At 42.1% G+C, this 59,051-nt stretch overlaps 2 protein-coding genes across 5 annotated transcripts in view; both read right to left on the bottom strand.

The window, feature by feature from the left end:
• LIPK (lipase family member K) overlaps nucleotides 1-9,456 on the bottom strand; it is a 74,008-nt gene extending 64,552 nt beyond the window's left edge. The window contains exon 1 of one of the 4 annotated variants that reach the window (XM_007537783.3): nucleotides 9,331-9,456. The gene's annotated coding sequence lies outside the window, so the exon portion shown is untranslated. Of the gene's footprint in view, nucleotides 1-9,288 lie in introns of all 4 variants that reach the window. The other 3 variants (XM_060186440.1, XM_060186535.1, XM_060186464.1) reach the window with 3 other exon arrangements.
• Nucleotides 9,457-24,821: 15,365 nt separating this feature from the next.
• Nucleotides 24,822-44,694, bottom strand: LOC103126872 (gastric triacylglycerol lipase-like). Its single transcript, XM_060186675.1, has 9 exons — nucleotides 44,572-44,694; nucleotides 44,285-44,402; nucleotides 42,749-42,947; nucleotides 40,195-40,304; nucleotides 33,623-33,759; nucleotides 29,771-29,917; nucleotides 28,669-28,740; nucleotides 27,954-28,025; nucleotides 24,822-25,127 (listed from the first exon to the last, which is right to left on the bottom strand). The coding sequence occupies exons 1-9, from the start codon at nucleotides 44,674-44,676 to the stop codon at nucleotides 24,891-24,893; spliced, it is 1,197 nt and encodes a 398-aa protein (XP_060042658.1). The 5' UTR covers nucleotides 44,677-44,694; the 3' UTR covers nucleotides 24,822-24,890.
• Nucleotides 44,695-59,051: the final 14,357 nt, after the last annotated feature.

Consider the following 59,051-nt stretch of genomic DNA (forward strand, 5'->3'; position numbering starts at 1 on the left):
GGATGTTAAGCTTCATGGGATGGGGAGTGGTGGGGTAGTATGGCATACACTCTTTTGGTGGTGGGAATGGTATATATGTACAGTCCTATCAATTTGTAGTCAGATAAATTAATAATTAATATGAGAGAGGAAAAATTGATATAATGTCTCAAGCTTTTTTAAGCACAAACTGAGTCTTTTTAATACATAGGCTGATTCTTTAATATGTTGACTCTCTTAAAAGCTTAGACCAGGGAGAAGAGAAGCAACTGGTGGCACAGCTGTATACAAATAATGTCAAAGGGCATATATTATAGTGATATTGTGTATGATACAGCAAATCCTAACAAAGGGATATTTCAAAGTTAACCCAATTGCCAAATAATGTGATTATAGCTATAACTATCTATTGTCTTCTTAAAACCTAAGGAACCTCCCCCTTCATCTTTAGAGCCTGTATTTCCCCCAGTCGTGGAACCTCTAGGGTGGGGCTCACTTTCCTGCATGCTTCTCTCAATTCATACCAAATGATATTGCATCCGCTGATCCCAACCTAATAAACACAACGAGTACCACCTCAGCATGCTTCACTTCAGACTGTGTCCACAGGTTTCAGGCATGGAATGTCAACCCTTCAGCCTCATTACTCAGGTGAGACATTTCCTTTCGTAGTATTCTCTAATTCCATTCCATGAGGTTTACTTCCTAACAAAGTGCTAAAATGCAGATATAGACCAGGTCCCATGAGATAGGGCATATGTTTACATGTATCCATAAATTAGGGCAATATATATACCTGAAAGAAAAATACACAATAGTCTGTGTCGCTTGATGTGGTGGTGGCAGGACACAGAAAAAGGAGGTTTGGAGCAGAAAGGGAACACAATCTTTTATTCACCTGGGGACCTCAGTGTGGGGTGCGAACGCGGCAGTTTGGGACACGTGGAGCCAGCTAAGAATGGCCGTCCTCCTCCTACCGCACCACTGAGCAAAAGAGTGAGCGAGGGGAGGGAGAATAGGCGGGCTTTTTAGGTCAACACCCCGGAGTGAAGTGTCGGGACAGGATTGGTTGGGGAAAGCCTTGGGGAGACATCTACACAGCATCTTCCCCTTTTCTTTTATATTTAATGGACACAGTAAGGATATGTATAGAGTGGAGCAGGCTTAAATGTTTTTAAGGAATGCCGTGCTCAGGTGGGAAGATGTAGAACTTTTTGTGGGGGACGAAGGCTTATATGGCCGCCAACCTTATGAGGTTCATGTGTCCCCTCTGTGCTCAACCCCTCTTTAGAGAGAGAGACTTAACTGGAGGGACTCTTCTCATAGGTTAAGCTCTGCCAGGATCAACCATCTCCTCACAATATTTCTACATCTTACTCTATCTTTCTATCTAGTCATCGCATTAACATGGTTCAATGTCTGTAAAAGACTCTATCTGTGACAGAGGAATAGTAGTGTAGGGGTGAGCAGAAACCTTTTGGACCTAAACCTGAATGATATAACAAAACAGGAAGGGACAAGTAGGGGAACAGTAAGAGCCAGTGTGATGTCAAGGGAAGGCTTGGTGTGCAAAGGAATGTGCCCTGTCTCTGGGGGGGGGGGGGGGCAAGGGTTTGTAATGAGGGGCATTTCCTGCCTCAAAGGGCAGGACCTGTAGGCGGGAGGGCATGGCCCGCCAAGTGGAGGGGCTATTTGACATTGTATAGTCCTCAAGGCAACAGTCTGCAAAGTCTATGAACTACTCAGGGTCAGTCTTTGAAAAGCCAACAGCATGAAGAGAAGGAAGCTGCTGTAAAATTGTGTAAAGTGTCCAAAGGGTAAACCAGCAAGTCCAATAGAAGTGTCAGTCCAAAGCAGGCAACTAGGGGTAGAAATGGCAGGGATGAAATGCTGCATGAGGAAGGTCAGCCGCTGGAATTCCACTTTTCTGTAGAGAACTTGACAGCTGCAATTCACTTACTTGTGAATCAAAACTTGTAGCAGGTTAGAAGTTTACCACAATTGATAACTCCATTATAATTGGAAGTCTTTTCTAGTATGATTTTAAGGTTGTTTAAACAGTTTAAACTCAATAAAATGTGGAAAGGTAAACAGAAGAACCATGGTTAAAAGCCTCAGGCATGAGAAACATTAGCATAACCATTGTGCAATCTATCGTTAGCCTGGGCTGGTTATGTCTCTAATTAAGAAGGTATTTGAGAGCTTTACATATCAATAACATCTTTTTTTTACCTTTTGTTACACCCATATAAGATGGAGACAAACCCTAGGTGTGTGCAGGTTTTTTTAGACCAAATTAGTTCAAATATATTGATTTTTAACTAATTTTTACCTCAGACTTTAAATGTAAGTTAATTTTACCTTTATGAGAATTATGTTGAAAACCTTTTTCATTTAACTTTGCCTGGTAAGAATGTAGCCTTAAAGTTACATCTAACCTTAAAGTTAATGTTTACCAAACTTCAAACACACACATAAACATGGTCTTCAATACACAAGGAGAAAAACTTTTGTTACAAAGACATGTCATTTTAAACACGAATTTAGATCTGTACTGTCTTAGTTGTTCAAGGGGGTGCATTGTCTGGAGGTGGCCTCTTGCCCAACTTCACCTCCAGGAATTGCAGGGGTGCGATCACGGCACGGATGTCTGCGTATTCTACCTCCTCTGCCGTCAGAGCCGAGCTGGGGATCTCGGCCAGGGGGCCCATTCCTGGCAGGGAGCCCGCGGTCTCCGGGTGGTCCAGGATCTGCACAGACATCATAGTAGGAGGGTGGGTAGGCAGGCCATACAGAAGGTGCATGCCAAGGTGCCCCAGGATGGGGGCCAGGATGGGCTGCAGCCCTGCCCACCTTGCCCGCCTTGCCGGCCGCCCTACTCCCAGCAGCCAAGCAGCGCGGAGGGAGCCCATGCCCAATGCCCTGTGCCTCGTGGCAGTGAGCAGGCTCCTGTGGGTGGGCGGCAGTTGGAAACCAGAGTGTGGCCCATAACAAAACGTTCCAGAGACAGAGAAATTGTCTCATGAAGAAAGAGTAGAGCCTTTTGAAAACCTCTTCATAAGTAGAAAGGCAGGCTATGGCAGCTTTATTTATCTGATCTCCTTTGGTCTGCTGCACGTGTGTGGAGCCGAGATTCTTGTCCCTGTTCAAGCGCCATTTTGTTGTTTTCGCCAGGCTGGCTTCATGGGCAGGAGACAGAGAAGACCAGAGACTCATGGCTGAGCTGAGAATGCAGTTCAATCTTTATTCATGAGCAGGGAAGTGGTTCAACAAACTAATCTAATCTAATCACAACCCAATTCTTTCCTGCATCTCTCTCCTCCAGCGGCAGAGTCAGGAACCAAGGGAGAATACGTACGTTAGGGGGCGGGGAGAAGGAAGAAGTGCGAACCAGCGAGGACTAACCCAAGATCTCCCGGAGGCAGGGGGAGCGAGACCAAAGCAATGTAACAGAATGTCCTTGTAAATAGACCACAATGTCAAGCAATGTAACAGAAGGGGTCCCAGAAGCAGAACTAGAAGCAGACCAACAAGTCTTTAGAGAGTCAGTATAAAGTTCATAATGAAATAGTGTCTACTTAGACTTAGATACCCTCCTCACCTACTTCCTATTACACTTCTCTCCCTTACTCCAAAGCTAAACTCATCATCAAAGCAAGGACTGTAAAAGCTGAATAAGGGCAAGAGACTGGCATACTTTAACAATGACTCTTTAGTCACTATCACGCCCCCCCATCAGCTGGGGTCCTATTCAGGGAGTCCTGAGTTTCCCAAACAGACTTGATGGGCCTAGACCTTGAACAAATCCCTCTCTCCATTGTTATTGGTCATTCCTATCAGGAAAAACACAATAGATCCCTTTGTGGGCCTCCATAGGACCTTGCCCTCAACATGTATCAACAATGGTAGAGAGTGTTCCTTCCATCCTCCAATGGGAGGCTGGACAACATACTCTATGCTACACCTGAAGAAGATGGGTCCTGATAATGGGGCAGCATGGAATGTTCCTACTCATGACCACAGAATGTGAGCTCAGATCTACAGGGATGCAGAGGTCACATAGGCTTCTAAGCTGATTATGGGCCCCAGATCACATCAAATCAATGGGGTTTACAGTCAACAATATTTATACCCCTTTCCCATATTTGGGAGCTACTCTCTTCCCTGATCCAGCTTTCTAGTCTTTTTTCCAGCCATGATATTATCTCCCCAGACAATAACTTGAATCCACCTGCATATCAGATTTCAGGCTCAGGGGAAAAAACAAAAACAAAAACTAGTCTAGCCACAGGCCCTTTGGAATATAATTAAAAGATGCCTAATTTCTATCTACAAAATGGAGGAATCCCCAAACTCTTCATCTGCATAATTCCAGCCTTTAGGTCCATGATTGTTCAATAATTTGTTTGGCTTTGTATGTTAACTCTCTTTTAAACCACCAGGTTCGAGATGCTATAAGTATGTCCACCAGACTTCCCTGGTCAGCCAACCCCACCAATATGTCCTGGAGCCCTGCTTCCTCAGTGCCCTTCCCCACTAGGGTAAGAAAGAGACAGGCTGGGAGAATGGATTGACTTGTCAACACCCATATTCAGTGGGGAAGCAACTATAGAAGCCAGACCTTCCACCTTCTGCATCCCACAATGACCCTGGGTCCATGCTCCCAGAGGGACAAAAAATAGGAAAGCTATCAAGGGAGGGGATGGGATACGGAGTTCTGGTGGTGGGAACTGTGTGGAGTTGTACCCCTCTTATCCTATGGTTTAGTCAATGTTTCCTTTTTATAAATAAAATGTTATGTATGTACAAACTAGTGTATTTACTGTCGAATGTAAAACATTAATTCCTCAATAAAAAAAATAAAAGAAAAAGAAAAAAACAACATGGGCTACAGGGAATATATCTAAAACCAACTTCCTAGCTTCTTTCCACACCAAAACCATTAATTTCATCTGCTTTATTTCTACCTTTGGGTTCCTGTTTATTAAACCATCTCTCCTGCTTTATATCCTACTGCCTTTCAGCTACCAAGTGGCACATGTTACCATGACTCCATCCTGACTTCCTGGACAGGCATCACCAATTTGTCCTCCCCAGAGCCCTGCCCCACTAGGGACAGACAGAAACAGGCTGGGGGTGTGGATCCACCAGCCAACACCCATGTCCAATGGAGAAGCAATGACAGAAGCCAGAACTCCCACCTTCTGCTCCCCATAAAGGATTTAGCTCCATGCTCCCAGAGGGATAAAGAACAGGGAAGCTTCCAATGGAGGGGATGGAACAGGGAACTCTGGTGGTGGGAAGTGTATGAAAGTATACCCATGTTATTTTTCAATCTTGTTAATCATTATAAAATCACCAATAAGAAAATTTAAAAAAATCAAATTCTAGATTTTCAGTTCTCATGTATACTATTTCCCACATTTATAGTCTGAGAATTTCTTTTTTTTAATTTTTTTATATTTATTTTTCCTTTTGTTGCCCTTTTTTATTGTTGTAGTTATTATTGTTGGTATTGATGTCATCGTTGTTAGATAGGACAGAAAGAAATGGAGAGAGGAGGGGAAGACAGGGATGGGGAGAGAAAGATAGACACCTGCAGACCTGCTTCACTGCCTGTGAAGTGACTCCCCTGCAGGTGGGGAGCGTGGGATCCTTACACCGGTCCTTGTGCTTTGCATCATGTGCACTTAACCTGCTGCGCTACCGCCTGACTCCCAGTCTGAGAATTTCTATCTTCAAACAAGTTCTCCTTTTCTAATGTGATATTACAGAGAAAAAACCATAACCTTTTGTCTGGCATTTTAGCTGTTGTGATTTACCACAGACAGCAGAATACTCTGGAATCTAGAAAGGAATCACTTAGCAATATTGATACATAACTGGAAAGGGAGTGACCTGAAAAAATTAACATCATTTCCCAAAAGGAATTAACCACTGAAAATTAGCTTCTAATTTCTCATTTTCAAAAATTTGAAAAATGACCTACAACTGGAAGTACTAGAAAGAAGAAAGTTATAAATTATTTTTTTACCCATGTCACTAATTTGTGACACAGAGTTTCAGAAAATTCAAAGGGTTTCATGGTCTTATATGAGGATGCTATCAGTATTGACACCTGTTAAATACATGGGACAGAAATAATGATTCAGAAAGATGAAACAAAAGATACAGAACTTCATCCAGTTAGATTACTTGTATTGATATTAGTTAATTTTATTACACAATTAAAATATTTATAATAATATATTTTTAAAATAGCATTACTTGCAATGTGACTGAAAATGCTTTGTAAATATTTAGACCTATGATAAAGTATCTTGCATGTCAACCTAAAAAGTCTGTAAATGTTTACAGACTTCTGTAATGGAAATATGTTGGTAGCTCAAGAAGTGTAGATATGTTTTAAGCAGTTTAGAGATTTAAATAAATTTTGATTTTTTAAAAAATCCCAAACAAATTAAAATATGATTAAAAACAATAATTCATCTAAGATGGTAACTATTATATTTGGGTATTAGGAATTTAAAAAATCCCCTTTTCCTAATTTAATTATTGTTAATTTATTTTTCTCCCATTATTAAGGAGAGATAGTATAATGGTTTTGCAAAACGTCTTTTATGCCTGAGGCTTCCAAATCCTGCATTCAATCCCTAGCACTCCCATAAGCCAAAGCTGAAAAATGTTGTGGGAAAAAAACAACAAACAAACAAACACTCAATAAATAAGAAGAGTCCATTGCATTATTAGCTTGAATTACTCATAGTAAGATACACTTAATGGCACCATGAAGCAGTCAGGTCTAGAGCTGAACTCCGTCACCTATGAACAAGGGTCAGAGGACCCTGCATCTGGATTCTGTTTTGCCTTTACTTGATCTTTCACAAAGTCAGATAGTCATAGTTCTTATCGAAGGACTCCCTCTCGCGGTTTTGCACAACTGCTAGTATCAATATTGATCAGCACATAGATTTGTTATTCTGTTTTCTTAATTCCTCCACCCACAGCGTGAGGGTGCTGATAAGTACACAAAAGTGAGGCTGTTGTCAAGCTACACAGAGAGAATCATCACACAATACAGTGCCCAGCTACCAGTTCCAGATTTGAGAATTCACAGGAGAAGGACTTTGTGCCAAAGGAAGAATAAGGGTGCCTTGGACAAGATCTTTGCGCTGGATAAAGTCCAATAGTTCTGTGCTCTAAACATAGGCAGCAGAAGAGCTTCTGAAACAGAGAATAAAATGCCTATTGGAGAGAAGAAATACAAAACAGCAAATATGTCAAGGACATTATATTTTTGTGGACTGATATTAATTTGTTTCTTATTTTGGGAAACAAACTAATCAGAAACTTAAAAATTATTATATTTATTTATTGGAAGGGGGAGATAGAGACAGAGAGACACCTGTAGTCCTGCTTCACCACTTGTGAAGCTTTCCCCCTTCAAGTGGGGGCTGCGGGCTTGAACCCAGGTCCTTGTGCATTGTAATGTGTGTGCTCAACCAGTGTCCCACCACCCAGCCCCCTAAAAATAACAGTCTTTTACAGGAGAACAAATAAATGACTGCTTACTTTAAAACATCAAGTGAAAGGACAATCATATAATTTCTCATTGCCTAGGGAGTCACTAGTCTATCAGTTTGGTTCACCTGCACTTTCTGCTCTTGAAGTTTGGACTTTCATGTTATTTTTAAGTTTCCTTGGGGCTTGGGGGTAGCGCACCTCACTGAGCGCACATGCATATTCAAGGAAGCAGGAGAAAGCTTTGTGAGTGGTGAAGCAGTGTTGCAGGTGTCTGTCTCTCTCCCTCTCTATCTTCTCCTCCCCTCTCAATTTCTGGCTGTCTCTATCCAATCAATAAAAAAAGATAATACAAAAAATATAAAAAATATTTTTATAAATATGAGCCACAATCGTATGAGCCACTGTTCACTCTTCATTTCAGAAGCTATTCATTAAAATACAGCAGAAAAGAAGACTTCTACGCCCTTCACAAAATATTAGGGGTGTCTAGAGTTTCTGAGAATGCCACTTAATACAACGACTCCCACCGATCCTTTGACCTCCACATTTCTCTTCAAACAGTCCTGTTCATAAGAAAGAGTATCCATCAGTGGTTGTAGACATATGTTTTGCTTGTTCGTCACAGCATTATTTACACTTTTTCAGAGTCGGAAACAATGTTTAAATCCATCCACAAATGACTGGGTAAAGATGGGGCAGGGGAGATAGCACAGGGGTCATGCAAAACTTTCATGCCAGAGTCTCAGAGGGTCTCACTTTAATCTCTGACACCAGCATGAACCAGAGCTGTGCAGATCAGGGTAAAAAAAAATATTATAGAAGATATGGAATGCTGATCAACTATTAAATAATAAAGAGATGAAATTCTGTCATTGACAAAAACATAGATAGACCTAGAGGGTTTTGAGCTAAGTGAAATAAGCTTAACCGGGTAATACAGACCCCCTGTGCTTAGTCATTGGTCACACAGAGAGAAGACACACGAATTAACTAAATAAACATTGACGTATAATACCAAGTTAGTGGTGACCAGAAAAGAAGGCAGAAGATGAATAGGTAAAGAAGGTTAAAGGTATTAAGCTTCTGGTGGAAGATGGAATTCTACTAGTAGTAGTGAACAAAATGTTCAGGTATAGATATTCATTTTTAACACTGAATGCCTGCAAGTTTTATAGTGTTAAAAAGCAAAGCTACTTTAATAATTGAGGGGGGATTGCCAAGAGCTCACCTCTCCAGGCCACCTTTCTCAAACAAAGAGAGATGGAGAAAGGGGGGGAGAATGAAAGATATCACAACACTGAAGCTTCCTCCAGGTAAGTAGGGGCCAAGCTTGAACCTGGGTTGCAGTCCACAAGTGAGCTGGCTATCTTGCACACTCAATAATTCTTTAAATGAAATAACACTCCTGCTCAAGACCATTGCAATGAGCCAATGAAGAGCTTTTACAGTGACCCAGAACAATAAAATAATAAAAAAAAGAAACATTGGCCAAATCTTCTTCTAATACCCTAGGTGAACAGCATTAGAGAAAGATCTTTTGAATACTTTAAAGCATCTCTCACTAGTACTCCTCAGGTGTGTAGCTGTGGCAGTACCTCTCACTGAAGTTCACACATAGCAAAGTTGTCTTCCTAAATTCTTCCCCTCCTAAAAAGCCTATAAAACCCCAGAACATTTCTTTTCCACCTGGAACAATCACATTGCTATCTTTTGTTTCACATGACAGACCTAAACCACAGCGTTCTTGACCAGCCTTTCAAGTTCACTACTTCTACACAGACTTACATCTTCCAGACTCTGGAGTTATAACAGATCAGTTGTTGTTACCTGGTCTCCAGAGTTCCAGTGCGTCCACCTCCAAGTCTTGTGGGCTTCCAAGAGATTCAGAACCTTTCTGAGCCAGCTCTGTCTGAAGTGTGCTCTGTCTGGAGCAGCTTGGAAGATATTGCAATCAGCAACTTCTCAACTGGAGGCACAGTAATTAAGAGTTTAAGCATCATTGGTGCCACCCAGGCAGCCTTCGTAGGTGAGTCATTAGTCAGTAGGGAAAGAACAACAGTGCCGTCAAGTCCTTGCTCCTGCCAGCCTTAGCCCTGAGTTCTGTGCTTCAAGGGTTACATGGTTTGGAAACCTCTCTGCAGAACAAAGACTCTCCATTTAGAAACTATTTTTCACCCAAGGACAGGTACAATAGATTGTATTTAACTTTCACTCTAAAATTCCTAACCTCCTTGCATGTTTAAGCTGTAACATATATTACCTGCAAAGGAACTTCAGGACGCCTTCCTTGGACTATGCTGGCCCAGTGGCTGGGTGATCTCCAGGGGAAAGGTAACGGACCAGTTCTTTCTAGAGTAAAGACACTGGGGAGCCCTTCAGTGTGCTCAGAACTCGTTTATTAGCAAGGTGGACATAAGTTAAATGGAAAATTAAACAAATGGAATTATTATTGAAATATGTCAGAGATTACAGGTTTCTTAAAGATCAGCTTGCCCTTATGGTGGGGGGCTGGTATGACAGGAATTGATGAGATACAAGACAGTTATTTTCCATAACACAAGCAACTTAATTATCCAAAGGTATTTGAGAGAAGCATAGGGGTTAAACCCGTAGGGTGAGACAGAGAGAAGATGGATATCAAAGAGCCATATAGTTTGGAATCTCTCTTGTCTGGGGTCTAAGGTGTATGATGGAGTGTGTGATAAGGTGTGTTCTTCTGTGATCAGAAGGTGACTTTGAATAAGTGAATCTGCGGCCATGTGGCCTGCAGTTAATGGGGAGAAGTATTGGGGTTTCTGTGGGCCTGAGAGTCAAGAAGGAAAGAACTATGTCTGAGTTTCCTCCCTTTCGTTCACCTCGGTTGAGAGAGACTCACCAAGAGGTTATCTTCTCAGACCTCCATCCAAGGATGGGGGTAGTTCTCCCTAAGCTCTACCAGGCTTACACATAGTCCCAACAGACATTCCAGGCATTAAGAAGAGAAAACACACAATGAACTTGGAGTGTGCACAGATAGGTGAGTCAGAGGATGGTCAAAACACTTTAGAAAGTTTTTAAACAAAGAAGTGATATGTTCGTGAAAGATAAAACACATAAAGAAAAGTTTTGTTTCCTGTCTCCCACCATAAAGTATCTCCCTATCTCTGCACAAAGAAGGTATCTTTCTTTAAGAGATATTTTTCCCCTGATCTCATCAATAAAAAACGAGAGAGGACAAGAAACAGAGTAAATTTCTGCTATTAGGAAAGTAAGTGATTTAGAAGATCACTCAGTTCTTGACTGTTTCTTGAATTCAAAATAACCAATATGCTATTCTGACACACATTTATTTCCTTTCTAAAAAATAATTTATTTTATTCTTGGATAGAGACAGAGAGAAATTGAGAGGATAGGGGGACTTAGGGAGAGAGAGAGAGAGAGAGAGAGACAGAGAGACACCTGCAGCTCTATTTCACCACTTGTAAAGGTGTCCCCCTACAGGTGGGGACCAGGGGCTTGAACCTGGGTCCTTGCACACTGTAGTGTGTGCACTCAACCAGGTGCACTGCAGCCTGGCCCCCTATACATTTATTTCTAATTATAGCTTTGACTGCCCTAGTTCCTAAAAGTTTGCTACATTAACAGAGTATTAGAATTGGAAAGAAATGAAGAAAACATCAGTCTCAGTCCAGGAAAGTGGTGTGTCAGGATCACTAACTAGCTAAAGTCAGAAACGTCAAAAAAAAAAAAGTCTTTATTCTACTCTCTAATCTCCCCCACCCCTCCCAGCATCATCACTGGGGCCTGGGGCCAGCACTATGAATCCGCTGATAATTGGCATTTTCTTTTTTTCATTTGTTCCTTTTCTTTCTTTTTGATAGAGACAGAGAGAAATAGAGGGAGTGGGGGGGGGCTGAGAGACACCTGCAGAACTGCTACACCACTCATGAAGCTTCTCTGTGCAGGTGGGAACCGGGGGCTTGAACCCTAGTCTTTGTTGGGAATGTAAACTGCTGCAGTGCCTTTGGAAGACTGTATGGAGAGTCCTTGGAAAATTAATTAATTAAAAAAGCTTTGCATCCCTGGGATAGTCCCCCACCATGGTGTACATTTATTTATTTGTAAACTAGAAGTTTTCTGTCTGATTGATCTGTCTGTTTGGGAATAGAGGTTCCAGGCCGCCCAGTCTTACTGTGTTACTATTGATGTGTTCCCTCAGTAGCTGTTGAGCATATGCTGCTGCCCCTTCACTGGGTGCATAGATAGTGATGACTATTATCTCCTCTTGGCTAACTGATCCCCTAAGCATTAAATGATGCCCATTTCTATCTTTTATTACCTTAATTGTTTTAAAATCTCTTGTGTCAGATAGGAGAATGGCTGTTTCTACCTTAACTTTTTTTTTTCCTCTGGTATGCTGAGGAAACAGCGTAATGGTTCATCAAAAGCCTTTCATGCCTGAGACTCTAAAGTCTCAGGTTCAGTCCCTCAGCACCACTGTAAGCCAAAGTGAGCAGTACTCTGAGAGTTTCTCTCTCTCTCTCCTCCCTATCTTTCCCTATGTATATCTCTATTATTAAAATAAAATAAATATTTTTTGAAGTGTGGTCCATTAACAAGTATGATGATTTACCCTTTTTTCATTTGAGCTTATTCTCTACTATTTTTACACTGGCTAGTCAGATGGGTGTCTTACAGACAACATATAGTTGTCTTGTGATTCCAAATCCATGTGTCTCCTCTGTGTCTTTTTTTTTAATTAGTGATTTAATAATGATTCACATTATTTTGTGATAACAGGGGTACAGTTCCATTCAATTCCCACTTTCAAAGTTCCGTGTCCCATCCCTTCCACTGAAAGCTTCCCTATTCTTTATCCCTTTGGGAACATGGGCCTAAATTCTTTATGGGGAGCAGAAGGTGAGAGGTCTGGCTTCTGTCATTGCTTCTCCACTGGACATGGGTGTTGACAGGTGGGTCCACATCCCCAGCCTGTGTCTGTCTGTCCCTAGTGGGGCAGGGCTCTGGGGAGGGGAGGCTCCAGGACACATGGGTGAGGGCGTCTGCACAGGGAGGTCAGGAGGGTGTCATGGTAGTGCCTGCAGCTTGGTGGCTGAAAGATGGTAAGACAAAGCAGGACAAATGTTTAATAATCAGGAACTGAAAGGTAAGAATGGGTGAATTTAGTCCATTGACATTGAGTCAAGTTGCAGATGGAAGATATTTCAGGGCCATTGCTTCCTCTAGGTCTTGATTGCTTTCGTGGGACTTTTAAATTTTTTTTAAGTCGACTAATTTGCTTTTCTCAGTTAGAACAACTGTTTGTCAGGCAGGCTGAGCAGTACTATTTTCTTTCATTTGTCCCTTGTCTGAAAAGCTTTTGGTGCCCCAGCTATTCTGAACAGGAGTCTGACAGGGTAGCATATTCTTGATGAATCTTTCTTTGTACTTCATCAGTCCTTGTCATTTCATGTCAGTCTGCAAGCTTGCTGCTGAGAAGTGTGGACAGAGCCGCACTGTGGCCTCCCCTATCTGCTGAGAGGTGTGGACAGAGCCGCACTGTGGCCTCCCCTATCTGCTGAGAGGTGTGGACAGAGCCGCACTGTGGCCTCCCCTATCTGCTGAGAGGTGTGGACAGAGCCGCACTGTGGCCTCCCCTATCTGCTGAGAGGTGTGGACAGAGCCGCACTGTGGCCTCCCCTATCTGCTGAGAGGTGTGGACAGAGCCTCACTGTGGCCTCCTCTATCTGCTGAGAGGTGTGGACAGAGCCGCACTGTGGCCTCCTCTATCTGTTGTCCTTTATTGTTTCCCTTTACTTTTGTCTTCCGTCTGTGTCAGTTTGATCATGATATGTGTTGGTGTTAGCGTAGGTCCAAAATGACTCAGCTTGGGCTCTCTGTGTTTCTTGTACTTGCATACCTTTCAGCTAGTAACTGGGGCACGGTCTCTGCTATTTAGAATACTAGTCATTGACTCTGCTACATTTTTATCAGCACAGTCACCTCTGATAGCTATCTAAATTCCCAGTAATTAATCTAAATGAGTACTCTAATTGTGTTACAAAGGCACGTCAGGTTACAAAGACAAAGAGAGCTACATCTTGGATCATTTTCAACTAGACCGGAAGATACTTTTGAATGAGGACTTGTAACTTGATTAGGAATCACTTTTTATAAGTGTCTTCTTGTAGAAGAATGGAGAGGCACCTGGACACTTCCCTGTGTTCCTTAGAGTCAGGGCTCCTCTAACAAATACTGTTTATTCATAAGACATAGTAGAAAATGTAGGAAAGATATTTACTTATTAGTAAAAAAAAAGTCCAGGAAGAAAAACCTGTTACCACATATAAATAACTCTTGAATACAAACATTAATGCTTTGGTAAGAAAGTGACAATTAAAAAAATATGGTAACAATTTGTTGTTGTTATTGTTGATTTTTAAATATATTTATTTATTTATTATTGCATAGAGACAGAGAGTAATTGAAAAGGGAAGGGGAGATAGAAAGGGAGAGAGACAGATACCTGCAGCCCTGCTTCACCACTCATGAAGCTTTCCCCCTGCGGGTGGGGACTGGGTGCTTGAACCCAGGTCCTTATACACTGTCATATGAGCACTAAACCAGGTGTGCCACCACCTGGCCCTTTGCTATTTTTTAGTAGAAAGATAATTGTGTATTGCAGGTCTATCTTACCTTACTAGAATAAGAATTTTTCAAGGAATAATCAGAATTAAACATTATTTTATCTAAATTCAACCCTTTGTTGTTACATCAAACTCCTGAATTTGTGAGTGATTCCTCATGCTGGGTTTGATTAGGAGAGATGGAGTCTCAAAGCTTGTCCCAAGCTAAAAGCTTCAAACAAGAAAATACAGTCTCCAATCTGCCCTCTTGTGGCAAATGTGGGTGCCTGCATAGTTTCTACAAAGCTGTATTCAAAGATTATAAATAAGAAAGTACCATTTAAAATATCAGTAAGTAGAGCTTCTCATAAGAATAAAATGTCACATCTATGTCAGACCACTGATGGAATGTCCCAGCTGCCTTTAGAGTTTTTGGAAACAAGTTATTGCTAATTCTGCAGTCATCTGATATGACCACAAAGCATTTTTCTCTATTCATGTAAACTTAGATTTGGGGGCTTGTAGTTTATCTAAACTAGGTGAACATTTTCTGTTTATTTAAAACTGAATTTAGGCTTCCAGATCTGTTCTCAAGAGGAGTCAGTCACAGATGATCAGAGAGACAAGCTGCTTGCCTCAGGGCCCACTGGAACTACAGTTTGTGATGCTGGTAAGGAAAGTCAGAGGCAAGGCTGATGCTAGGAATGTTCACTGAACTCACCAGCAGAAATGTTTCTTATCACTTCAACTTTGCTTCACACAGGGTAATCTGAAGCTGATATTCACCAAGATTACCCCTGGTGGAAGCAGCAAAGTTGATACACTGAACCACTTTGCAGGACACAATAATTGTCTCTATAAAGATGTGTGCTCTTTACCAGACATAGTGAAATTAAATATAACAATTGGTACATGTAACTTAGAATTATGCTTTGCTAATTATGCAGTTGTAGTTAAATGAAATTCTTCTGGAATCCAAAGACGGGTGCTGTCTTTGTTGATATCACAGCAGCCTATGACATGGTCCGGCACCGTGGTCTCCTAGTCAAGATCTCAAGATGCCTGCCTCCATGGGTGGCCAACACTATATCGTTTCTTCTCCAAAACAGAAGATTCCAGGTGCATCTGGTTGACAAGTCTAGCAGATGGAGACTTGTCTCAAGTGGCCTCCCCCAGGGCTCTGTTCTGGATGCTATGCTATTTAATATTTACATCAATGACCTCCCAGAAACTTCTTCAAGGAAGTTCATCTACGCCGATGACATCTGCTGTGTAACTCAGGCATCCAAGTTCGACATCCTTGAGGAAACACTCACGAAAGACATGTCTCTGATATCTGATTACTGTAAAAAATGGCGACTAATCCCTAGCACTGCAAAAACGGTATCATCTGTTTTCCATCTACACCATGCCTCGGCCTCGCATGAGCTTAATGTGCAGCTTGGCGATACGAGAATCCGGCATGAAGCCCAGCCAGTCTATCTTGGCATGACTCTCAATCGCACTCTGTCATTTCACGAACATCTCATAAAAACTGCAGCAAAGGTGGGTGCGAGGAATAACATCATTGCAAGACTGGCCAGCTCCTCATGGGGCGCGAGCGCTTCCACATCTCAGAGATCATCATCTCTGGCATTATGCTATTCCACTGCAGAATACTGTGCCCCAGTATGGTTCTGTAGCCCTCATGTCCACTTGGTCGATTCCAAATTATATTCCTCCATGAGGATAATTTCTGGAACCGTCTGTTCCACCCCGGTTCCATGGCTGCCAGTTCTTAGCAACATCGCCCCGCCAGATATTTGTCAGGATGCGGCATCATCTAAGTTCATTTCCCACGTCTACGCTCGACTGGACCTGCCAATATACGCAGATATCTTTGCCTACCCTGTCCAACGCTTGACGTCTCGTCACCCAATCTGGTCCCCTACACCTACACTGAACTTCTCTGTTCCAGACTCTTGGAAACAGAGCTGGCAGTCAGCTGAGGTAAACAACAGACACCTCATCACAGACCCCTGCAAGTGTCAACCCGGCTTTGACCTAGCACGTTAGGATTGGGCCCTCCTCAATCGCTATCGAACAGGCCATGGCCGGTGCGCCGCTATGTTCCATCGCTGGGGAGCCAGAGACGACCCGAACTGCCCTTGCGGCTCCAGACAGACTATGACCCACATAGTCAACGACTGTCACCTCTCCAGATTCAAAGGAGGTCTCGAAACTTTACATCAGGCTCAACCTGACGCTGTTGACTGGCTACGGAAGAAGGGCAAACGCTAGAAGAAGAAGTTAAATGAAAGCAAGTCAACACACACAGAGAACATGATCTAATACTTTTTTCCATTTTATTTTTATGTGTATAAAAATTTACTTGGGGGAGTTCGGCTGTAGTAGCAGGTTGAGCGCACATGGCGCAAAGCGCAAGTACCAGTGAAGGATCCGGGTTCCAGACCCCGGCTCCCCACCTGCAGGGGAATCGCTTCACAGGCAGTGATGTTGTTAAAATTCGGAGGCTCTAGCCGGCCGGGCTAGCTTCACGGCGGGTAACAGAGACGCGGAGACAATGGCTGGGCAGGGCAGCTGTATTTCTTTATTCATGAACAAGGATTCATAAACTAAGACAAACTAATCACCAAACAGAACTCTGCTGTCTCTTTGCGGCGGCGCAAGCACTCCCTCTTTTTCTCTCGAACTCAGGAACTCTCTCCCTTACTCTGGAACTCAGGAACTCTCGTACTGGGGAACCCTCTGAAACTCTGGCACTCTCGAACTCAGGAACCCTCTCTCGGGGTTCCTTGGGGCGGGGCCAAGCAGGCCCGCAAAATTGACAGGACTGATCCAATTCTCTTGGCGGGGGAGGGTTAGAACAAACCAATGTAAAGCACACGACAATTCCCCCTTTTCTTTTTAACTAAACTGTGTGAAGCAGGTCTGCAGGCGTCTAACTTTCTCTCCCTCTCTCTGTCTTCCCCTCCTCTCTCCATTTCTCTCTGTCCTAGCCAGCAACAACAACAACAACAATAATAACTACAACAATAACATCAAAAAGGGCAACAAAAAGGGAAAATAAATATTTTTTAAAAAATTTTTAAAAATTACTTGTTTTACAAGATTAAAATTAATAAATACATTTTAAATGTTGATTCTCAAAATAGGAATCCCTGACTAGCAGCTTTAGTGCCATGTGGAAACTTCTTTAGAAATAAAGATTTTGGGAGTCGGGCTGTAGTGCAGTGGGTTAAGCGCAGGTGACGCAAAGCACAAGGACCAGCATAAGGATCCCGGTTCGAGCCCCCAGTTCCCCACCTGCAGGGGAGTCTCTTCACAGGCGGTGAAGCAGGTCCGCAGGTGTCTATCTTTCTCTCCTCCTCTCTGTCTTCCCCTCCCCTCTCCATTTCTCTCTGTCCTATCCAACAACGACAACAACAATAATAACTACAACAATAAAACAACAAGGGCAACAAAAGGGAATAAATAAATAAAATAAATATTTAAAAAAAAAAAGAAATACAGATTTTTTTCACTACAGATCAAATTCATGGATTTTACAGTTAACAATGTTTAGAAACTTTTCCCGTATTTGGGAACTACTGTATGCCCAGATCCAGCTTTCTAGTTCTATTTCTAACTCTGACATCTACTCCCAGACAATACCTTTAGACCATCTGAATGTTTGTTGTTTTGTGCGGGCTATGTTGTTTTCGTCAGGCTGGCTTCAAGGGCGGGTAACAGACGAGCAGGGACTCATGGTTGAGCGGTAGGCAGTATCTCTTTATTCATGCAGGATGCAGCACAATCTAAGCCAAGCTAAGCTAAACTCAAGTACTGTAAAACTCACAATGTTGTCTTTATATGTACTTGCCAAGTAGGGGGGAAACAGGATGTGACATAGAGAGGGTGGAGAGAAAAGTGACTGGTGAAAATCAGAGTGTGACAAGGAGAGGATCAGGGTGTGACAAGGAGAGGGGGCGGAGCAGGCGAGAATCCTATCACTGAACCACCAATGCCCTGGAGGGAGGTGCTTGTTAACAGTGGTTATGTAAATAGAATGCAGTGGTTATGTAAATAGAATAGTGTTAAGCAGGGGGGATTTAAACCAAATGAAACAGAAGGGGTCTCATGCATACCAACACATGTTAGCTGTGGGGCTCAGGCAAAAGTTAATAAAGTCATGGGCCCCTTAAAATATACCAAAAATAGGGGGTTGGGCAGTAGCGCAGCAGGTTAAGTACACGTGTATCAAAGCGCAAGGACCAGCAAAAGGATCTGGGTTTGAGCCCACGGCTCCCCACCTGCAGAGGAGTCGCTTCACAGGCAGTGAAGCATGTCTGCACGTGTCTGTCTTTCTCTCCCCTCTCTGTCTTCCCCGTCTCTCTCCATTTCTCCCTGTTCTATCCAACAATGATGACATCATCAACAACAATAATAACCACAACAAGGCTACAACAACAAGGGCGACAAAAGGGGGAAAATGGCCTCCAGGAGCAGTGGATTCATGGTGCAGGCACTGAACCCCAATAATAACCCTGGAGGGAAAAAAAAAGAATATACCTAAAATATACCTACTAGCCTTTACTAAAATGGAGACCTCAAATCTTATCTACTATATTCTTATCTCTAGGTTCTTGATTATTAACAAATTTGTTCTGTTTTCTATCTTAACTGCCTTTCAGCCACCAAGTTGCAGATGCTACCAAGACGCCATCCTGATTTCCTGGGCAGACGCCCTCACCCATGTGTCCTGGAGCCTCCCCTCCCCAGAGCCCTGCCCCACTAGGGACAGACAGAGACAGGCTGGGGGTGTGGATCCACCTGCAATACCCATGTCCAGTGGAGAAGAAATTATAGAAGCCAGAACTCCCACCTTCTGCTCCCCATAAAGAATTTGGGTCCAGACTCCCAGAGGGATAAAAAATAGGGAAGCTTCCAATGGAGGGGATGGGACAGGGGACTCTGGTGGTTGAGACTGTGTGGAATTATACCTCTCTTATCCTGTGGTCTTGTCTATCATTATTAAATCAATAATATTGAGACTTAAAAAATATTTATTAATTGTTGTAGTTATTATTGTTGTTGATGCTGTTGGATAGGACAGACAGAAATGGAGAGAGAAGGGGAAGGCAGAGGGGGAGAGAAAGTTTAACACCTGAAGACTTGATTCACCGTCTGTGAAGCAACTCTCCTGCACGTGAGGAGCCCGGGGCTCGAACCGGGATCCTTATGCCTGTCCCTGCGCTTTGTGGCCACCTGCGCTTAACCCACTGCACTACCTCCTGACTCCCAATAATGAGATTTTTAAAAATACATTTCTTTGCATCCACTCCAGATCCATTAAATCAGGAATGCTGGGAGTTGGCCCCAGTAATGTGTGTTTGAACAGGCTCCAAGTGATTCTAACACAGACTGAAGGTGCTATTGGGAGCCTATTGGACTATTCTCCAAACCATTTCTGTACCTCTCAGTTTTGTTTTGTTTTGTATTCCAGACATTTGAAGACACTTCTCTCTCTCAACAGTAAGAAGGCATGTTTGTACTTGACCGTGGGTCACTATGACCTTCCAGTGACTCCTTCAGCCAACTGTATCTCTCTTGAGAATGTGTCTACTAGGGGCCACAAGGTGACTCACTGGGTGTCAGGCTTTGGAAGGGGGGCCTACCTTGGGTATAGACTCTCTGGCTTGACTTCCGTTGGCCACCAGAGACGGGCACCAGCAAGAATATGGCCTGAGGCAGCAGGGTGTGTGCGCTGAGATACCTTGGTGGCTCGCGGCAAGAGACAAGACCCAAGATTACCAGGAGACTGTGGCCGCAAATAGCCTGTTTATTGAGCAGCAGAGCAGAGTGTGTAAAGGGTGGTGGGCAAGCAGTTTGTTTATACCTAGCCTGGGTAAGGCACCAGGAGGTTAATAAAGGGTGAGGGTTTTTCCAGTAATCACTGGGCGGGTGGTCTAGTCAGTTTGCGGGATGGCAAAGTGAGATTATCAGCAGGTTCAAGGAGAGAGAGAGGGAAGGAGGGGGTCTTGGCATGGGCAGGGGGAATGGAACCATATATGATCAGAAGAACGGGAGACAGGGAAGAGGTGAGGGGCTTCTAGTAGCTGAGTAAGCAGACTAACCGGTCTGAGGACAAAGAAGTGAACCTTTGTGCTAGAGAATGTGGGCCCTTATGGGGGCACGGGAGACTGATAGGGGGACAGAATCCTGGAGGCAGAACCCCCCCTGCTCGACCCCAGGTGGGGGAGTCTGATGGTGCAGCTGTACCACCAAGCACCTTTTTCATAGTCCACACCAGGCTCAAGCTCAACCTCACAACTCCCCACAACTGGGATGGTGTTTATTCTTGCTTTTGGAGGGCCCAGGTCTGAACTCAGATCCCTGTCACATGGGGGGAAATTTCAGTGCTGTGGTTTCTTTTACTTTCCTGTACTTTTTTTTTTTATGTGTTACAATTTTTTCTTTTCTTGTTTTTTTTTTTTTTTTATTTAAGAAAGGAGACATTAACAAAACCATAGAATTAGAGGGGTACAATTCCGCACAATTCCCATAACCCGATATCTACATCCCACCACCTCCCCTGATAGCCTTCCCATTCTCTATCCCTCTGGGAGCATGGACCCAGGGTCGTTGTGGGATGCAGAGGATGGAAGGTCTGGCTTCTGTAATTGCTTCCCCACTGAACATGGGCGTTGACTGGTAGATCCATACTCCCAGTCTGCCTCTCTCTTTCCCTAGTAGGGTGGGGCTCTGAGGAAGTGGAGTTCTAGTACACATTGATGGGGTCGTCTGTCCAGGGAAGTCTGTTCAGCATCTCGCTGGCATCTGGAACCTGGTGGCTGAAAAGAGAGTTAACATACAAAGCCAAACAGATTGTTGGACAATCATGGACCTAAAGACTGTAATCGTGCAGATGAAGTGTTGGGGGTATTCCCTGCATGCTCTTGTGTACTTCTGCTTTCAGGTATATATTTTTCCCCTAGTTTATGGGCACGGGTACTTTTATCTCTCACTTTCTCTCTGAAAAACTTGTCCTCTATCACACTGACTTCCCAGCCCCTCTTACACTTTGAAATATCATTCTTTTATTTTTTCTCACTTCCATATTCATTTATTAATTCTAAAGTTGCCCGAGCTATCATTTTCTTTACCCTGACACACTAAAAACACGCATTCAGTTTTTTTCAACAGACATCTGCATCAAGCCAGCTATCCAGTGTCACTCTAACAAAGCTTTGTAAACTCTCAACAGCCAAGCTACTGCTCCCTAATAGCTGTAAAAATAGTTGAGTTGATAATATACCAATTCTACTTATGCCAGTCTTCTGCAGAAAAGTGAGAAAAATACTTGGGCCTGAAGATGTGGACTAGAGCCCTAACAGTGCCAGTAGCATGAACTTTATAAAATGTTCCGTCTCTATAATATTGTTTATTCTTGCTTGGGAACTGAGATTAAACTAGGTGATCACACATATTGCTTTTAAAAAAAAATATATATATATATATATATATATATATTAATGAGAATGATATAGAGAAAGAGAGGGAAAGAGAGAGAAAAAGAAGGAGAGAGAGAGAGAGACCAGAGTCCTGGTCAACTCTGGATTAGGGTGGTCATGCTAGGGATGAATCTGGGACCACAGAGCCACAGGAATAAGCTTCTTTTGCAGAACCATCATGCAGTCTTCCTAGTCCATTATAATGCTTTTCATTCTCAATTATAATATGTAAAACATGAATAGATGTTTCTAATGAGTTTAATTTTTAAGACTTATTTCTTTTTATGACACACACATATCATTTTGTCCTGCTCTATATCTTGCCACCTTTCAGCTACCAAGTTGCAGATGCTACCAGGATTCCCACCTTGCCAGAGCCTTGCCCTTTCGGGGTCTCTCTCTGGTTTGGGGTGATCTCCAGGGGAAAGGTAATGGGCTGGTTCTTTCTCACTCACGACAGGGGTGACATGAAGTAAAAGACACCGGGGAGCTCTTCACGTGTTCAGGACTCAGAACCCAGAACTCGTTTATTAGCAAGGTAGACATGAGTTAAATAGAAAAACAAATGAAGGGAATATTACTGAAATATGTCAGAAATGACAGGTTTCTTAACAGGAATTGATGAGATACAAGACAGTTATTCTCCATGACGCAAGCAACTTAATTATCCAAAGGTATTTGAGAGAAGCATAGGGGTTAAACCCGTAGGGTGAGACAGAGAGAAGATGGATATCAAAAGGCCATAGAGTTTGGAATTTCTCTTGTCTGGGGTCTGAGGTGTGTGATGAAGTGTGTGATAAGGTGTGTTCTTCTGTGATCAGAGGGTGACTTTGAATAAGTGAATCTGCGGCCATGTGGCCTGCAGTTAATGGAGGGAAGTACTGGGGTATCTGTGGGCCTGAGAGTCAAGAAGGAAAGAACCAAGTCTGAGTTTCCCCCCTTATGCTCACCCCGGTTGAGAGAGACTCACCAAGAGGCTATCTTCTCAGACCTCCATCCATAGATGGGGGTATTTCTCCCTAAGCTCAATCAGGCTCACACATGGTCCCAACACTGCCCCACTAGGGACAGACAGACACAGGCTGGGGGTGTGGATCCACCTGCCAACACCCATGTCCAGCCGAGAAGCAATGACAGAAGCCAGAGCTCCCACCTTCTGCTCCCCATAGAGAATTTTGGTCCATCCTCCCAGTGAGGGAGAAATTGTGGGGGACTCTGAATTCCAACTCCATCTGGAACAGGAAAGAGAGAAGGAAAAAAGGGAGGGGACATTTGGATGTAGTAACTGGAAGAGAAGATGGGGCTTCAGTCACCAGGCAGTGGTGCACATGATTAAATGCTCACATTACAGTGCACAAAGACCCAGGTTCAAGCCCCTTGTCTCCACTTGCAGGGGGAAAGCTTCACAAGTGGTGACACAGGGCTGCAGGTGTCTCTATGCCTCTCTCTCTCTCTACCTCTCCCTCCTCTCTCAACTTCTATGTCTCTATCTAATAATAAAAGTATTTATTTACAAAAGAAGATGGGCCTTCAAAAGGGGGAGGATATATGAAAATGTAGACAGGTAGTTGTAGAAATATTAGTTAAGCCTGTATCTATAACCTTAGGAGAACTGCTGTGGCATCCAGTGGACGGACTGGGGACACAGAACTCTGTTGGTGGAAACAATATGGAATTGTACCCCTCTTATCTTATAACTTTGTAAATAAATATTGAGTCACTAATAAAAATAAACTTAAAAAAAGAAATAAAATAATTTGGTTGACGAAGTAACCCCTCCCCCCAGAATGTCAGTCTGATCAAAATTATCCCTTAAGCAAACAGTTCTCAGCTTGTGCGTTGTGGCTGGAGTATCATAGAGGACAGCTCTGGACCCCGTGATTGCCGGAAGGATGCCCTTATTTCTAAAATCTTTGCGACGCCACTGTATGTTTCATGGTCCAGCTTCAGGAAGATGAGGACAGAACAGGAGTGGGATGCAGTATAGACCCCCTTTCCCCTAACTATTCCTGGACCACTTCCTTCTGTCTGATCATCCTGCCTTTGCTCTGCTGCAACCATCCGTGAGAGACAACCAACTGCAATTCTATTTATGAAGTGTCTCTCATGGAGTTAAGCATGGTAAAGAGCCTGTGGAGGCTTCTCCATATAGATAGGCAGCAGATGGCAATTCATTCAACCTCCAGTAGTATCCTCACCAACTGGACTTCCCTGGACAAACGACCCCAAAATGTGTCCTGGAGCCCAGCCTACCCAGATCCTGCCCCACTAGGGAGAGAGATATGGATCCACCTGCCAACACCCATGTTCAGCGGGGAAGCAATTACAGAAGCCAGACCTTCCACCTTCTGCACCCCAAGATGATCCTGGGACCATAATCCCAGAAGGATAAAGAATAAGATAGGGAGTTGGGTGGTAGTGCAGCAGATTAAGCACACGTGCCACAAAGCAGAAGGACCAGTGTAAGGATCCCTGTTTGAGCCCCTGGCTCCCCACCTGGAGGGGAGTCGCTTCACAGGAGGTGAAGCAGGTCTATAGGTGTCTGTCTTTCTCTCCCCCTCTCTGTCTTCCCCTTCGCTCACCATTTCTCTCTGTCCTATCCAACAACAATGACATCAATAACAACAATAAAACAATAAGGGCAACAAAAGGGAATAAATAATAAAATATTAGAAAAAGAAAAAGATAAAGAAAGCTATCTGGGGAGGGGATCGAATATGGAGCTCTGGGGGAGGGCACTGTGTGGAAATGTAGCCCTCTTACCCTATAGTCTTGTCAACATCTCCATTAAAAAAATAAAAATTAAAAAAAAAAGAATCCTTAGTCACAGGACTTTCTTTTGACAGAAGTAATAGTCCACGGATAATGACCTACAATGACTTTTGAACATAAACCGAAAGAAGAGATCAAACTGTAGCCTTGGGAAGTTGGCTGGTAGTGTAGTGGTGATGCAAAGCCCCAAGAACTGGCTTAAGGATCCCAGTTTGAGCTCCCAGCTCCCCACCTGCAGGGGCAACTAAAGGGAATAAATAATAAAGAAATATTTTAAAATAAATCTTTAAAAAAAGAAGTGTAGCTTCAGCACAGATGTGCTCTCTTAAGAGTTTCCAGATAGATTTTTCAACAATAACAACAACATATTTTCTTTAAACTTTTAATGTTTATTGATGCTAGTTTATCTTTCAAGTCAAGATGATGGAAGGAAGCATTAAGTCAGAGCATTGCAGAAAAGCATATGGATAAGAAAAATATTTTGGAAAAACTGGTGGGGGATTCTTTAAAACCAGAACTAGCTTTTATGACTAACCATGATAGACAAAATCTCATTATAAATTTCTTGTGGGGAATTTATTGCCCAGATAAAGTCCAAGTGATTGTAAGAAGGAATCTCCTTGTGGTAAATGAGGTTAGGAAACTTTGGAAGTAAGAGGTTAATATCCTTAGGGTCGGCCAGCCAGTCATTGCCACCACTCCACACTGCAATTGGCACTTCCATGGCCGTCATATTGTAGACAGGAGGTGTGGGCTAAAAAATAAAGCAAAGAGAAACATCAGAGTGCTCGTCTGTAGGCTGACTGCATCTTACTTATGTTACTTAGAGAATTGACCTTGTTATCTTGATTCCCTTTTGTTGCCCTTGTTGTTTATTGTAGTTATTCTTGATGTCCTCATTATTGGATAGGACAGAGAGAAATGGAGAGAGGAGGGGAAGACAGAGAGGAGGAGAGAAAGACAGACACCTGCAGACCTGCTTCACCGCCTGTGAAGCGACTCCCCTGCAGGTGGGGAGCTGGGGCTGGAACCGGGATCCTTATGCTGGTCCTTGTGCTTTGCTCCACCTACGCTTAATCCTCTCCTCTACAGCCGGACTCCCAGGCCAGAGAAAAATGGAGAGAGGAGGGGAAGACAGAGGGAGAGAGAAAGACAGACACCTGCAGACCTGCTTCACTGCCTGTGAAGCGACTCCCCTGGAGGTGGGGAGCTGGGGGCTCGAACTGTGATCCTTATGCCTGTCCTGCCACTTCGCGCCACATGCGCTTAACCCACTGTGCTATCACCCAAGTCCCATGACCTTTTTTATAAGTAAATGCTCAATGCATGTTTGAGAAATTCATTACTATCCAAGTAGATATGTAATCGATCATGGTGTTGCAAGTGGCCCTTTGCAACATGTGGGAACCTAGTGTGGATAAAGTTTTAGCCAGTGTCCCCGTGGGCAGTTATTATCTACTGCGTTCCCCAAGGAAATTGGTTTTGCTGATTCTTAGGTGTCGGGCTGCGATGTGAAGGAGAGAATGGAGATCTGGAGCAGAGAGGGATCACAAATCTTTATTCACGCGGACACCTCAGAGTTGGGTGAGAGCGCAGCAGTTCAGGCATGTGGAGCTAGCAAAATGACATCCTCCCGCTACATGCAACACCCTTCCCTGCGTCCAGTAACTGAGGTGAAAATCGGGCAAGAGAGAGAGAGGCAGAAGCAGGAGGACTTTATAGGGCAAAAACCGGAAGTGACTGAGCACTGAGGAATGATTTCTGCAGAGTAAAAAGTCAGACCTCAAGCTGAAGGAAGTGGATTGGGTTCAAACTGTTAACAGATCATTTCCTTAAGAGTCCTCTAAAGAATGACCTGTAAACACCTCGACTCTTTAGCTGGGGTTTATGTTTGGTTATTTATCAGGCCAGTCAATTGGCAGAAGGGCTGTGTGTGTTGAATGCTTGATCCTATTAAATATTGGTTCAGATTTGAGGAAAAAAAGCTATTGTCATTTCCATTTCCTAAATGTAGAAAATCAGTCCTTACATAGATTTTAAAAAAAAAATCTAGATCAGAATAAGGGAGAAAGAGCCCACTGATTTCCCCACTGCTCACAGAGAATTTGCAGTGGCATTTTCAACAGTAACACAACATGCTAACATTTTGCTCTTCTCCTCTTCTGTAATAGCCAACTTAGCAAAATAGTGTGAACTGGGAGTCGGGTGGTAATGCAGTAGGTTAAGCACATGTGGAGCAAACTTAAGGACTGGCATGAGGATTCCAGTTCTAGACCTTGGCTCCCCACCTAAAGGGGAGTCACTTCACAGGTGGTGAAGCAGGTCTGCAGGTCTCTGTCTTTTTCTCCCCTTCTCTGTCTTCCCTCCTCTCTCCATTTCTCTGTGTCCTATCCAACAACAACATCAACAATAATGACATCAATAACAACAATAATAACTACAACAAGGGCAACAAAAGGGAGTAAATAAATAAATATTAAAAAATATTATAAAATTATTGTGACCCATTATGTGAAGTATTTTAGTGATTATTACAGTTTCTTGTACCACGTTCGCTTAACCTGCTGTGCTACTGCCTGACTCGCTTTTAAAGTTTCTTGTATTTTGACAAAAGCAAAAAGCATATAAAGTGTCCATAATAAAAAGTGTGCTTTAATTCTCCCACTGTTCAACAAGTTTTCTAGATATTAACTACAGGCTTGTGTTGACCACTGTTTTAGATTGCTGAAGACCCTCCAGAGATGTCACTAGCTTAGTAAGCAGGAGGGCAGTCTGGATTTCCAAGTCATACTTGACCCTCCAAGAGTATTCTTACTTCTGGCATTACTAATCTATAGAAAGGCAGATTCATGTCTGAAGAGACAACTCAGCCAGTTAGAGAATCCACTTGAAGGTGAGAGGTGTCAGAGATGGCAGGTTCAATTTCTGGCAGCACTTAACCCCACTTAACTTAATGCCCTCTTCTCTCATAGCAAATGCATCTTTTGTTGTTGCTGATGCCTGCATTTAACTATTCTAGTGTGACTTTCTCAGACAGAGAAAGAGAAGATCAGTCAAACAGTGAGGGAAAGATAGCACAGCACCAAACCTTCTTCAAGTGTGGTGGTGGCAGCTGAGTGAACATGAAAAGGGATCTTTCTTTTAAAGAAAGATTCAAAATAGGACTGTATTTGAGGGGCTTGAAGAGGTGATCATTAGGAAAATGTGTTTTGTACTAGTTGATTGCAGTGCTGGGAGGAGGGATACCTGGGCTCTGGGATCTAGCCCCTACCTGTCTGAAGCAGTGAGGAGTGGTGGGGTTCAGGAAGTAGAGGCAGGGCATGAGGAAGGCAGCTTGTGCAAACCCAGCTGTGGAAGCTTGTTGCACAGCAGGAGAGAGAAGACAGCAAAGATGTCTGCCATGAAGAGCAGATTCCAGGAAATGCTTCTCTAGCACCAGTCACTTCACCCAAGAGTTCAGAGCAGTAACTTCTCTTTGGAAACTAAATGTACAGTAGCTGCAATTACACCATTCACTTCTTTTTGATTTGTTTGTCTGTTTGTTTTTGATTGTGAATACTTTCAACTCTTCATGGTTTACCTGATTATAGTGTATCATATTCTGAGAAGGGCTTCCCCAGTCATAAGCTTGAAACTTCTTAGCATTCTTGACCTAATATGGAGAAATTCAGAACCATGAAATAACAACAACAGCAACAACAAATCTCTAGGTTATGTGACAAAATAAAGTTACCCATTTCCCAGAAGCTTATTTTCAATGTAAACAATTTTTTAGTACATCCTGTATTTTAGATTTCAGCAATGACTCAATGTTTAGTCTCAAGAATCCATTACTGAGCTGCTAGACATGTGAGACCGTGCTTGTTCTTTCCTTTGTTTTGTGCTTAAAAGCAGTGAAGTATTTAAAGGGGCGTGTTTAAGATCAAAGTATATCTTATACAAATAACACGGCAAAGAATTACTGTAAGAATAAGAGGATTACTGGATATTCTTATTCCACAAGTAAAGACCACTAATTATAATAATCCAGGAAAAGATAGTTATAAGTGTTTAAATATAACTTTGGTAAGCACAATTTTTCTTTTATGTTCAGTCACAAAAACTACTCATTTTTGCTACATAAAATGGCTGTTTTGTAGGATTTTCATTGATAAGGAGTGTTTGATTTTCAACCCATACTCACAAGATTGAGTAATTCCACATTAGGAACATTTAACTGAATATACTAATAGAGTTTTTGTAATGTACTGAAGGTTCAGACACTCAAAACAAATTTTAGCAACACTTGTTTGTACCTGGCACCAGTGCAGTAAATCTTGAACGGAAGACCCAGCGGGATTATGCGACAGGTATATGTCAAGGCGGCTCTAGGAAGCAAGCACAGGTGCACAGACACACAAGTGGGTGTTCCATGCCCACAGCACAGATGTTGAATGCTCGCACCCAGCTCCAGTGTTTAAGGATGCTCACTGGAAACCTACCAGGGACACAACTGTCTGCCACATTGGAGTTTACAAAGCACACTTGCCTGAGACAACTTCTTTCATTTATGGTCACTTTTAAGGAGAAATTATCATCTCCATTTTATCAAAAGAGAATTTGGTGCTCACAGAAGCTTAGAAATTCTACCAGTGCCACACAAATAGCAGAAGAAAGAGCCAGAGGTAAGAATCTAGACCTCAGAGTCAGCTTCCACTCTTTCCTGCCTAGTATCAGAGGCAGAGTACAGTGAGTCAAATGTTTGCCCATAGACCTCTTGTTTCATGTGGCTGGCTGGGGTATATGGACTTGTATAAACAGATAGTATACATATGTGTTTTATGAAGTATATATAGCCCTAATTATGTCTATACATGATTCTTATTTTCATAAGACATATTAAAGTTCTCAGGAGAAACTGGGAGAAGTGACTTGTGAGTTGTCTTGGGCTTGTCTGCTTATCATACAGACAATTCTGATGCTACTCCTTCCTAGTTCTTGTAACATTTCTTTTTTTAAATTGTATTTGTTTACTTATGAGAAAGATAGGAGGAGAGAGAGAAAGAACCAGGTGTCACTCTGGTACATGTACTGCTGGGGCTTGAGCTCTGGACCTCATGCTTGAGAGTCCAGTGCTTTATCCACTGCACCACCTCTCAGAACACTTTTTGTAACATCTCGAGAAGCAGTGAGACAAGTAATCAGAAATGATGTGATGCACAGAACCTAGTGGGTGGTGTAGCAGATGAGCTGGTGAGGTGGGTAGGGTGCAAGGGACTGAAGAAGTTTGGCCCTTGTTGTTGTATGTGCTAGGGAATGCTCTGGAACTCTCACCCTCTCATTCTTTCAGTAATGATTAAATAAAAACGCTCAACTTTGATCAGAATATTCAGAATAGAGATTTTGATATATACAAACCATATTCAAGTTCTTGGCATCAAATCCAGAGATGAGAAATAAGGTATTGCTGCAGATGCGATTGAGGACTTTCCGGGAACACACTTGGTCAGCGACGAATTTATCGAGAAAGTTGTGTGACAACAACATTTTATTACCAAGTATCAGCTGCAAAATAAAAGGATCACTAGAGGGTTCTGACAGTTAGGACTGAGAGAGACTCATTCATTTTTATAATCTTTGTGTAGAGAGAGTTGACTTTCACAGTACTGTCAAATTTCTGTGCACTTTTTCAGAATTTCAAATACTTGCACTTAGCTCCTACAATGAAGTTGTTTAAAGAACATGGCAGATATCAATACTGGGTTTTTGTTGCTGCCCTGAGCAGTGTTGTTGATTAAGAAGAAACAGAAGACACAGAAGGTAGTCTTACTCTGATAAGAAGTTATGGAATAAAATCATAAAACAACCTACTAGTATTGCAACTGTCAGAATACATGACTTCTGCAATAAATTATGAATCAAGAGAGGAAATAGTGACTGAAGGTGGATAATTTAATTATAAGAGAAAGTTACCCACCAATTTTTGAGGAAAATATTTTGCTATCCTCATTCAATAGATAAAGAAACATTAGGGTAATAGAATGTCACTCTTGAACAAACTGGAACTTATAACTAGAATTCTGATCTAAAACTCTGATATGTTATATATTTTTTTAACATTTTTGTATTACCTCTCAAATCTGAGTACAAGTACTAAATAAGCATGTTCTGGGGGCCAGGAAGTGGCGGACCTAGGGAGCACACACATTACAGTGCACAAGGATCCAGGTTCACATCATTGGCCCCTTCTAAATTTTGCTTTGTCATTATCCATAATAGATTAATTAAAAACTTTTAAAAAAGAAATAGATGTGAGTCAGGCAGTGGCACAGTGTATTAAGCTCACATGGCACAAAGCACCAGGACCGGAGTAAGGATCCCAGTTCCAGCCCCCAGCTCCCCACCTACACAGGAGTTGCTTCACAGGTGGTGAAGCAGGTATGTAGGTGTGTCTGTCTTTCTTTCCCCTCTCTGCTTCCCCTCCTTTCTCCATTTATCTCTGTCCTATCTGACGACAATGACATCAATAACAACAATAATAACTACTATAATAAAACAACAAGGGCAACAAAAGGGAATAAATAAATGCTTTAAAAGAGAAAAAGAAATAGACATGTTCTGAATCAAATCAGAAGGTACAAACACTCAATGTCACTACAAAACTTTCAGTTTGAATAAAAGCTATATAAACATTACTCCACTAAAGTTCCTTAAACTTTAGGTTTGGGTAGACACATTAGCTCAGAGTGACATGAATAGCTGAAAACACTAGGAGGAAATAGCATCATTGACTTTCATAGTCTGAACCAAAAGCACTCTACTGCACAGAAGTGTGGGATGAGGAAGGGAAAGATGGTGATTAGAAAAGGGAAAGAAACTTCTGAGGCAGATTGGTGGTGACTAGTTTTAGGATGTTGACGGTGCAGCAGAACACAGGTATTATAACAGAATAACTCAACAAATGTCATCAGAGAACAGCTGGGATCTGTGGTGAAGCAGCAGCACCCTTTGAAGGTTGATGAGAGTATGTGGGTGGTGGGAGCAGCAGGGAGAGAACTCAAGCACTTGCTTTGGCTGTGGGTGACTTATCTGTGACTGCTTCAAGTAACATGACTGATTTGACAGGTCTTTGCGGAACTGCTCTGGGCCCAAGTGGCTATTGTATGGTTTTGTCAATGTTTCCTTTTTATAAACACATTTAAAAAAGAAAAGAAAAGGAGCTCAAGGCCACTGTTAGAGCTGTAGAAGTCACAGACTTTTGAGTGGACCCAAGACCAGCATCCTGAATAACGAAGGAACTAAACACTGTGCCCTGTGGCAGCAGGGAAGCTCACCAAACTATGAGCTGGAAGTTGACTTAACAGCAATGTTCCCACTTGGAGAAACCAGTCTGTCAATAAAAGGTGGTCTGGGATTTCTCCCTTCTACCACCCCCAGACTAGGGTTCCGTTTAAAGGATATTAGATTCCATAATTCTATGAGAACCTCGAACCTCCTCCCCTCTACCCCCAGCCAAAATTCACATTACAGAACAGAATCCAGCAATACCACCTGGCCAACAACAGAAACCAAAAATAGGAAAATTCTGGGTCTGTAAAGCCAAGGTAACAGCAAACAGTTTATAAGACAGATTCAGAAGAGCTATGAGAGAAAGAATTTAGGGAATACGCTGGCAGGACTTTTGAAAAAAATACAAACTCCTCAATTTATTCTGGATAAATGGCATGAGATAGAAATCCATTACTTTCAAAATTCACATGACAGACAACAGGGAGACAAGAACAATTGTTTTCAAACAATTTTTATACATGTAGTATTTTATGTAAAGTTTCATGCACATTTATATGCATGTAGTCTTCTACATCTTTTTAAGTGATGTCATTTTCTCTATAGTATTTTTTAATCTTTCTTACTTTTTTTTTTTTTGGTTTTCTCATTTTCCTTATATACCCTGAGGTTCTTTAATTCAGTGCTTGTGTTCAAGGATTCTTGTTGCTAAAGTTTATATATTCTAGCAAGTGAGTTTTATTTATTTGCATAAAAGCTACCTGATGATTTTGCTCATCGGTGCAACATAAAGAACTGAGGCGATTATACTCAGTGAAAATAAATGAAGAGATGAAAGACAACTGCTCGATGGCTTCACTCTTATGTGGAATCTGGAGAACTGATAAGCTTAAAGTAAAAAAAGTAGTAAGCAAATTTATTCTAAAACTCGTAGGAACTATGGAAGTTTTTTGGGGGGTGTTAGGATGGTGGAGATACAGATCATTGATAGTAGATGTGGAATGTAACTATGTTGTAATCTTAAAATATTATAACCCTGTTATTAATCACAAATAAAAAATGGAAAAATGAAGAACTGAAACATATGAAAGGCAGGAACACTTAACAAAAGATAAAGATGAGTATGGGATGATCCCACCAATATACAGAAGATGAGAAAGAAAAACAGAAAGGGAAACTCAAAGCAGGGTTTGACTGATTTTGGAATAGGGCACCAAAGTAAAAAATCTGGGTTGCGAGTGAGGGTGGATGTTTGGCTTCATGGGCTGGTGGGGAGGGGGGAGGATGGGATGGGACACAGTCTTTTGTTGGTCGAATGGTTTTTATGTACACTCCTATTAATTTGTAGTTATATTTTAAAAAAAGAATTGTGAATCAGACTATTTGATGAAAGATCACAATGCCTATACTCAACCATTATTTTCTTTCCTTTTTTTTTTTTTTTTCTTTTAAGGAAGCACTGTTCAGCTCTGGATTATGTTGGAAATTGAACCTGGGACTTTAGAGCCTCAGGCATGAGAGTCTGTTTGCATAACCATTATACTGTCTACTTTCCTCTCTTTCCTCTTTTTTCTTTATTTCCTTCCCATTCTGTCCTAGTATTCTCCATGTTACCCAGACAGTTTATTCTTCTTATCTGACTATTCTGTTTTGTTTTTAGTTCTCTTTCACTTTTCCAGAGTGAGGGTCAAGGGAGTATGAGAATTAAGATCTTGACAGAACTGACTAGAATGCTTGATAACAGAAACAGCTACAAAGAGGTAAAAGCACTTCTGAAGCATTGTTAATACACATAAACAAATCAAGAACAAAGAACAAGTAGAAAAGTGTTCAGGAATAATTTGTGACAGGGGGAAATATCAACCTGTACCTTTTCATTCTTGGGTATAGACATGTTATCATCAAGCATTTTAGTTCCCTCTATCACTTTTAAATTTGTGGACAGTTATATTTCTTAGGGTAAGTGAAAAAAGAATGACATACCCTTAAGATGAACATAGGAACATAAGAAAGTTTGCCTAGAATACTTTTTGTATATGTCAACGTGGAACCTGGAGCCAACGCATAAAATGTTGTGACTTTTTTTGCCAACTTCGGATTTGTAGAAAAGGCAATCAAACCTGAAACAGAAGGACAAGGGAACAATTAAAAGAGAGAGAAAGAGTGTGTGTGTGTGTGTGTGTGTGTGTGTGTGTGTGTGTTATGTACATATGCATGTAAGATTATTTTGGAATTACTAACAGAGACTCTGGGACATTCTGAGAAGTTCATGATATTCAACTCAATCAGAATTTAGTATATTTGTTTTTCTTCTTACATGGATTTTTTTATGGTAACATGAGAATAAAATATATATGAGTGTGGTTCGAGTCCCTGGCTCCACACCTAAAGGGGAAGAGGGAGTTGCTTCACAAGTAGTGAAGCAGGTCTGCAACTTTCTTTCTTTCCCCCTCTCTGTCTTCCCCTCCTCTCTTGATTTCTCTCTTTCCTATCCAACAACAACGACAAAAATAATGACAACAACAAGGATAAACAACAAGGACAACAGGTGGTCTCCAGCAGTAGTGGATTTGTAGTGCAGATACCAAGCCCCAGTGATAATCCTGGAGGCCAAACAAGAAATATTATAGGAGGGCACAGACTTTGGCGATAGCTGGAGTGGTACTATAAAGCTATCAAACATTTTCTAATCCAGCAAATCATTATTAAATCACTAATAAAAATGTGTGAAGAACATTTTAATCAGATTTTAGAAAAAAATACAAGTTGTAGGGTAACCGTATGGTGACAGGCTTATAACTTATGATAAAGAGAGATTTTAAATAAATTTAAATCTGTTTAACCAAAATGAGATGATTGATATTTACTATAAGAAAGGCACAGAAGTATAATGGTTAAAAGCACAAATTTAATATCTGACCACTCAATGCTATGCTGAACACTCTGAACACTCCCAATTTCATCTAAAATATGACCACAGGAGATTTGAAATCCTAGATTTATAGTTTGCTATTTTTTTGTTACCAGGTCAAAGTCAACTAAAGTCTAAGATCCTCAACTTTTTCATCTCCAGCTTGGAGATGAGTGCTCTATGAGGTTGTTTAGTAAATATTTAAAAAGATATATGTGTATTTACCAGGATACTCGGTATACAGTAAACGTTTGGCACATGGCTAATGAAGGGCATTCAAGAATCTATGCTCAACATGTAAGATCACTCAGTGGTATTGACTGATTATCAGCACAGAAGGAAAATGGTGGGCTGCAGTGTGATCAGACAGCCGAATTCTCTATACTGGAACTCTACAGGAAGACTTACTATTAATAATGCCATATTGATGAGAGTTAAGAGCAGCTTGGACAAAAGCAAACAAAAACACTTTAGACTCAGGCAGCTTACTCATGTGTATACTCTAAAACCTGATTCTGTGTGAAAAAGAGCCATCATTCCAAGAGCACGTCATTGTTCTTTTGCTCAGAAGAACCCAAGCTATGCTCCTGTTCCGTGGCAGACTGCCTCTAGTGTTAAGGAACTACGTTCTCTGGTTGTCTAAGTATAGATTACAGGCAGTACATAAGCTGGGTTGTCAGTAAAGAAGAAAAATTGAAAAAGGAAGGGCCAGGTGGTGGCACACCTAGCTGAGAGCACACATTACAGTCTGCAAGGACCCAGTTCGAGTCCCAGGTGGTGCTTCACCCCAGTGATGAAGTCCTGCTGCAGGTCTCTCCTGTTTTATCTCACCTTATCTCTCCTTTCCACTCTCAATTTCTCTCTAGCCTATCAAAAATAAACAGCAGAAACATAACAATTTGAAATAGGGCATGGGATGTGGTGTATTGGTTATTTATTGTACATAAATATTCATATGTGCAAGGATCCGAGTTCAAGTCTCTGATCCCTATCTATGGAGAGAGCTTCACAAGCAGTAAGCAATGCTGCATATCTCTCCCTTTCTCTCTCCATCTCTATCTCTCCATTTCTTCTCTCTGTAATATCCAAAAAAAAGGAAAAATGGCCACCAAGAGCAGTTAGTTCATCACATTAGCACCAAACCCCAGCAATAACCCTAGTGGCAAAATAAATAAACAAATAGTATTGAAGTAATAATTCGAAAGAGTGTTAGGTTTGAGTTATTTTGATTCAAGAAAAAAACTTTTTTTTCACTGAAAGGAATACTAAAAAAAGTTTACTACAATTCTACAATTCAATAACTGAATATCTCTAGACCTTCCAGAACAGGTAGCAGGTTTGAAAACTGCAGTTTTAAAATCACAGTCACAGACGTATAAAAAGTACTTATTAACCAGTGTGTTGTTCCAAGTCATTATCTGAAAGGGTTCCTTTTTTTTTTTTTTTTAATAGTTTGGAAATTAAAGGATGAGATTCTCGTAAACTTGGTACTAACGTGGAAAGTTAGTTAATTTCAGTTTGACAAATGGTTCTTCAAGTCTAAGGCAAGTACTGAACCTTCACTGAAGAACAAGCTGTGTCCTGTCTTATTTTGCTTTTGCTTAGAAGAGCCCAGCTCAGGCTCCCAGCCTGTGGCTCCAGACTGCCTCTAGTGACTTGTAAGCTAGCAGGCCTATATCACCTTAGCAGGGAACTGTTGGTCTGCTTCTAAATTCTGCTTCTAAAACCTCTTCAATTGCACTGCTTATGCTGTGGTCTATTTACATAATCACTGTGTTACCTGAGAACCGCCCTGCCTGCAGAGCATTGGTTTAATCCCCACTGGTTCACACTTTTTCCATCTCCCCACCCCCTATCCTACATACTTCCTCTTCCTGAAACTTCCGCCTCAAGAAATATATATATATATGACAATAATGTGATTAGAACTAGCTAGATTGAGCTGCATCCTTACTCATCAATAAAGATTGAACTGCATCCCAGCTCAGCCATGAGTCCCTAGTCATCTCTCTCACCCACCCACAAAGCTAGCTGGCAAATGGAGCCATGAAACAGGGACTGGCACTGACGTGGGACCTAACCTGTTCATCCCCCAGATAAGTAAACTTGGCTACCCATCCGCCATGGGTTGCCTTTCTACTTGCGAACAGGTTTCCCAAAGCCTCTACTCTTTTGTCATGAGACAGTTTCTATGTCTCTGGAACATTTTGCTCTGAGCCACACTTTGATTCTCTGACCAGGAACTTTGGTTTCTTATTACTATGATTATAGAGCTTGGGAGATGCATGGAGATTTCTCCTTGGACTTTCTGGACTCCCTCTCCCATGTTTCCCAAGGAGAAGGACTACATTTTGCTCTGGGTCTCATTTAAGTTTCTTATGACTGTGATCATAGAACTTTGGAGATGCATGGAGATTTCTCCTTGGACTTTCTGGACTCCCTTTCCCATGTTTCCCATGGAGAAGGACTACTCTAACTTGAAGAGCATTCTCCAGTATCCTGGCAGTCCCCAGAATGGAGACACATGGTTAGTTATACCCTCCTGATTCAATTCTTTCTTCGATTGGAAGGCGCTTATAGAAATGGGTGCCTGCAGAAATCCAGCAGGAACCGTTAGAAGTACCCTAAATGGAATTTTGAAGAGCTTTTTGGACTAGGACGTCCTCTGGGACTCACAATGCTACATGGTGCTATCTGGATAATCTGGTTCAAGGTGAAAGAAGCAAAAACTGCCTACTGATTTTCTCTCTATTCCCCCCTTCATTGTTCTCTCTGAATATCTTAAGTTTTCTGTATGCTTTCAGTTGAGTTTCATAAGAGAGTGATTTGAATGATTGAATTTTATTATGACATTAACTTTACAAAAAAAAATGCTGGACACTGCCATGATTTCTAGAGACATCCAAAACAGTCCAAAAAATTGTTTTTTTCTCTTTTGATTTTTTACGTCTTGGAAACATTTAATCCTGAAAACTGAATGAGTATGGGCGGGGTAGAAAAAGCAATGGTTATGCTAATGATTCTCATGGCTGAGACTTCTAAACATGTTTCTTTTATTGAGTTTAAACTGTTTAAACAACCTTAAAATCATACTAGAAAGGACTTCCAATTATAATGGAGTTATCAATTATAGTAAACTTCTAATCTGCTACAAGCTTTGTCTGACAAGTAAGTGAATTACAGCAGTCAGATCTTCACATGAAAAAGCATCTACACAAATGAAATCCCCAGAAATCCATTTGGACCCCCCCCGAAACCAATGATGTGACCTGGCATGACCTGAAGAAATAGATTCACAGACTCCAAAGCTCACTCTCTACAGAAAATCAGAATTAGAGTGGTTGACCTTCCCCATTGAGACAGACGTGCAGCGTTTCATCCCCTAGCATTTCATCCACGGTCATCTGCTTTGGACTGACACTTCTATCAGACTTACTGGTAGACCTTCTGGACACTTTACACAACTTTATAGCAGCTTCCCTTTATGCTGCTGGGTTTCTCAAAGACTGACTGAGCAGTCTATGGACTTAGTAGCCAGCTGCCTTGGGACTCTATAGGCCACGCCTCCTCACCTGCAGGCTTTGCCCACAGAGTCAGAAAACCCCCCCTCCTTTCTAGGTCATGCCCACAGAGGCAGGAAATGCCCTTTGAGGCAATAGATGCCCCCAGAGGCAAGAAACACCCTTTCACCTGCTAGGCCTTTCCCTTTGAGGTAGGAAACACCCCCTCAGGCCTCCCCTTGGCATCACACTGGTTCTTGCTGCTTTCCTACTTGTTCCTCCCTGTCTTGTGCCAGTTCTTTTGAAAATGCCTGTATGATATAGGTTTCTGTTTAACCCACACACCTGATACTATGGCTATTAGTTAAAAAGAAAAGGGGAAATGTTGGTCTGCTTCTAAATTCTCTTAAGGCCTCTTCTGTTGCACTGCTTATGCTGTGTTCTATTTACATAATCAGTGTTTTACCTGGGAACCGCTCTGCCTACAGGACATTGCTTTAATCCCCACTGGTTTCTGCTTTTTCCTTCTCCCCACCCCCATCCTACATACTTCCTCTTCCTAAAACTTCCGCCTCAAGATATATATATATATGACAATATTGTGATTAGCTAGATAGAACTGCATCCCCACTCATCAATAAAGATTGAACTGCATCCCAGCTCAACCATGAGTCCCTGGTTATCTGTCTCCAGCCTGCGAAGCTAGTCTGGCCAGGCAGGGAACAAATGCTGGAATCTTCCACACAGTGCAGGGAGCTCAGTTTCTCCCTTGCTGCTCCTGCCTCTACTTGTCTCTAAAGTCATCCTGAATACCAGTCTTTATGTTGGGGGCAACATAAACCACTCAACACAACAATACCTGAAAGCTTTTCCTCCCTGATTTATTCTGTCTAAAATCTACAGGGCAAATCAGCGCTTGTATGCAAAGAAGCCGGAATATTCACCAGCTCCGACTACCTCGTTTGGTCCCTCCCTGGACATGTCTTGATCTCGCTACTGTTGCTGCCTGGAACTGCAGTGGGAAAGCAGAGTATTCAAGTGGGAAGTAAGATAGTCATCTGAATGAACATCAACAACAACAAAAAAAACCTAGAATATCTCTCATGTAACCCGTAATTTTTTTCCTTCAGTTTCCTATTTCTTCCCTGGGTACAGGGCTAGAACTGAGTAGTTATTTGGTTTCATTCCCTCTGTCCTATAAGAATAAATAAATAGGGAGTCGGTGATAGTGCAGCGGGTTAATTGCAGGTGGCGCAAAGCACAAGGACCAGCCTAAGGATCCCAGTTCGAGCACCCGACTCCCCACTTGCAGAGGAGTCGCTTCACAGGCAGTGAATCAGGTCTGCAGGTGTCTGTCTTTCTCTCCCCCTCTGTCTTCCCTCCTCTCTCCATTTCTCTCTGTCCTATCCAACAACAACAATGACAACAATAATAACTACAACAATAAAACAACAAGGGCAACAAAAGGGAATAAATAAATAAATGAATATTTTAAAAGAATAAATAAATAAGTAGATAAATGAATCTTTAAAAAATATTTTCTCCAGTAGCAAGCATGTCTTGCCATACACGCAGTCCAGATTTGAGCCTTTCCTGACCCACAGACTCTGCTCTGGGAAGATTGAAATGTTGTGGTATCTGTGTGTGTGTGTGTGTGTGTGTGTGTGTGTGTGTGTGTGTGTGTATCTGTCTGTCTTTATCTGAGAAGTTTGGCTTAGAGTGGGCAAGTTCCATACACTCTCGTTCACTTTCCTCTCACAGCTGCTCTCACTGCTACACCTCCCTTCCCCTACTAGATGCAGTCTAATACAAAGACAGGGATTTTAAGGAAATGTAGTTATTGCTGTGATTTAGGACATGCTGTAGTTGTTCCAACATGGGTGACTGAGCTAGACCAGCTTCTACCTGGAGCCATGATTCAGAAGCTGGTCTAGAGAATCAGTTCTCCTGGGCTGTCCCACTTGTAATAACTGTGTTACCTTGCACAAATAATTTGCTCTCCACCCTCATTTAGTTTCCCAATATTCCAACAAAACAATTGTCTTCCTGTCATTGTCTTTGAGCTCGGTGGCCAGCAAGTGTGGGCAGCCACTGGGGAAGGCTCCCTAGGAGTTATGCTACTTGCTTCAGATGCTTTTCCTTACCAATGGAGGCACCCTGGGAATGGCCAACATAGCTGATCTGTTCCTGTCCAGTTTTCTGTAAAATGAAATTGATGGTAGCTGGAATGTCATACTCAGCCATTTCATCAAAGCTGAAAGAAAAAATATATATGTATCAAAACTATTTGAATACATTTCCTTGCTGTAACTTCTAAAAGAGATTCTGTTTCAGATAGGCACAGTATATGTGGATTCTTTCTCTTCCTGTACCTCCATGTAAGCTGAATAGTTATATACGCCAAGGTGGCCCATTATATGCTTTACAAATCAGCTAAAATAATATCATATGAATGAAAATAGCTTTGCCACTCCCTAATTTCAAGTTTCTCATCAGCTTCTTTTACAATGGTATGAGCTCCAACACATTTCCTGGACAAATCAGCTCTGCCTGGTCGAGCCTGTGAGATTCCCTGGCCTTCTCTTCCTTTCTACTCCTGCTACCTTCACATTCTTGACACATGAAATCACTTTTCCACGCCCAGGATAATCAGGGCACTTCTGCACAGCACCATCACCAGCCAACTTCCTCCTCCTTTTCCCTCTGTCAGTAAGTCCCCATAATAAGGCAGGCAGAAGAGTGCCAGTAACAGGAAGCTTTGCTATCTCTCAAGGTACCTGAATTTTAGTCACCCCACTCACCCTGATTTGGTTGGCACATACTCTTACATCTCTAAGAATGTTGCCCTCCAGATCTGCTAAGAGCACTGAATTTCCTTGTTTCTACCATTTTATTCATTTCATTTGGAAAATAATATTCAGGGAATTCCCTAATAATAAGAATTGAAACCATGGGAAAATTGGGGGTGGGGTGGGGAAGCTGTTTCTGGAATAAGTTGTATGGAAGAAGACAGGACTGGTGGAGGGAAGGGGTGAGTCACGCTGAGAGGTAGGTGACTAGGTAGGGTGAGTGTCTTGCTTTACTCACAGTCCATGTTCAAACCACAGCACCACAGGAAAGGCATTACAGCACCAGGGGAAATCCAGTGCCATGGTCTCTCTCATCTCTGTCTTTCTCTCTACCTCTCCCTCACCCTCTCCTTTCCCTTCTCCCTCCCCCTCGCCTTCTTCACCCCCCTCCATCTTCCCCTCCCACCTCCCTCTTTTCCTCCCACTCTCCCTCTTCCCCTCCCCCTCTCCCTCTTCCCCTCCCCCTCTCCCTCTTCCCCTCCCCCTCTCCCTCTTCTCCTCTCCCTCTCCCTCTTCCCCTCCCCCTCTCCCTCTTCTCCTCCTCCTCTCCCTCCTCCCCCTCTCCCTCCCCTCTCTCACTCTCCCCTTCCCCTTTCCTCTCTCTAACTCTCCCCCTCCCCCTCTCTACATCTCTCCCTTTCTCTCTCCCTCTGGCCCATATACAGATACTGCATAAGAGTAATGAATTGGTACATGTATGAAGCTTCTGATCCATGAAAATTAAAAAAGAAGCCACACAGGAAAGAGATCTGAATAAAATTTACTTTCATCTTGCAGTAGAATATGTTTTTTAAAAAAGACTAGATTCGGGAGTCGGGTGGTAGTGCAGCTGGTTAAGCATACATGGCATGAAGCACAAGGATACAAGGATCAGTGTAAGGATCCCAGTTCGAGCCCCTGGCTCCCCACCTACAGGGGAGTTGCTTCACAGGCAGTGAAGCAGGTCTGCAGGTGTCTGTCTTTCTCTCCCCCTCTCTGTCTTCCCCTCCTCTCTCCATTTCTCTCTGTCCTATCCAACAATGACGACATCAATAGCAACAAAAAGGGCAACAAAAGGGAATAAGTTAAAAAAGAGACTAGATTGGAATATTTCTAGTGAAATACTTAAATATTAAAAATTTTATTTATTTAAATATTTTTTTTATTTGAAAGAGGAGGGAAGAGAGAGAGAGAGAGAGAAAGAGAGAAATAGACACCTACAGATGTTCTTCACTGCCTTTAAATCATCCTTCCTGCAATTGGGGGCCCAGGTTCTTGAACCAGGACCCTTGTGCATGTCCTTGTGCTTCACACTGTGTGCACATAACCAGGTGCACCACTTCCTGGCTCCCAGATTCTTTTGTTCTTCTAAGAGAAAGCATAGCGGTGCTCAGCTCTAGTTTATGGAGGTGCCAGGTGTAGAACATAGAATCTCAACGTGTTCAGGTCTGCAAATCCTGTGCTCTGACATTTTTGCCCTAATACCTCAACCTACACGTGTTTTTTAATCTATCACTTATTTTTTAAATTTATTTTTTAAAAAAATTTTATTTTATTTATGTATTCTCTTTTGTTGCCCTTGTTGTTTTATTGTTGTAGTTATTATTGATGTCGTTGTTGTTGGATAGGACAGAGAGAAATGGAGAGAGGAGGGGAAGACAGAGAGGGGGAGAGAAAGACAGACACCTGCAGACCTGCTTCACCACCTGTGAAGGGACCTGCCTGCAGGTGAGGAGACGGGGGCTCGAACCGGGATCCTGACGCCGGTCCTTGAGCTTAGCGCCACCTGCGCTTAACCCGCTGCGCTACAGTCCGACTCCCTCTATCACTTATTTTTAAATGTTGGTATTTGACTGTCTTTTTCCTTTACCTGAAAGCCCAGAATTCAGTTGTGTCTGGTGAATAGAATAAGTTTCTCCGGGACCAGGTGTTTCCGCGGCTGTTGCCCATCCACACATCATAGCCGGCGTCGGCCAGGATGAAGCCCAGGCTGTTGTTGGGCAGGTTGGAAATCCAGTTTGTGGCTGATGTGAGAAATCCATGCTGCAAATATACAACTGGCCTCTGACCTAGAAAAACAAGAAATCTTTATCCAGCCTTTTCTTTCTTTTTTTCAATATTTATTTATTTATTAATTACCTTTTGTTGCCCTTGTTGTTTTATTGTTGTAGTTATTATTGTTGTTCTCATTGTTGGATAGGACAGAGAGAAATGGAAAGAGAAGGGGAAGACAGAGATGGGGAGAGAAAGACAGACACCTGCAGACCAGATTCACTGCCCGTGAAGTGACTTCCCTGAAGGTGGAGAGCCGGGGGCTTGAACCGGGATCCTTAAGGTGGTCCTTGCGCTTTGCACCATGTGTGCTGAACCCGCTGTGGTACAGCCAGACTCTCCCAGGCTTTTCGTATTCTCTGATAACATGAAACAGCAATGCATGGCCACAACTAAATATGTTTGCCTCCTGGAGTGAGTGGTTTTGAACAGATTTTGCTTGTTTGTTTTATGACCAGAGCCCTGCTCAGCTCTGGCTTATGTCGGTTAATGCAGGGAACTGAACCTAGAACTTCAGAGTCTCTCATAACCATTACGCTATCTACCCCTGCCATGAACAGATGATCTTTATTAAGGTGCTGGTTCCTAAGGTGACCACACTCCGTCAGATTTTACATCTTAACCAAGCACTTAATTGTACCTCCATTGGCTCTCAGAAAGCTTTTGGAAATGTCATACACTAAACAGCATTCCACACGATGTTACTTTAAATGGACTCTGAAAGGTAAAATCAGGGGTGATTTTGCTTTTATTTTTTTGTACTTAACAATTTTCTGAAGCAAGAGAAACTTGAATAGTTGTAACCAAAAAATAAACAAAACAACAACAACACAATAATAACAACAATAACTTTTATGTATTTAGGAGTTGAGCATTCTCTTACACTTAGCCAATGCTCTGCTCAGCTGTTATTCCTGAACACTGAGCTGCTTTGATGTTCCCTAGCTGAGTCAGCTGCTTCTGCTAGGACTCGCACACTTAATGCTCAGTTGCACTTATCACATAACACTTCAGTTTTTTGCCATCAGTTTCATGGATTTCATGGTGACTTCCTTGAAGACTGCTGAGAGTGGCTTCATGTTAGCTGAATTTCCAGGTAAAAGACCCACTTGTTCAGTCTTAGAAAGGAATGAAAGGAGGAAGAAAGGGAGAGAAAGGCCAGATAAAGGATGAAGGAAAGATCAAAGAGAAGAAAGAAGGAAGAGATGGGGGGAGGGAGAGGGAGAGAGAGAAGGAGAGGGAGAGGGAGAGGGAGAGGGAGAGGGAGAGGGAGAGGGAGGGGGAGGGGGAGGGGGAGGGGGAGGGTGAGAGGGAGAGGGAGATGGAGGGGGAGGGAGAGAAATCAAGCTTGTACCTCTGTTCTCTGAGTCTTTCTTCCCATGAGGAATTCTGTTGACTGTAAGGACATAGCCATCTGCAGTCAGGACTTCGTGCTCCTCACTGGGGTACCCCCAGTAAGAAATCATCTGACTCTGACGAGGAAACAACAAAATTTTAAGTTTTCAAAGTTTTTTTTTAGTGCATCAAATAACTTGATATTAATATGTTTAATTTGTCACGTAAAAGCTTAGCCCTACATGATTCTAAAGCATGGCAATATCTCTCACCTTTCATAGATTTTTTTTTCCCTCAGTAACTTACAATATTCATGTTTGCTTCAGGGTTTTTAATATTTAACTGTCCAAAGTAACCTTGAGCCGTTCCAAGTGCAGATATCAAGCTTGCCAGTGCTAACAGCAACCGCATTTTGGCGTTGGCTGAAACAGAATTATTCTCGTTGTGGTTAAGCTGTTCCAGAACACTCCTCTCTTCAGCTAAGCTTATGTTCCGGCAAAGCAGAGAAACTCTTAGACATGGTTACATTCTGTTTAATGGTTAACTGGGACTTGGGAATGTTAACAAAGGCATTTCAGTTCTTAAGAATTTTTCACTTAATTAATTCTGTCTGTTTAAAATTATTTTTTAAAAATATTTATTTATTCCATTTTGTTGTCCTTGTTTTTTTATTGCTGTTGTTATTGATGTCATTGTTGTTGGATAGGACAGAGAATTGGAAAGAGGAGGGGAACGACAGAGAGGGGGCAAGAAAGATAGAAACCTGAAGACCTGCTTCACCGCCTGTGAATCAACTCCCCTGCAGGTGGGGAGCCTGGGAAAAAAGAAAAGAAGAGAGAAAGAAAGAAAGAAAGAAAGAAAGAAAGAAAGAAAGAAAGAAGAAAAGAAGGAAAGAAAGGAAGGAAGGAGAGGGAAAGAAAGAAGAAAAAAGAAATAAAGAGAGAGAGAGAGAGAAAGTGTTGGTATGCTTCTAAAAAATCCCTTCTGTTTCATTAGTTTAATACTCCCTGCTTAACACTGTATTCTATTTACATAACTACTGTATTCTATTTACATAACCACTGCTGCAGTCTATTTACATAAATCACTTTTACATAAAGCACCACCCTCCCTCCAGGGCATTGGTGGTTCAGTGGTAGAATTCTTGCCTGCTCCACCCCCTCTCCTTGTCACACCCTGATTTTCACCAGTCACTTTTCTCTCCACCCTCTGTATGTCACATCTTGTTTACACCCTACTTGGAAAGTATGTAAGGACAACATTGTTCATTTTAGTTAGTTGGTAGTTGTGTTAGTTTTAGTCTAGCTCGGCTTAGATTGTGCTGCGTCCTGCATGAATAAAGAGATACTGCGTACAGCTCAACCATGAGTCCCTGGTCGTCTGTCTCCTCTCATGAAGCCAGCTTGACAAGAAAGGAAGGAAAGGATGAAGGAAGAAAGAAAGGAGAGAGAAAGAAAGTAAGAAAGAAAGAAAGAAAGGTAGGAAGGAAGGAAGGTAGAAAGGAAGGAAGGAAAGAAGGAAGAGAGAGAAAGAAAGTAAGGGAGGAAGAAAGAACGGAACGAATGAAGGAAGGAAGGGAGAGAAAGAAAGGAAGGAAGAAATAACAAGAAAGGGGAAAGAAAGAAAGAAAGAAAGAAAGAAAGGAAGAAAGAAAGAAAGAAAGAAAATAAAGCATTTTCAAGATGCTTGGTGAGAACCTAAATTCTAAATTGGGGGCAGGGGTGGTGAGAGTTTTCTGCAGACATCTCTAATGGGTTGATGAGAAACTGTCTTCATGTGTCAACAGCTGTGACTGTGAATTACCCCCGTCCAATGAAATGGTGTAAGAAATGCCCAAAGAGAAGCACTGCAGGACAAACGTAGCAGTTGGCATTTGCAGAGGGACCATTATGTGCTGGGTAATGTGATCAAGAGGCCACAATGCAGAGATCAACTTCTCAGTAAGGAGAAGACAAGTCAAAGTCCTTGTGCAAACCCCAAAGTCATGACCAGAACTCGCTGAGATCAGGAAAGTGGTTCTTGGAGCCGTATGAGGTGCCCAGCAAGCCCTGGATCAGTGGACTCTTTAACTGATTAATTTCCGACCATGGTCCACTTCACAGGTGGACAAGTTAGCACCCAACATTCCCCCAGAATTTTGTAGGAAGTGTCTGATCCTGTATTTGAGACTAGGTAGTTTATCTTCAAAGATAATCCTTCTCCACTATGAAACTTCTTTAGGATGGATCTAGACCAACTTTTATAAACAATGAGTTGGGTCATTACAGAAAAAGGGATACTATTTGGCCCAAACTTATTTTGAAGGGGTTATAACTCAAAGAATTATAATGATGGCCTCAAAAGTTTAACAATGGTACCAACAACAGCTAATTCAACAACAGTATATTCTAATAAGACTTAATTGTTCACTATAATTTATCAGTAGGACATGTTTTGCTTCTTAAAGAGATGAAATATCATGCACTCATTACAAAAATAGGAAATAACTCCAAGTTCAAGTTTGTCTGTCCAAAATTAAGAATTTAATAGATAGATTTTTTTAAAAACTGGGGGGGCTAGGGCTGGGGAGACAGCATAATGGTTATGCAAACAGACACTCAGGCCTGAGGCTCCAAAGTCCCATGTTCAGTCCCCAGCTCCACCATAAGCCACAGCTGAGCAGTGCTCTTGTAGCTCTCCCTGTGTATCTTTCTCTCTGTATCCCTCTTTCACTAAAAATAAATAAAATATTTTAAATTCAGAAAAAAACTTGGGCCTGACCCCATCATCTGGGGCCCTAGTCGTTGAATCGTGGGATTCCCAAACAGACATGATGGGCCTAGACATCTAACAGATCCCTTTCTCCATTGTCACTGGTCATCTCCATCAGAAAAAAACATAATGGACCCCTTTGGGTATCCCAAGTGCTTCTTGCCCTCAATGTGGATCAATAATGATAGACAATATTCCATTCTGTGAAAAGAGGTTGGATAAAACACTCTACCTACCACCTGAGGAAGACGGGTCCTGAAAGTGGTGTAACCTGGAATGTTCCTACTCATGACCACAGAATGTGAGCTCAGATCCACAGGGATGGAGAGGTCACACAGTCTCCTATGCTGACTAAGGGCCCCAGATCACATCAATGGGGTTTACAGTCAACAACATGTTTACACTTTTCCCATATCTTGGGGCTACTCTCTGCCCTGATGCAGCTTTCTGGACTGACGACCCCACTAATATGTCCTGGACCCCCACTTCCCCAGAGCCCTGCCCCACTAGGGAAAGAGAGAGAGGCAGGCTGGGAGTATGGATCTACCTGTCAACACCCATGTTCAGGGAGGAAGCAATTAGCCTCTTTTCCAGCCATGACATCATCTCCCCAGGCAATACCTTGGGACCAGCTGCACATTAGATGTCAGGTTCAGGCAAAAACTAAAATAGACCTACTAGCTATTTCCAAAATGGAGACCCCAAACTCTTCATCTGCAATATTCAAGCCTTTAGGTTCATGATTAGTCAACAATTTGTATGGCTTTGTATGTTAACCCTTTTTTCAGCCACCAGGTTCCATATGCTACCATGATGCCAACCTGACTTCCCTGGACAGATGACACCACCACTGTGTCCTGGAGCTCTGCTTCCCCAGAGCCCTGCCCCACTAGGGAAAGAGAGAGACAGGCTGGGAGTATGGATCCACCTGTCAACACCCATGTTCAGATGGGAAGCAATTACAGAAGCCAGACCTTCCACCTTCTGCATCCCACAATGACATTGGATCTATGTTCCCAGAGGGAAAAGAATAGGAAAGCTATCAGGGCAGGGGATATAGGATTCTGGGAGTGGGAATTGTGTTGGTATTGTACCCCTCTTATCCTATGGTCTTCTTAGTGTTTCCATTTTATAAATAAAAATAGAAAAAACCCTGGGGGCCTGGAGAAAAAACATAAAGATTTTGTAAAAAATACTTTAATTTGGGTAGGGCGGTAGTGCAGTGGATTAAGTGCAGGTGACATGAAGCACAAGGATCCTGGCTCCAGCCTCTGGCTCCCCACCTGCAGGTGGGTGGTCACTTCACAAATGGTGAAACAGGTCTGCAGGTGTCTATCTTTCTCTCCCCCTCGCTGTCTTTCCCCTCCTCTCTCCATTTCTCTCTGTCCTATCCAACAATGATGACAACATTAGCAACAACAATAATGACTACTACAACAATAAAGAAAAACAAGGGCAACAAAAGGGAAAGTAAATTAAATATAAAAAAATTATTTCATGACTGAAGGTCACAGGTTCTATCCGCAGCATTACTATACACTAGAGCTGGGAAGTACTTTGGTAAAATAATAATAATAATAATGATAATATAATGATAGTAATAATATCTTGAAAGAATAAGTTCTAATTCAAACAGACCCTGTCAGGATGAAGATGATGGAGCCCAGGATATACCAAAGTAACATGCTGATTATTTTTATTTACTTATTATTATTATTATTTTAACCACAACACTGCTCAGCTCTGGCTTATGGTGGTGCAGTTGATTGAACCTGGGACTTTGGAGCCTCAGGCATGAGAGCCTGTTTGCATAACCATTATGCTCTCTACATCTGCCCAAGACAATGATTGCTTTTAATTGTAGGTAATTGAGAAAAAAGTACATTCCAGAATGATGTTTTTGCTGGGTTATCTATCTCCCTAAGAAAGGAAAAAAACAAACAACAAGAAGAACAAACACCTTTCTTTCTCCACCTGAAGATGAGAGGTACCCCAGGAAGCCCAGATTACTTTTTTAAAAAAATTTCTTTGTCCCTGAATTAATATTTTATATTTGCCAGTTTGTACACATAACATTTCCCAGCTTTCCATATAATACAACCCCCACCAAGTCCTCTGTCATCCTTTTTGGATCTTTATCCCCCCCCCAACTCAGTCTATTACTTTGGAGCAATACGCCAACTCCAGTTCAGGGTCTACTTGTGTTTTCTCTTCTGATCTTGTTTTCAACTTCTGCCTGAGAGTGAGATCATCCCATATTCACTCTTCTGTTTCTGACTTATTTCACGTAACATCAATTTTTCAAGGTCCATCCAACATTGGCATTTTTTATAGCTGAGTAGTATTCATTGTGTATATAGACCACAACTTGCTCAGCCACTCATCTGCTGTTGGACACCTGGGTTGCTTCCAGGTTTTGGCTTCCAGGTTTTTTTTTTATGAATATTTTTTAAAGAATTTTCATTTTATTTATTTATTGCCTCTAGGTTTATTGCTAAGGTCAGTGTCTGCACTATGAATCCACTGCTCCTGGAGGCCATTTTCCCCCTTTTGTTGCCCTTGTTGTTAATCTTATTTTCCTTATTATTCTTGTTGTCATTGCTGTTGTAATTGTTGGATAGGACAGAAAGAAATCAAGAGAATAAGGGAAGACAGATAAGGGAGAGAAAGACAGACACCTACAGACCTGTTTCAACGTCCTGTGAAGCGATTGCCCTGCAGGTGGGGAGTTTGGGGCCCCATCAAACCAGGATCCTTATGCCGGTTCTTGTGCTGCCATCCGGCCCCCAGATAAGTTTTTGATGGCTAATTTGCAAGGAAACCTTGTAAACATTCTTTTTTTTTTTGTAATTTTATTTATCTTCCCTTTTGTTGCCCTTGTTGTATTTTTATTTGGGTAGTTGATGTTGTCGTTGTAGGATAGGACAGAGAGAAATGAAGAGAGGAGGGGAAGACAGAGAGGAGTAGAGAAAGACAGACACCTTCAGATCTGCTTCACCGCCTCTGAAGCAACTCCCCTGCAGGTGGGAAGCCTGGGGTTCGAACCAGGATCCTCATACCAGTCCTTGCGCTTAGCGCCACCTGCGCTTAACCCACTGCGCTACCGTCCAGCTGTAAACATTCTTTTTTAAACTACAGAGTTTCCATGTTCTGTTTTATTTTTCTCCCCCAAATTTTAATCTCTTCCCAAAAGCAATATAACCTCATTGAACAGCTCAGATCACATTTTGCACATCCAGTGGACTTATTCCCTGGCTTGTTAGTATATTCTCACATTTGTCTTTTCTTTGGCTAACCTCTCTGATGTCAGTTTTCTAGACTAGAATCACAGAAGGAAACAAGAATCCTCTGACTGTCCCTTCATTTCTGAAGGTCAAGGCAGGGGATTTTTCACTGGAAAGCTATGTTCCTGGGATAGCTGCAGAAAAAAGACCCCTTAGATATCTAACAAACAGCAAGCAGAGATAACATTCTTACCTCCTGTATCTCCTGGTTCTTTGCAGAGTCTGGTGAAGCAAGGTCAAAATTCTTTTCTCTTAGTGCAGATAGGCAGCAAAGAAATTGTGGAAGTTATTCTTCATAGAATGACTCCTGAGCATCTGTGTTTTAAATCTTTCCCCTCCCAGAGAATGTCTTTGTTTCTATTGTCTTCTGTCATTTCTATTTCTTGATAAAGAAAGAAAATTTCACAGAGTTGAAGTCAAGCATAGGCAATAAGCCCGATGCTCAGCTGACACTGGTGAGTTTGCAGCTCTTATCAGATTGGCATAGACATCCTTCCTGAGGATGATCTTTACCTCCAGTAGAGGTGAGGGGAAACCAAGCTTCCAATTTGGCGAGAGCATGTCAAGAACATAGGAGTCATTAGAAGGCCTGTCACCTCAAGAAGTCTACCATGAAAAGATAAGTTGGTCTTGGATTGGCTTAGTTTGACACAAGGCCACCAGATGACATCAAAAATCATGCATGAATAAAGATCTCTGTAAAACAAAACAAACCCACCCCAAGATACCTCCCTTAGAGGTTATGCTCTGTTCCTATAGATGAATTGCTTTTTTGTTGTTGTTGGTTTAATGTTTTATTATCTTTGTTTATTTGCTAGAGACAGCCAGAATTTGAGAGTGAAGGGGAGACACAGAGACAGAGAGAAAGAGAGACACTGCAATCCTGTTTCACTAATTGTGAAGCTTTCCCCCTACAGGTGAGGACTGGGGACTTGAACCCAGGTCCTTGCACACTGTAATATGTGCACTCAAGCGCACATATTAATCTATGTGGGCCCTGCCCCATAGATTAATTTTTAGCTAAAACTACTAATGTGCATATTAACAGAAACAAATTCAGATGAGGACTTTCCATTTGTCTTATTTTGTGTCCTAAAAAGTCTAGATCATTGGCTTCAAATCTCCTGCAGAAATACTTACCAGGGCTTCTTTTTGAAACCTAGTCACAGAAATAAAATTTAAAAAGGACCTAGGGGAAGTTTCACTCGGGGAAAGATGGTGGTGCCCATAGGAAAGTACTCAGGGAAGAGTGTTCAAGATGCTGCCCCCGCTTACAGGGAGGAAGCTTTACAGGTGGTGAGACAATGATGCAGTGCTCTCTCTCTCTCTCTCTCTCTCTCTTTCTCTCTCTCTCTCTCTTTCTCTCTCCATTCCCTCTCAAGTTTTTGTCTCTATTAAAAATAATATTGTTATGTGGAAAACTGAGAAGTGTCATGCATGTACAAACTATTGTATTTACTGTCAACTGTAAAACATTAATCCCCTAATAAAGAATTTTTTAAAAAATGAAAAAGAATAATAAAAGGCCTCCGGGAGCAGTGGATTCATCGTGCAGGCACCCAAAATCAATAAACAAACAAATAAATACATGAATAACATTTTAGAAGACTGATCTTCCGCCAAAAGAAAAGAACCCCAAATGACGGTTGCATTCATGTGCAGAATTCTTTCTGTTCGCATTGTATTTTCAGGGTGTTTATGAGAAGAAGTCCAACATTCACTAAGGCTCTCTGTCAACTCCAGTCTGCACTTCCTGCTGCGGCTGGACAGTCTCCTTCCTCTGTTGCCTACCCAAAGCAAATGATCTGTAAAAAAGGATATTCAAGTTCCTGGGAAACGCTAGGAGATGAAAGTATTTGGGTAACCTGTGTATCCTTCATCCCTGGACTTAGCTGTGTGGAAACTTAAGTTGCACGCTTCCACTCTCTACATGAAGGAAAAAAAAAATAGTATAGCCACAGGCCCTTTGGAATATAACTAAAATATGCCTACTAGCTATCTACAAAATGGAGGACCCCCGCCCAACTCTTCAACTGCACTATTCCAGCCTTTAGGTCCATGATTGATCAACAATTTGTTTGCCTTTTATGTTAACTCTTCTTTCAGCCACCAGGTTCCAGATGCCAGCATGATGCTGACCAGACTTCCCAGGACAGACAACCCCACCAATGTGTCCTGGAGCTCTGCTTCCCCAGAGCCCTGCCCCACTAGGGAAAGAGAGAGGCAGGCTGGGAGTATGCATCGACTAGTCAATGTCCATGTTCAGTAAGGAAGCAATTACAGAAGCCAGACCTTCCTCCTTCTGCATCCCACAATGACCCTGGGTCCATACTCCCAGAGGGATAAAGAATAGGAAAGCTATCAGTGGAGGGGATGGGATACGGAATTCTGGTGGTGGGAATTGTGTGGAGTTGTACCCTTCTTATCCTGTGGTTTTGTCAGTGTTTCCTTTTTATAAATAAAATTTTTTTTAAAAAAGAAAGAAGGAAGTCACTAACTGGAGATGTATCACAGGCCAATATACAAAGTGTCTGGGCTCCCCCAGTTGGCACAGCTCAGCTTCCCCCTGACCAGCAGACTAGATGTCCATCCAGAACTTTAGCGGGAGGCAAGGCTGTCAGCGACCTGGGAAGGCCCATATAAGGCGCTACTGACCACGGTTCTGCCATCAGAATTAAGGAAATGCCACTGTTGTCACAGAAGCCATCCCAAAATAGAGACAGATCACTATTCCCAGGACAGTTGGAAAGCAGCTGTGACTTTAAGATTTCCTGGCTAGAGCTCAGGTGAAGTAGTCAACTTTTTTTCAAAACCATTAGGAGAAAGAGTTCTTTTCCCACTAATATTTCCCTTTAAAAGAAAATTCTTACCTATAAGCTTTAAAAAATGCTCTCTTCCCTGATTAACAAACCCCTTTGTACTCAGTTCTTTATCATTCATGAAAAAACTGATGGGTGAGTTTTGTATGGTTCAGATAAAGAGATCTAAAATATACCTACTAGATTTTTGCAAAACAGGACCCCCCCAAATCTTCATCTGCAATATTCTTGACTTTAGTTTCATGGTTAGTCAATAATTTTTTCTGCTTTATATCTTAACTCTTTTCAGCCACCAAGTTGCAGATGTTACCATGATTTCATCCTGTGAATTCTACAATTAAAAATATAGATTTCCCATATTTGGGAGCTACTCTCTTTGCTAGATTTCTGTTCCTTTTTTTAGCCATGATATCATCTCCCCAAACAATAATTTGAGTCCACCTGCATATCAGATGTCAGGCTCAGGAAAAAAACAAATCAAAAACTAGTACAGTCACGGGCCCATTGGAATATACCTAAAATAGCCCACTATCTATATAAGAAACGGAGAACCACAACTCTTCATCTGCATTATTCCAACCTTCAGGTTGATGACTAGTCAACAATTTGTTTGGCTTTGGATGTTAACTCTTTTTTCAGCCACCAGATTCCAGATGCTACCATGATGCAAACCAGACTTCCCTGGACAGACAACCCCACCGATATGTCCTGGATCCCCACTTCCCCAGAGTCCAGCTCCACCAAGGAAAGAGAGAGAGAGACTGGGAGTATGGATCCATCTGTCAACACCCATGTTCAGCGAGGAAGCAATTACAGCAGCCAGACCTTCCACCTTCTGCATCCCACAGTGACCCTGGGTCCATACTCCCAGAGGGATAGAGAATGGGAAAGCTGTCAGGGGAGGGGATGGGATACGGAGTTTTGCTGGTGGGAATTGTGTGGTGTTGTATGCCTCTTATCCTATGTTTTTTTTTGTCATTGTTTTATTTTTATAAGTAAATACTATAAAAAATATTTAAAATGCTGATGCTTTATAATGACCATGAGCATCTCTACCACACAGTAAAACAGAATCTTTTCTTTTTCATTGAAGGGGTTTAGAGATAGCAGATCCAAGAATGATATTTTGCCCAATTTTCTATATTTCTAAAAACAGAAAATAGATCTCTCCCTGTTAAAATAGTTTGTAATTATTAGTAAGAAAGTACCTAGTGGACCTTGCCCTCACTGCAGAGCAGCCATGGTGGGGACTCCCCACTCTCTGAAGGGAGGCTGGTCAGCCTGCTCTGCCCCTTGAGGAAGACGGTTCCTGACATCAAAGCAGCCTAGAATGTTCCAGCTGTGCCCATGGACTGTGAGCTCAGACTGACAGGGACTCGAAGACAGTCTCCTGTGCTGAATAGGAGTAGACCGGGGCCCTGGGTCAGATTGATGGAGTTAAGTTAATGGTATTTCTGTATTTTTTCCATATTTGGAAGCTACTCTCTGACCCAATCCAACTTTCTAGTCCCATTCCCAACTTTGATATCATCATTCCAGACAATATCTTTAGCCTATCTGCATGTTAGCTGTTAGGTTCAGGCAAAAATTCGTAAAGTCAGGGGACCCTTGCAATATACCTAAAGTATTCTTCCTAGCTCATTCCAATATGAAGACCCCCAAATCTCATCTGCTCTATTCCTACCTTAAGATTCCCGATGATTAACAATTTGTTCTGTTTTATATCTTAATGCTTTTCAGCCACCAAGTTCCAGATGCTACTTTGACACCAACTTGGGCAGACAACCTCACCCAATGTGTCTTGGAACCTCTGCTCCCCAGAGCCCTGCCCCGCGAGGGAAAGACAGAAACAGGTTGGGGGTGTGGATCCACCTGCCAACACCCGTGTCAAGTGGAGAAGCAATGACAGAAGCCAGAATTCCCACCTTCTGCTCCCCATAAAGATTCTGGGTCCAGACTCACAGAGGAGTAAAGAATAGGGAAGCTTCCATTGGAGGCGATGGGGCAGGAAACTCTGGTGGTGGGGACTGCATCGTGTAATAAAGAGGAAATCAATCAAATGTTGATAAGCAAACATTCAAAATTACTATCTATATTGTATTGGTGATAGGACATTTGGGTGATGGCACTGGGCAGGGGCAGAGTGCACACGCTACCTGGTATAAGGACCCAGGTTCAAGTTCCTGGCCCCCACCTGTGGGGAAAAAACCTCAGGAGTGGTGTCTTTCTCCTCCTCTCTGTCTCTCTAATTCTCAGTTTCTGTCTTAGACAATAGGAACAGCATAATGGCTCTGCAAAGATCTTCATGCCTGAGGTTCTGAAGTTCCAGTCTCAGTTTCCAGCACCAGCATAAAGCAGAGCTGAGCAGATACCTAGTCTATCTCCTCTCCCTCTCTCTCTTTCTCTGTCTCTCTTTCTCTCCTTTCTCATCAAAATAAAATACTTCTAAAAATTCATGTCTTCCCCTGTTTAGAATGAAACAAAGGGAAAGAAACAGCCAGTAGGAGCAATGGATTTCTTGTGTGAGTACCAAGTCCCAACAATAATCTTCGTGGCAATATATATATGTTATATTTTTTGTGACAATAGCCTAATAATTTGTAAAGATGAGTCTGGAAGAAAATGTTGATTTAAATGTTGTACAAATTGCTCTGGGAAAATAACCTTGATTCCACAATGTGAGGAAGGACATTAGTCAGCGTCACCGATATGATCAGTGTTTGTGGCTTTCAACAGAAGAAAGCAAGGAGTGAGCTAGGAACGGTCACTGTTGTTGAATCAGACCATGGTGCTGATGGAGCCACTCGAGGGCAAGAGCATGGTAGCTTCTGCAGAGTCTCTGATTTGACGCAAACCACTGACAGATGGGCCACGCGTGTCTGTGATAAGTCCTGCCTGCAGGCACAACCACGTCTGACTCGGACCCCTTAGGATTGTTCCCTGAGTGGTCTTCCTTTCTCTTGCTGCTTTATAAGTTTTCCTCAAGAGTCAACATTCATTGTACATGCCATCTCTATGTGAAGATTTCTCTGGGGCCAGGGTCAGGCACTTGGTTGAGTGCACAAGGACTGGGGTTCAAGCCCCTGGTCTCCACCTGCAGGGGGAAAGCTCTGTGAGTGGTGAGCCAGGGCTGTAGGTGTCTCTGTCTCTCTCCCTCTCTATCTTTCCTTCCCCCTCTCAATCGCTGTCTTTATCCAATAATAAATATTTTTTTTAAAAAATATAGAAACTTTATTAAGAAAACAATTAAAAAAAGATTTATTTGAATCTCCCAGGTGAGAAACCAGATTTCTCTCTAGTTTTTGTAGGAGTGTATCTTTATTGTTGCTCTCAATGTTTTAAACATAAGCTATTTTTATGTTTTTAAAAAAATTTGTGAATAATGAGGGATGAATAAACAACAGTCAATGGAGACAACACAAAATCAAATGACTGGGAATTTTGAGGAATGAGAGGTGTTGCTATATGATGAAACAATCATAGATATGAATATACTTTTGTATTGATTACACTAATCCAACATAACAAGATCCACAAAGTTGCACAGTCTGGTCTGCCAACAGGAAATTCTTGATCCCAAAACAATGTAGAAATCATTTAATTTTTATTTCTGAAAAAAAAAAAAAGACCATGCTGTATTTACAAGCATGAGTTTTAGGATCAAATTAGCTAAATTCATATTCTTGAACTCTCATTTATTCTCTGGATGAATTTATCTGAGCTTCAGACATACTTTCCTCATTTCTAAAGTAAGGATAAGAGGGCATATCTGTCAAATAACTTAGATAACTTACTCAGTGTACTTTACTCTAAGCATAACATAGATAATTATTAAAGGGCTCTTTCAAGTTTCCTCATAAAATTGATTGCTTAGTATTACTCATCTATTGATCATTTGTTTATTTGGTTGTACTTAACAAGCCTGAAACTTTCAGAAACTCAAAATGGCCTTTTAAAAAGAGCAGACCTGTTTGTCATCCTCCATTAGCTTCATTTTTTTTTCCTCCAGGTTTATTGCTGGGGGTCAGTACCCGCACCATGAATCCTGGAGGCCATTTTTCCCCCATTTTTGACCTTGTTGTTGTAGCCTTGTTGTGGTTATTATTATTGTTGATGTCGTTCATTGTTGGATAGGACAGAGAGAAATGGAAAGAGAAGGGGAAGACAAAGAGGGGGAGAGAAAGACAGACACCTGCAGACCTGCTTCACCACTTGCAAAGTGACTCTCCTGCAGGTGGGGAGCAGTGGACTGGAACCGGGCTCCTTACACCAGTCCTTGAGCTTTGCGCCACTTGCACTTAACCTGCTGCACTACTGCCCCCCCTCCCCACCGTGAGCTTCTATTTTAAGGCACAGAGGGATATAAAATTCTTTTTTTTTTTTCTTTTTGCCACCAGCATTATCACTGGGACTCTGTGGTTACATGACAAATACACCATTCCTCGTGAGGTGAGAATTTTTTTTCCTTTTTGTTTTTCAATAGAAATAGAGAAACATTAAGTCATCCCATATGTCTGTTGTCACCTTCAGTGTTTCTTAATCTTTTTTGAGATCGACTTCTTTCTGAGCTTTCTCTAATTTTTTCTTGACCTTGCTAATTCTGTTTTTTGCCTCATTGATTCTATTCTCACTCCCCTCTGTTGTTTTCAGTAGTTCAGCTATTTTATTGCCCTGTTCTGATACTGTTTTAGCTTATTCACCTAGTGTGTTCGTAGCTCAGCTATTTCAGCTTTCAGCTCTCTAGTTACCTCAAGATAATTAGTGTTTCTTATCTTTTGTTTGTATGTTTAGCCTCCAGGGTTATTGCTGGGGCTCAGTGCCTGCACTATGAATCCACTGTTCCTGAATGTTATTTTTTCCCTTTTGTTGCCCTTGTTATCGTTGTTGTTATTATTGTTGTTATAATTAGTGGATTGGATCGACCTTACCGTGGTGCATCCCATGAGTACCCATTCATTGGGGAAACTGAGGATCCTTCCTAGCCGACTGAATCCACATGGATCCCAGTCACTTTCAAAGCCAGCAACAAGCAGCTCCTGACAGCTTTCAAGCTCTTGGTCCTGCTCTTCGAGTCCTCCAACTTAATGTTGAGGGGCTGACCTTTGACAAACGCATTCTTATTGGTCAAGTGGCGATACAGCATCAGGCAGATGTTATTTGTCTATAAGAAACACATGTAGCAGTTGATGAAGCTGCTCGATTCACTATCAGTGGATTAGATTTAATATGCTATAATCTCCATCCTAAACACGGCCGAGCCATCTACGCTAAATCGTTTCTTGTGGACATTTACCATACGGCCTCTTCGACCTTCTATGACTCCATTACTATTGGAACTATTCAGCTCGTCAACGTATATAAGCCTCCCAGTGCCTCATGGGATAATGAGGTCCTGCCTAGCCCAAATCACCCAGCCATTTACGTTGGAGACTTTAATAGTCATCACTAAGACTGGGGATATTCCTCCACTCATGCTGACGGCTCTATCTTAGCCAACTGGGCTTCAGCAAATGACCTCTCCCTATTGTATGATCCCAAACAGCCAGGCTCTTTTCACAGTGCTAGATGGAATAAATACTCGTCAGCTGACCTGTGCTGGATTAGCACAGTCAATGGCCAAGCCTTTCCCGCTACGAGACACGTTCTCAAGATCTTCCCGCACAGTCATCACCGCCCAGCTATCATCCACATTGGTCTCCAGCTCCCACTGATTCTGTGCTCGGAGAAACTAAGATGGAACTTTCGGAAAGCAAACTGGCGTCTGTTCGGTGATCTTACCAACAAATCTATTCCTGCAATTCCAATTAACTCTATCCCCTCTGAAGATTCCTACAGGCGCTTCCACCAAGCCATCTTCAAAGCAGCTTCCCAAGCCATTCCTCATGGGAGATGTGCTAACTATACGCCTTGTCTTGATGCTGAATGCGAGCAA

This window comes from Erinaceus europaeus, chromosome 1 (assembly GCF_950295315.1).
Source record: "Erinaceus europaeus chromosome 1, mEriEur2.1, whole genome shotgun sequence".
NCBI classification, from domain to species: Eukaryota; Metazoa; Chordata; class Mammalia; order Eulipotyphla; family Erinaceidae; genus Erinaceus; species Erinaceus europaeus.

Coding starts and splice junctions, on each gene's coding strand:
- LOC103126872 (XM_060186675.1), bottom strand. CDS start 44,676: ATGCGGTTGCTGTTAGCACTGGCAAGCTTGATATCTGCACTTGGAACG. Junction 44,403..44,571: donor CTGAAGCAAACATGAATATT/GTAAGTTACTGA, acceptor TTTCCTCGTCAG/AGTCAGATGATTTCTTACTG. Junction 25,128..27,953: donor ATATGATACACTATAATCAG/GTAAACCATGAA, acceptor TTTATTTTTTAG/CCCACACCTCCTGTCTACAA.